The sequence below is a fragment of the Carettochelys insculpta genome, chromosome 2, assembly GCF_033958435.1.
Source record: "Carettochelys insculpta isolate YL-2023 chromosome 2, ASM3395843v1, whole genome shotgun sequence".
Lineage (NCBI taxonomy): Eukaryota > Metazoa > Chordata > Testudines > Carettochelyidae > Carettochelys > Carettochelys insculpta.
This window is the reverse complement of record NC_134138.1, coordinates 201,955,483-202,016,430: the sequence shown is the minus strand read 5'-3', so window position 1 is coordinate 202,016,430 and position 60,948 is coordinate 201,955,483. Positions and strand designations below refer to the sequence as shown.

The window sequence follows — 60,948 nt, the reverse complement described above, 5'->3', positions numbered from 1 at the left end:
ATATCAATACTCTGCAGGGCTGTCTGCATAAGCACTCATCTCAAAAGGATTTTGCTGTGAATAACAGAGTGCAGAGGTAGAACACCTTAATGAACTTTGATAACCTACAGTAAAAAAACCAAGTCCTTTTCTCTTGAGACAAAAGCTAACTGTGGAACATACAAAGTTCAGGGCATTCCACTCTTTATTGGAGAGTTGATAACAAAAGTTCTGAATACTGATGTACGTGTTTATTCGTGCATACTGTATACAGAGGTTAGTAAGGTTACCAATTCTCAGGGCAGGAAGAGGTAGCATTTGCATGCTTTGGGATTTCACAATCTCTCCATATTTTCAGGGCTATAACCTTGGAATGCCTCTTAAATTAAGAGATAAGACCATAATGGGCTATTGCAGGTAGGAAGTTGGATCAGACCCCACTACAGAAAATCGGCAGAGGGAGCAACCCACCCTCCAAAAAAGAGACAAACCTAAGAAGGCCAAAGCCTTGTTATCCCACCATCTCACCCCCAAAACTAAATACAGCATCCAGTGCGGAGCAAGGGCCTCTAGTTTTGGAAGAGGAAAAACTGGGCTTTGTACAAAAGATCTCACAAGATCTTGACAGCACAGGTAAACTTCAGATAATTATCTAAACATTTGAGTGCTTACCTGGGCCTGAGCTCCAAACCCTTAAAATACCTCCCATCATCAATTTCTGTTGGACTTACAAAAGCAAGCACGTAATATGTGAATCTAATATGCTATGTAGCTTATTGTGTGGGTCTTGGGATGTAGGGTTGTTTCTTTTCCCCAAATTTTACTTTAACATTTTGTAACCTTGAAACTCTGCAGGTGATATTAATTTTGCTTGTCATATGCAATAGGTAAAGTCATATACAGACTGAACTTCTCTGCGCCAGCAACATTTGTGCTTTGGGAGGACCACGGATGTTGCTGGACCAGAGAGCACTAGCGTTTGGGAACAGGGACCGGTTGCGAGTCTGGTGGCAGAGGGGCTGGCAGTTGGGAGCCTAGCTGTGGAGCTAGTAGAAGAGCCACTCTGAGAGTGAGGGGGCTGGGTGTTGGCTGGGACTGGGAGCAGGGCTAGGCCAGCAACCCAGGATCAGGGAGCCTGGAAGGGGCTGAGAATAGAGCCTAGTGGTCAGTCCTGGCTGTGGGCTTAGTGACTAAGGGGTGGGCGGTCAGGAGGACAGAAAATTTTTAATTAAAGATTTTGACAAAAACACTTTCTCAACAAACCACATACAAAAATGCTTCCCCATTTTCTCACTTACCCCCCCCCCGCCAATTAATGAGGGGTTTTATGGAAAGCAGAGAAAATGATTGAAAATGTTCATGTTTCCCTGAACTCCCCCTCTCCCAACACATCATTTTCTGCCCAGCTCTATTATATATAGTGGCAGCTCAGGCTTGATATCCAGCTCTATTATTACCTCACTGATATACTCCAACACCAAGCCAGTACAGTAAACTCACCACATATCTGGCAACCGGGGGTTAGGAGGTTGCTGAATATTCATATATTCTGGATAACAGAGGTATACCTAGCAATGCATAACACTAAAGAAATACAAGATTAGATATTAAGAAACATACACAAACACCTGCAGAATACTTTGTTTACCAACAACAGCAATATTGTACACTGTAAACTTAACACTGTATTTGCTGTATTTATTTATATTTACTTTCACTAAACTGTACTTATGGAAAACATAACTCAGATTTGCTGATGGTTAAAATGCCGGTTATCTGCAAGTCCCGCATAATACAATGCCGGATACCAAAGAGTTTATCATACTTAGTGCCTCAACTGCCCTTTGAGAAGAGGGCAAAACACCCGCGTGGACACGGTCACCAAAGAAATCCAGATCTCAGAGCAGGCTCCGCCGTCAGACCATTGATCATCCTGCTGGGAAGCGAGAGACACCTCTCCCACCACCCCAGCCCAGCGCCCTTGGCCATCCAGCCGGGAGAACCGGAGCCGCCTGACCCCCTGCTCGAGGCGCACAAGCCCTGTTGTGCGCGGGGGAGCCCGGCAGAGCCCAGCCCATCGGGCGCCAGCGGCCGGACTACAGCTCCCAGCAAGCCGCGGGCGGAGGCGTGCGCCGGCCCTTCTCTTCCCTCCGCTCCGCCTCCTATGGCGGGGAGGCGCTCGCCGCCGCCCCAGCTCCTGCCCCGCGCGGCCCGGCGGCGGTGAACGGGAGCGGCCGCTGCTGCCCCCGCCATGGCTCTGGCCGCGGCGCCGCTGCGGGTTTGCATCGTAGGCTCGGGGAACTGGTGAGTGCGGCCGCCCGCGGGCGGGCGGGCGGGCGGGCGGACAGACAGACACAGACTGACAGCCGGGCCGCCTGTGGCGGGGGGCCGGGGTTGCAGCCGCTGGGCGCTCGCTGGCGGGCAGCGAGGGCGGCCCGGCGGGGAGGGGCTCCAAGGCGGTGCGCCCAGCCCAGCCCTGCGGGTTCCCCCCGCGGTAAGGCTCCCTCCCGGGCTGGTCGGGGGATGCGGGTGCGGGTGCGAGTGACAGCGGCGGGGAACGCCGACCTGTGCGCGGGGCTCTGACATCGCCCGGACACCAGGACCTTGGGTCAGAAAACTGCCCCCCGCCCCCGCCTGAGCCAGCGCCGGGCTTCCCACGGGCAAAACGCGGCTGAAGTTGTCGCGGGGGTAGCTTGTTTGCCTGGCGCGTCGCTACACTGCCCCTAGCGGTCCTGTAGCACCTGGAAGACTAACGATTTATTTATCAGTAACAAAGAGGAAGCCCTGCTAGTCTATACACTATCAAAACAAAAAGCAGTCAAGTAGCACTTTAAAGACTAGCAAAATGGTTTATTAGGTGAGCTTTTTGAGTCTGTTCTGGTCTGGCTATGGTCTGAAGAAGTGGGTCTGTCCCACGAAAGCTCACCTAATAAACTATTTTGCTAGTCTTTAAAGTGCTACTTGACTGCTTTTTGTTTTGATTTATTTATTAGGGAGTGAGCTTTGGTGGGTCTGCCCCCACGAAAGCTCATTTCCTAAACAATGCAGTCGTTAGTCTTCCAGGTACTACAAGGGGGAGACCCACCAAAGCTCATTCCCTAATAAATAAAAATGTTAGTCTTCTAGATGCTACGGACTGCTTGGGGTGGTTGTTTTCCTCCCCGCACCCGGAAAGGAGCTGCTTTGCAACTAACAAGCAGTCTTGTAGCACCCGGCAGACTAACACATATCTATTGCTTTGTGCCTCTCTCTCTGGCTGCGCTTCAGCCTATCTCGCGCAGTGCTTCTGGGAATCTGGTGGTCAATTTGTGGAAAATCTGGGCTGCAGGGTGTTTGTTTGTATAACTGTTGTTTCAGGATATTGGGGTGTGTGTGTGTGTGTGTGTGTGTGTGTGTGTGTGTGTGTGTGTGTGTGTGTGTGTGTGTGTGTGTGTGTGTAAGTTTTAAATTGTTTGACATCTGTTAACTTTGAAGAGGAAGGAATGTGGCAGTGTTGTCCCAATCATATAGGAAGAGCAAACTCGGGAAATAATGGGCCTGGTCCCCTCACTCCATTACTCTAGTGTAGTTCTACATCACATGCTCCAAGGAGAGTCAGTGGTATAGCAAAGGAGAGACTCAGGCACTCTGCCTTGTAGCTTTGTCTGTACAGGCGTTCCATTAGGATATTTTTAACATGGCATCTGTTTTGTGCCTACTTCTATCAGCTCTGGTATTAGCTCTCAGAGATATTAAAGATTCTGTCCATTTTCAGCTGCCTGTGCAGCTGGAAGGGTTTTAATTTTGAGTAACCCAGTCCCTGAAATTGCAAAGTGTAGACTTATATAGTGCCTTGCATACAAATTGTTTGCCAGTGTATCTTACAGAATAAGTACAGGACATTGGGCAATACATTGTATTAATAATATCTTAACACAAAGAAAGGGGAGGTGGGAGTGGATGGACTATTCCCTACATTAGTGTTTCCCAAACTGAAAACATTCATGTATTTCTTTCAGGATTTTGGCCTCATCGGGGTACCCTCTCTCCCAGTGCCGTCCCAGTGCTTACCTCCTGATTTTTAGTAATTTATTTTCTGCCATGTACCCCTTGAAATCCTTTAGCATACCACACTTTGCGAAATACTCCCCTACCTGTTAAGTATGAAAAGCTTAATAAAATGTGACTTTATTGCCATAGCTGTTGCTAGCTTGTTATCTGGGGCAAACAATCATTGAAGGTAATGGAAGACTTAGTAAGCCTTTGCCCTGCCTCAGTTTCCCACTTTGTTTTATTCCCATTTTACTTGCCATCTGTGTAAAGACCTCAGAACTGCTGTTGAAAAGAGTGAAGTACAGAGCATAATTATTAATTATATACATGTATCTTCAGAGTTTGAGACTAATTTTTTAAAAACAAGATGCAGCCAGGGATGATTTATGGCTAGCATCAATGAAACATTATTTGAAAATTATGTCTGACTTTAAAGAACTACTATTTCTCCATCAATAGTAGCATTCAACTAGATTGAAGGCGACAGGTTACTACAATGTATCACACAAAATCACAATATGAGAGCCCCTGGTCACAGTAACCTTAACAATCCCTCTGTTTCAGTGCTGTTGTTCATTTTATGTAATTGCTGTTAAATGTGGGCATTGTTTGCAAAGTTCTGGAAGTCACATGGTACCAGGTTCCTTGGAGTTTTCTATTTGTTTTTTGAGAGAGTAATGGGTGACCAACTCAGTTCATAACCTGGTGCTTGCTTTGTACTAATTTGCAAAAGAGAACCTTGTTCAATGCTGCATAGCATTTGCTTATTTGTTTCCTTTCAATATGTCAGTCTCATAAGAGATGAAATATTTAGGAATATTAGTTAGTTAAATTAATTGTGGTTACATATGGGCTATCCTTAAAACTAGCATACAGCAGACCCCTGACTTACATGGAGGTTGCATTCTTGCACAACTCTTCATAAGTCAAATTTCTGACTACTTGCGGAGCCAGGAAACTGACCGGTGCAACAGCACTGCTTGGCTTCCTGTCTCCTGAGAGTAGTGGGCAGCCCAGAGCAGTTTCCCTACTCCTGTGAGCAGTGGGGAGCTGGGGCCTGGTGCACCAGCTCCCCACCACCGTGAATCACGTTGAACTGATACATGTGCAACTTGAGTATATGTATCTTGGCGTTCTGCTGTACCTCAGAGTTTGAGAAACTTCACTAAGGTTATTGACTAGCTACCAGGATGGATTGATTTAAATAATCCTCCAGAAATCATTGGCTTAAATCAAGTTACTGAAAAAGCTAAGACTGACTGTGTGTAGAGTGCACTTAATTTTGAAGTAAACCCCTTTGAACAAGTGTGGAGTGAATGGGGTTTCCTTGAAAAAGCTGAGTTATGCTGAAATAAAATAGGGAATAGACTTACGGCATCACTATGCCGGTCTGTCGCCGTGGTATTTCAAAATAAGGGGCACGTATTAAATTATGTAATACAGGTGGAACCTCTCTAATCTGGCACACTCTGGCAACATCCATAACCTGGCATGATTTTAGTTAACTGGACGACCACTTATCATAGGTGCGCCAAGTTTCCCTTGGTCCTGTAAATTTTGCTTACAACTACCAGTCCTGGCTCTTGGTGTTCTGTATTGCTTCATGGCTGTAATTTACCCCTAAATAGCTTCTAAGAGTCCAGTAAACAGTGAAAGTGTTGGTAATGCTGCTGGACAATATTGACTTCCCGTGCTCCCGCAAATTCTCTCATTTGGCACCAGGCAGGTCCCGAGGGTGCTGGATTAGAGAGGTTAAATCTGCAGCATTTTAGAATATCCCCTTTTCCTTTCTTACAGGGGCTCTGCTGTTGCCAGAATAATAGGCAATAATGTAAAAAATATGCAAAAGTTTGCCTCCATGGTGAAAATGTGGGTCTTTGAAGAAAATGTTAATGGAAGAAAACTGACAGATATCATAAATAATGAACATGAAAATGTAAAATATCTCCCTGGATACAAGCTGCCAGAAAATGTGGTAAGACTTGTAAGCTAAACTTGGCCTGTACCTGTGTGTATAACGTTGCTTTTAGTAAACACTAAGGTAGGAATTTGTTTCATTTACTTTTGGTTTTTGTCAAACAACAGTAAACTGTTTGATATATGGCAGCCCCGGGACTGGGAGGTTTACAGATATTCAAATATTCTGGGTAATAGAGAGGTATACCTAGCGGTGCATAACACTAAAGAAAAACTAGATTAGATATTAAGAAACAAAAATATATGCAGAGTACTTTATTCACCAACGACAGTAGTATTGTGCACTGTAAATGTGTAGTGTATTTGCTGTATTTACTTCCACTAAAATTTACTTATGATTAAAATGCTGATTATTTGAGCGTTCTGGATAATAGAATTCCAGATATGAAAGAGTTTACTGTATTTCGATAATGATGTGGTCATAACCAAGGGTTCTGAACAGCTGTGGTATCTAAGGTAGTTGATATGTGACATAATCTTATAGTAGATTTGCCTCTTCAATGCTTTATGGCACAATAAACTAGTTTATCTATATGTGAATGTATGTGAAAATAATAGAGAGATTAATGCCTTTGACCATAACTACCTTAAAGATTTGGCTTAAATTTTGGAATGGGACTGACAAGCTAGTTTGAAAGAGAGGTCTGATTTCAGATCCTCTGGAAGTTCATTGCTAAAAGCTACATTGAATGTATAGGCTGTTTTCTTGTGTAGCCTTTTATGCCAGTGTACAATACTGCACAATCTGAATGGCGGTTTTTTCCATTCAGTTTTCAGTGGTGTAAATGACAACATCATGTGATTGGCAATTGTAACTCTGGTCCAAAAAGAGGTTGAAATAGAAGGAGAGAGCAGTAACTGACTATTCAGTATGAAATCATAGGGGTTAAAACTGCCTTTTAGCTAGATTATGGTTTTGTTGATGTCATTGAAACTTAAATTCTGCAGCTGTCCCCTAATTTCTTTTGTTATAGACCAGAGAGACCTTGATGTTACCTAAGTCATTCATGTTCATTACCTCCATCAGTAGTGTTTTCAGAGACCACTATGCATCTCTAGAATTCCATTTTTGGAGTCTTTATTTCAAGTGTTAAAACCTGATGACTACTCTAAGGTTCTCACCATTTTTTTGGAAAAGGGTGAGATCTGGCGGTGGCTGGGGTACTGGTCACCACCTTAGAAGAAACACAAAACCTTTTCTGAACAAAATATAGAACAGGAAATAGATGTTAGAGGAACTGGTGAAGGTTTGTTGTTTTTGTTTTTTTTTTTAAACAGGACATGTCTGTGTTAGAAATGCTACAGTGGCACAGCTTTTGTGCTGCAGCTGCACTGCTGTAGCATTGTAGTGCAGGCCTGCTAGAGCAACAGGAAGGGTTTTTTCAATCACTGTAGTAAATACACTCTCAAGAAGTGGTGGCTAGGTCTGTGGAAGAAGAGGTATCTGCACTGGGCTTAGGTTGGCTTAACTATGTCACTGAGGGGTATGAATTTTTCCCAGTCCTGAGTTGTATAGCTAGTTCAACCTAAGTTTTAGGTGTAGACCAGGTCTTGTTCTCTGAGAGCAGTACAGTAGACCCTTGACTTACACGATTTTGACTTACACGTTTCTTGCAATAACACAAGTCGAAATCATGAGTGGCAGGGAGCCCAGAGCCAGGCGTAGCAGTGTGGGTTAGTTTCCAGGCTTTTGCAAGCGGTGGGGAGCTGGGAGACAAGCTACCACCTAGTTGGTAGCTCCCCACCGCTTGCTGGAGCCAGGAAACTGACCAGCACGGCTGCAGTTGGCCCTGGGCTCCCCACTGCTCAGGGGAGCAGGGACCCAGGTGCAGCCAGAACTGGGGTACCCAAAGGCAATGGGGCCCCTCCCCCACCCAGTCCCGACTTACACAAAATTTGACTTGTGTGGTTGACTTACATGTAGGTTGCTTTCCTGGTCCGGGGTGTACTGTAGTGTATTAAAAATATAGACCGTTTTTGCCAAACCAACAGCTTCTAATTTTGCGTTTCAATCAATTAGGTTGTGAATATTAGCTTGTTAGCTATCTGAACTCTGATTTCTGGGTGCAAACACTCTTTGTTCCTGCACATTTGGTGTGTAGCTGTGCAAATACTGTAATTGCCAATGCAGTTGGTTGTGTCCACAATATTAGAAGATGGGGAAAGGCCCCTTTCAAATGTGGTGGGTCAGGTTGGCTTGAAAGCACTTGATGGTTTCACAGGAATGTAACTTGCACAGTTTTTTGCTCTTACTGATATAGCAAGATAGAAATTACCATTCTTGGAAAACTTCTGAATTCTTTCCAGATCTGAAGAAGTGGGTCTGTCCCACGAAAGCTCATCACCTAATAAATTATTTTGTTAGTCTTTAAAGTGCTACATGACTACTTTTTTTGTTTTGTGAAGATACAGACTAACACAGCTACCTCTCTGTAACTGAATTATTGTAGAGCGCTTTTGAGTAGAATTAATTTTGTTATAATTTCTTTTGTTTCATCCCCCCCTTATCTCCCATAATTGTGCAGGTTGCTGTTCCAAACCTTAACGAAGCTGTGCAAGATGCAGACTTGTTGGTTTTTGTCATTCCTCACCAGTTTATTCATAAGATCTGCAATGACATCTCAGGAAGAGTACCAAAGAAAGCTGTTGGGATTACTCTCATCAAGGTATAATAAATGCCATGTGTTAACAATGCCAATATATGATGGAATCTACTGAAACCACTCAAATGAGAGTTTAAGATGGAAAAAAAATCTTTCCTTGTCCCAGCCATTATTTTCTTGATTGTTCAGTAGAACTTCTTTAGATGTGCTATCAGAATTTGATTCCTAGTCACTTGCCAGAGCTTTTCGTTTATTCTGTCATTTTCAGAAAGGGTAGGAGGAGTGAGACAGCTCACAAGACTAACTTAAAAAATGTTTTGCATCACCAGGCCTTTCAATCTACTGCTCTTTGATTGTGGACACGCCATTAGTTGGAGAGCAGAGCACAAATATAATAGGCTGATTGTTAATTCACATCCCACAAACTGAGCTGATCATTTTAAGAACCGACAAGAGGAACTCATGTGGTTGCGCAAACAGTGCTCTTGTTACAGTAAAATCTTTTATGTGAACAAGAGAAGCTGTTCAGAGCTATCTGAAAAGATAAATCAGTTCCAATGTGGAAACAGCAGTTAGAAGGACTTCTATAGAGCTGGAAGAAAGGGAGTTTCTGTTATTTCCACAAGCTTCTAGAAGACGTTGCTTTGGTGTTCTTGTCCTTTATTTGTTTGAGGGAGGGTAGGTTGTATTTTCTCAGCATGAGTTCACTTATTTCTTCTCATTCCTGGCACAGGCTTGCCCTCCAGACTTTTAATTTTTCTGTGTTCATATAAACTGGACTCTCTCTTTATTTTAGCTAAAACCAAGGAATCTTGTGTTTGTCAGTGCTGGCCGGGAAGAGGGGTTTAGTCTCAAAAGTTTGAGCTTTATTGTAAGGTGGCACTGCTCTCATATACATACTGTGTTTCACAGATAAAATTTTGATTATATATTCATTGAATTGAAGCATGAAAGAAACAAGGCATATGATTCCAGCATAATGTTGAAAGCAATAAATATATAGCAGCAAAACTTACATATTAGTCATCTGGCTATCCTTAATGCATTTGTGCTGAAAATTAAAATCCCAGATTCATAATTTAGAAAATACCAACCAGCCTACATTGACAGACTAAAGGACACATTCCTTCACTCTCTTAATCTCTTGAGAAAAATGTAATTGATTTTTTTCCTTAGTATATTCTTGTCTGTACATTTAACATGTCATTTATACCAATGTGAAATCAGAATAACTCTAAAATAAAGTCAGTCTGGTTATTGTGGCTTCATACAATTTCAATTTGGATCAGAAACTGGATCTATAGTCCTTTAAAAATGGAGTTGAAATACTTAATGATTAGTGATGATATTTATATAAAGAATAAATATTTAATGCTCTGGTAAAACTGCCCAGAGGAAAAAGTATTTTAATGCAAAGGAAAACATTTTCCATTTTTCCATAAACATTAGTACATTCTGAGTCTCAATATTTAACGTGGTGTGCAATAACATCGCTTACATAAGCCAGAGCCGGTTACCGACAATATTCTATTATTAAGCTGCTTCTGCGGTCCAGTAACTGTTCTCTTGAAAGAGAGAATGCAAACTTTTTAAAATTCTGTTTGAAGTGTGCACGAACTTTGTATGGTCACTTACTGTCAGTAAGTCTATGTCAAGGGGCAGAGATCTGATCTCACCAACAGAAGGGAATGTTGGAAATGGATGGTGAAATTCCAAAGTAACGAGGGAGATAATGCGTTTTATTTCTGAACACCTGGACTCTGCATGCATACACGCACATCCTTAACCATGTCTGCTCAGCATTCAGTATTCTTAGTTGAAGTCAGATTTTGATTAGGCTTTCTCTCCTTTATGCAAGTATATTTAGAGTGGCCACTAGTAATAAATGGTGTAGTTCTTTTCTGGGGGCTGTGTAAAATGACATTCCTGAGGTCCTTTCTCTCTGATTTCTGTGTGCAGTTTACTCATTGTAAATAAAAGGTGTAAGGTTAACTGCCACACCTGCAAACTCACTCTAATATGTGGAAGTAAAATTGGATCTTTGGTGAATGATGAAGGTCCAGTTGGCTGGAAGAGGACCTGTATGATGTATGTATAATTGTGTTGTCTTAAATTGATTGACAGAGAAAGCAACTGGAATTCAGTGAACATTTGTGTTGAAGAATAAGAGGAAATAGAATCAAATCTTTTTCTGAGAATTGCAGTACAAGAGGAGCAGAGGAGTAAAAACCAATCAGCCTTTGGGTTGATTTATATCTGTCTTTGGTGGCCATTGCAAGATCTAGGGACGGTACCCTGGCCTATGTTGGGAGCCATTGCATTGGCCCTACACTACATGGGCAATACTCCTACAGTGTGGAATTTCTCAGGTCAGATCCATGTGAATTCCTGACTCTTAAGATGGGGTGAGCAAACTTTTTATGTTGGGGCTCACTTTTTGTCCCTGTAATTAGCAGGGCCCCCCCAAACAGTCTAATTTAATCCAAACTGATGGGCCTTTGGTATGTTCATATGAAAAAAAAAAACCACTTTCAGCGTGTGTAAGAAAATCATAGAATCATAGGGCTGGAAGGAACCTCAGGAGGTCAACTAGTCCAGCCCCCTGCTTCAGGTAGGATCAACACCAACTAAGTCATCCCAGCCAGGACCTTGTCAAGCCAGGACTTAAAAACCTTGAATGATGGAGAATCCACCACCTCTCTAGGCAACGCATTCCAATGCTTCACCACCCTCCTGGTGAAGTAGTTTTTCCTAATATCCAACCGATTGATCTCCTTCTGTAACTTCAGACCACTGTTCCTTGTTCTGCTATGTCACCACAGAGAACAATTTCTCTCTATCCTCTTTAGAGCTCCCCTTCAGAAAGCTGAAGGGTGCTATTAAATCACCCCTAAGTCTCCTCTTCTGTAAACTCAACAAGCCGAAATCCCTCAGGCTCTCCTCATAGGTCTTGTGCTCCAGCCCCTCAGTCATTTTTGTTGCCCTCCACTGAACCTGCTCCAGCGCATCCCCATCTTTTTATACTGGGAGGAGGGCCCAAAAGTGGACACAGTATTCCAGATGTGGCCTCACCAGTACCAAATAGAGGGGAATAACCCTTTCTCTAGACTTGCTGGCAGTCCGCCTCCTAACACACACTAATATGCCATTAACCTTCTTGTAGAATTATGTAGTAGTAGAATGTTGAAGTATGTAGAATGTAAAAACTTTATTAATCGATTATATAAATATGAACAGATACATAAAACAGTAACATTTCAACATTTTTAATGATCTGGATGAGCCCGAGAACCAGCAGCCAATCATCCTGCACCCCCTTATGCTATTTCATGCCCCCCCTCTTCCCACCCCTACCCCCAGTTTGCCTAACCCTAATCCTGTTTTAAGATCAACTTCAGCCCTAGTATATGGAGGTGCTCCTCTCTGTGACTTCAGCTGAAGTTGTACCTATCCATGGCAGGTACCCAGTCATGTGTGATCTCTCTGTGCTGACTGTTCACTTCAGTGCACAAATCCATATTTAGATTATTGTTCCACATGTTCTTTTACTGACCAAAGAGATTGAATGGCAGCTGCTGGTTAATGGCCTGTTCAGGAGCCTAATAAATGGTCTGTTTAAAAAAAAAAACAAAACACTTTGGAGCAGTTAAAAATGACATATACAGGAGCATGTTTTCAGATTCTCATCACTGTACATTATGGTCCCCATTAAGATGTTAAGTGAGAACTTCATATTAAGTGGCAGGCAAGTGAAGAAAGTAATATGAAAGTGTGGTAATTGCAGGCGACACTAAGCTACAGGGAGAGGCAGATATGTTGGAGGATAGAGACAGGATCCAGAGTGACCTGGATAAATTGGAGGATTGGGCCAAAAGAAATCTTATGCGGTTTAGCAAGGAGAAGTGTAGAGTCCTGCACTTGGGACAGAAGAATCTCAAGCATTGTTACAGGCTGGGGACTGCCAGGCTAAGTGGCAGTACAGCAGAAAGGGACCTCGAGGTCATGGTGAATGAAAGGCTGGATATGAGTAAACAGTGTATAGCCAAGAAGGCTAATGGCATATTAGAAGCAAGATAGTTTTGAGGTTTGTGCTTCTATAGAGGTGGGGAAAAGTGCAGTTAATTCTTCTCCCACCGTACCAAAAATGAGGTGTAGATTTGAACAACAGAAGTAGTGCATTTCGCTGAAAAAGACACAAGTCAGGAGTGCTGGATTCTGTTCTTCACTCTGGCATTGATCTATTCATGGGATTTTATGTAGCACAGAATAAATCATATTGTTTTCATCTAGACTATTGTAGTTTAATTCCTAATTTTTAGGTTCAATTTTAGAAATCATGGTAGTGTTAAGGCCATATAGTGAGATATCTGTGTGGCTTATTGTCTTAACAGTAGCAAGTCCTATCTTCTGTCACTAACTGGGTAAATATAATTGTAGCTACCATCCATGAAGGATAATTGTGACATAGTCCATTCTGTGATATCTAATACCTTTTTAGTGATTCACTTTACTGTTGGCTGCAGGGTATAGATGAAGGCCCAGAGGGACTCAAATTGATTTCTGACATTATTCGAGAGAAAATGGGAATAGACATCAGTGTGCTGATGGGAGCAAACATTGCCAATGAGGTAGCCGCAGAGAACTTCTGTGAAACCACAATAGGTAATGTTCTGCATAATAAAAGTGATTAAAATATAAATGCCTTTGCTCAAAGTTTTACATTGAATAATTTGAACATCACTCTTGCCATCTTGAATCAGTCATTATCAGAAGCTGTTAAGATTTTCATAAATAATTTCTGAATGTCCTGTAATGTTTGTACTTCCAAATGCAGCAGAAGAGATTCGGGAGTGCAGTTATGGAATCTCAGTAGGATTGTGACTTGAGAGCTGACTCTTACTTCTTTTATGTTGAAATAATTATGAACCCACAGAGTAACAATAAAACTGTTTAATAAGTAGCTATGCTTTTGCTCTGCAGAATATTTTGCTACATAGGTTGCTACACAGTATAATATCAAGCAATTAGATGATTTTTTGAACAGGTCTTTTGCAGTTTTCTTTTATATCTTTACAGAATATTTTCTTTGTCCATCTTTATAACGTCTTAATCTTTTTAACTCTCTAATCCAGCACACACTCATCTGGTAACATCCATAGTCCATCCTGATCTTTGTTAGCTGTGTGTCCACTTAACACAGGCGTGGGCAGGTTTTCTGTTCTCCCATAAAATTTTATTTCCAGCCACCAGTCCTGGCTCTCAGCGTTCTGTGCTGTTGTTTAGCTGTAATTTACCCCTAAATGTCTTGTAAGGAAATGTTGGCAATGCTGTTGGACAAGTGGTTGGACAAATTGTCTCATTCAGTACTGATCGGGTTCCAAAGGTGCCATATTAGAGAGTTTCAACCTGTACCAAATCTTTCCAGTTTTTCATAATAATGAATTCTTCCAAACCTCGTTGGCTTTCATCCCGCAATTGGACCTGCTCGCAGAGGTCTGTAAGGCTGGAGAGTGTAGATATCAAAAAGTCTCGCATGTGCATCTACACAGCTCTGTACAATGGGAGAGAGTTAATATTGGTAGAACTCTTTTCACTTCTGTGCTGTTAGCTTTGTGACCTTTTACGTCACATTAACATCTTTTGTATTAAGTTATTACAAATAGTTGATAAAAACAAGCGTCCGTCAACATTTTAAATTTTAGGACAGCATTGGAATGCTGGTTAATAAGTTATCCATGAACAGTAGGTAGGCACATGTGCTTTAGTTATCTCACAGAATTGCAGCTGCTGAGAACATAACTTGGACAGATATTTTTAACACAATTTTAGTTATTTAAATGATAAGAAAAACAAGGTGATTAGACTTAAAAAAGGAAGTGTGCTGAAATGATATGATTGTTCTTTCATTTGTTTTGAGCTCTTAATTTTTAACATGGAGACATTTGCCAGAAGGCTGTCTTGGCTAGGAGGCATAATGGGGGGGAAACAGTCTAATTCCTGCTTTGAGGCATTCTGCTTTGCACTAAAAACCAGAAGAATAAATAAATGAATTATTTATAGCTTGCTTTTTTCCCCACCCCCTTCAACAGGCAGTAAAATCCTGGAGAATGGACTTCTCTTCAAAGAACTCCTGCAGACGCCAAACTTCCGGATAACTGTAGTAGGTGATGCAGATACTGTTGAGCTTTGTGGTGCTCTTAAGGTACGTTTAGCAGGGCAGAATTTTTATATGGTTGGGGGAAAGAGGATGGGTGGCAGGGAGAGGGTATTTATACCTAAAAGATTACCTCTGTGTGTGTGTGTGTGTGCGCCTTTATAAAATAATAATAAAAAAAATAGATTTTTTAAACTAACTAATAGAACATATAACTCTACAAATACTAGATGTAAAACTGGAGGGAGGCAAGTAGTTAGTGCCTGAAGGTCTGCACCCGCATTTCCAGAATTCTGTTCGTATCTCTGCCACTTACGTGCTCTGTAGCTTCATGTATGTTATGCTGTATCTCGCTCATGAAGCATTTTTAAAAGCCATCTCAGCCTTTGGGCAAGGTCTGTGTGTACAGCAGAAGGGGAAGGAATGTGAAGCTGATGTTAACCCTTTTTGTAGCGGAAACCCCTTAGCTCCCTGTCTTATTGGGTTATAGAAGCCATTCCTGCTGGCACTGTTATGTCAGCTCTGTTAAATACCTGGTCTGAGGTAAGTCTTTAAAAAGCTGGGTTTAGCAGAGCTGTATCCCATCTACACAGTGGGCACAATTGTGCCAGCTGGAATGGCTTTGAAAAATAGGCAGGAAGCAGTCTGGCTAGGCGCTGCCTGCCTTGGCATTAACTCCACCTTTACATTCCTCTTCCCTTAAGTAGGTACTGCAGTGAAGAGGTAAAAAGTCTTCTGGAGAGGAGAGAGAGATTGGTAGGACCCTGTGCCCCAGGGAGCCAAGTTTGGATGAATTCTAGGCTGGGAATATCCTTTTTATGGCTGTTTTTGATTATGGAACCTAGTTCTGGCTTATTCTGATAAAGCCTGACCCTTGCTGAAAAATCCTGCAAGTTGCTATTTTCACCCTGTCAGATGAGAGGGAGTTTCAGAAACTTGGATGGGGTCTTAATGTAATCTCCCTTGTCCAGTTTCATTGTGGGTATAAGATGGTAGCTTGACTTTGCAAGAGCTTCATCTTCATAACGCCAGTGGTCATCTGAACCATAATTTATCCATCAGAAAATGAGAATAACAATATATACTGCCCATCTCCTAGAAATGTGAGTAGTAAAGGGGATACCATGAGCATGAAATCATGATGGTTTTAAAAAATGAGATAACAGTAGCTTCAGTTACTGGACTGGAGTCTGCATCATGCTCGTATTTTCTAACTCTCTTTACAATGTTTTTTCTCTCCCTTGTTGTTGTGGTGAAAGACCCTTGCCAACAAACAAGGAAAACAAGTAAACAACAGAGTGTTCTCGCATGCACAGAGTAAACTTAAAAATGGGGAATGTCTTTTAGTGCCTTCCAGATGTAGTAATTTAAGATGGTGGTTTCAATTGTAGAAGATAACACATTTTTTTTAGACAAGAAGTGGGATTTTTTTTTTTATTATTACCAGCGTGTCCTACTCAGGTAGTGGATGTCGCTGTGGTGCTTTGAAGATGTAAAGCTCGATATTGTCATATAGAAATCTTTTGCATATATTCTTCAAACTTGTATAGGATAAAGTTTGTGTGAAATGGCTGAACAGTAAAAAAAATGTTTTTGTGTTCTTTCAAAGCACTACAAAACTTCTTTTTTTTCCTTCTTTTGTTTTTTGTAACTGAATTGTACCAATATAAGTGAAGCGTAGCTTAAAATGATTCCTATTGATCTTTTTTCTTTTCAGGTTTAGTTTACAGGGAAGTGTTATATAAAAGTTATTAATGCCCTAGGCCCCTGGCCAGTGATGCAGTAGTTCATGTTCTTTGGTGTTTGTGATGGGAAGCAATTTCAGTGAATGCAGTTGTGTACGAATATAGCTACATTCGTGATACTTCAGAAGAAAGCTGAAAAGAAAATGCACCTCCAATTATGATAAACTGATCTGTAGTGCTAGCCGGTATAAACACTGTGTAATGATTACACAGTGTTACAAGCAATTCTTTTTTGTACTCGAAGGGCTGTTTGGTTCCTGGTTCTGTTAATCAGGTTGAGCTTGTTGAGGAGGAAATCATGGAATGTAAAAATATGTGTGGGTAACTTGTAATCAGCGAGGAGCCTGATTTTTTTAAATGGCTTTCACCATGAAGCTGACATGTTCAAATCCTGCTTTGAATTATGCAGTAGGTCTCTAATGGACTGGTGGGCTAGGTTCCGGTTTCCATTATTTAAGGGTAATCTGGAGTTATTCCATTGGCTTTACTGTACTGACTCTGTAGTTTTATACAGATATTACTGAGATCAGAATCTGGCCTAGTGTTCCCTTTTTTGGTTTGTTGAAATTTAATTTTGACTTTTTCTGATCAGATCTATTTCTTGATACTTTTGGGAGGAGGAATTATCTGGGAACAGAAAAACTCTTGAGCTGTGTCTACACGAGTGCATTTTCGAAAGGGCGAAAATCAAAGTTCAGCAGTCGAAATAGCAGCCCTTGAACAGGAGCACCCGCTGCCATTTTTCGGATCGGCTCTTCAATCCGCTCTTGCAAAGTGCCGTCGAGGTCTTTCGAAAGAGAGTGTCCACACAGCTGCAAGCCCTCTTTCGAAAGAAGGGAGGCAGGAAATACCGCGGACGGGGTCCCATGGCTGACAAGCCCTTCCAGGGCCTCAGCCAGCCACCTCCTTTAGAGGGCCCCTCACTCCACCTTCCCCTCTGCATGAGCCAAGTGCTGCCCAGCCTTTCCCAGCCCAGCAGAGCCCACTCGTGCCCACCATGGAGGCCCAGCGACAGCTCCCGCAGGAGGACACCCTCATCATGGACGCCCTGTTGGCAATGCTGTGCACCATCGCCGCAGCTGCACCCGATCTCATCAGGTGGCTGGGCAGTCCTCCTGGAGCTGTGGGGCTTCCCCTTGGGTGCCATATGGAAGCTGGCGACCCTGGACTCCTACCTCTCTGTGGGACAGCAGTTTGGGGTAGGCAAGGCCACCGTCAGGGCTGTACTTATGGAGGTAAGGTGGGGCCGGGTTTGGGGCGGGGGGGGACTGGGGCAAGGGGAACCCTCCGCTGCAAGTGGCCAGATGGCGGGGGGGCTGGACGGGGCAGGGGCTGGATGGGAGGGGGCAGAATGGGCCTGAGGTGAGAGGAGGTTGCCGCCACACCCTCACTAGAGCACGTGTCCCCCTCCCCCTCCTGCAGGTCGTCAGGGCCATCAACATGATGCTGCTTCTTAGGGTCGTCCGCCTGGGAGATTTGGACAACACCATCGCTGGCTTCAGGACCTGGGCTTCCCAAACTGCATCGGCATTTTGGATGGCACGCACATCCCCATCCGCACCCCGCCACACAGCGCCGGCCAGTACATCAGCTGAAAGGGCTGCCATTCGGTGATGCTCCAGGCCCTGGTGGATGCGAGGGGCTGGTTCACCAACCTCTATGTGGGCTGGGCCGGCCGCACCCACAATGCCCAGGACTTCTGGAACTCTGGCCTCTGCCGGCGCATGGGGGCCGGCAGCTTTATCCCCTGGTGGGAGATCCCGGTGGCAGAGGACGTCACCATGCTGCTCTGCATGGTGGCAGATGCGGCATACTCCCTGCAGCCATGGCTCATGAGGCCGAACACGGGACACGTCAACCCCACCTGGGAGGCATTCAGTGAGCACCTCAACCATGCCTGCAACGTGGTGGAGTGGGCCTTTGGGCGCCTAAATGGGCAGTGGAGGTGCCTCCTCACACGGCTGGAGGTCAGGGTCCTCAACGTGCCCCAGGTGGTAGGCGCCTGTTGCGTCCTCCACAACATCGTGGAGGGAAAAGGGGACACCTATGTCCCCGGGGGGGTCTGTCTGGCCAGTGCCATCTATGAGCAGCCAGGCGCCTCCCCCATCTGCCAGGCCCACCAGGACGGTCACTACATCCAGGAGGCCTTCAGGCAGGTCTTTGCCAGTGGCCACCTCTGACCCGCATGCACACCCACATCCCACACACATCTGCCACCCACTGTCCCCGCCACCCCAACCAGCACCACACCTGCACATCCACCACCCACTGTGCCCCTGAGGAGCACAGCACAGCGTGGTAGACAATAAAGAAATGTTTATCTAACTACTTTTGTTGGTAACTATGTACGGGGGGGAAGCTAACTAGCAGCGGGGTGGGGGGAATCTAACTAGGAGAGGGGCAAGGCGCTCATTCCGGGGCAGGGGTGGTGGGCCGCGAGCCCCATCAGCCCCTGGAGCCCCTGCCTCCCTGGGTGCGGGGTCCCTGGTGGGGAGGAGAGGGTGCGGGTAGCACCAGCAGGTATTGCCAGCAAGTGGGGGCGGGGGGGGCAGGACCAGCGGGGGGAGCTGCCGAAGGGGGCCAGGAGGCAGGCAACAGTGGCCATATGGTCCTGGACAGCTTGGCCAATGCCCTCCAAGGTGGAGAGCAGCCTATCCCAGGCTGCCCTCCTCTAGTCCACATCAGCGTGGGCGAGCCGCAGGTGTTGCTCAGCCACCTCGGCCTGGCGCTGGCTAGCTGGGTCCTCCTTGGCCCAGCGGGGGCCCTCTGGCCACAGCCCCGATGGCGCACTGCCTGGGGTGGCGACTGGACATCTCCAAGGGCTGTAGATGGGCTCTCAGGGACAAGGGAGGGCGCAGGACTCTTCCCGGCCCATGGATGGTACAGCTGTGTGGAGAGGAGGAGAGTATGTCAGTAATGTGCCCCGGATGGAGGGGACCAGGCTATGGCCCACCTGCCCAAGCCCACCCCATGGGGCCCCAGCCCCCCCAAAGGACACTGACCCTCCCAGGGGCCACCGACACCCCCGCCACACACAGGCTGGGCCTCCCGGCGTTGGGGTGCATCCAGGGGTCTCTCCTGCAGGTGGCCCTTCCCGGCCTGTGGTGTGCAGGCCCCAGGCGCTGTCCGGCACAGACTGGCTGTCCACTGAGTGCGGGTGCCGGGCGTCGCTGGTGCGCCACCATGGGGTGCCGCATCCTATGTGGGGAGTGGCCTGTGTGCGGCCCGAAACCACCAGTCCTGTGTGCGGGTGACTAGGCATTGCATCGCCCGCACCCTGTGGGCAGGTCCGCGCCCCTCCCTGTATGTACCGGAGGGTCCCTCGGCGACGTCCGGGGGTGTCCGGCTCCCAGTCGCTCGGTTGGAGGAGTGGGAGGGGATAAAGATGGTGAGGTCCCCCTCCTCACTCGGCCACTCAGTGGTCCCCCACCCTCCTGGGTTCCCGGTCCGGGCTGCTTCTCCTCCTTCTGCTCTTCCGGCTACAGCTCCTTGCCAGAGGTGTCCAAGAAAGCCAGGAGTGGGGAGCTCTCCTGGGGCCCCAGGATGCCCTGGAGCTCCCTGTAGAAGGGGCACGTTGCTGGAGCTGTCCCGGAGCATCCGGCCTTGTCCCTGGCCTGGGCATAGCCCTGGCACAGCTCTTTGACCTTGGAGCGTACCTGCTCTCTGGGTGGCTCCTGGTGTGGAGGCCCTGCGCCAGGTGGCCGAAGGCAGCGGCATTGCACCACTTGACCCCCATGTGGTGCAGGACCTCCTCATCCTTCCACAGGCCGAGGAGGTCCCACAGCTCCCACTCCGTCCAGGAGGGGGCCCGTTTTTTTTTTCTCCTGCTGGGAGCCCTGCGGGGGCTCGCAGGGGGGCTGTGGGGCTCGCAGCGGGGGCTGGCCGCTGGCCATGCTGTGGCGCTGGAGTGTGCAGCTGGAGCACGTGGGGAGGCTGCTCCTAGCACTCTCTCAGCTTCCTGCCACAGGTTTCCTGCATGCGTGCGGCTTTAAGGCAGCCAAACACAGGGACCATAGAGCCCCGCTGCTGCCAGTTGGAGCAGCCCTGTACTCTAGCTGACCGGCGCCATGGCGAAGCTGTATTTTGAAAGGGTGGACTGTGGAGCGTCTACATGTGGACTCTTTCGATTTAGTATTTCAAAAGGGAGCGATCTTCCTGATACAGGATTGGGGTTCAGATTGCGAAGTCTGCGCCCTGTTCTTTCAATTTTCTTTCAAAGACGGGTTTGTACATGTGGACGCTCCTCCCGCGCTTTCGAAAAAGGGCCACTTATTTCGATTTTTTTGTGCACGTGTAAGCACAGCTTTGGAGGCAGAATTAGAGGTGGGCTTCAGCCAGTGAATGTTAGGTTTTTATTTCAGCTCAGAGAGCACGCTCTGGGTGAAGGGAACCTTGAGATTGGTGTGTCTCAACTCTTGTAGAACTTGAATGTCTGCTGACTTGTTACTGGAAGGTTCATGGCAGTGCAGGTATAAGCATCTATCTGTAAGGCTATGTCTACACTTGCATTTCTCTTTCAAAAGAGGCATTCAAATGAGGGAAATAGAAAATGCAGGTGAGGTGCAGACTTACATATCTGGTGCCTCTTTTGAAAGAAGAAAAGCAGTGTAGACTCAGCTCTTTTGAAAAGTAAACCCCATCTTCAAAAGAACCCTTCTTCCCAGAAAAAAATGGTTCTTTCAAAGATGGGGTTTACTTTTGAAAGAGCCACGTCTATACTGGTTTTCTTCTTTCAAACAAGAATATGCAAATGAGGCATCAGATATGTAAATATGTGCCTCATTTGCATTTCTGATTTTCCTTATTTGCATGCCTCTTTCGAAAGAGGAATGCAAGTGTAGACACAGCTAAAGTTGTGAATTTAAAGCAGTTTCTCTTCTGACTCTAGATAGAGATTGTTTACATATTATCTGATCTGTTCTTTTTAGTTATTGTTCTTGTTTGCCAATACTGGTGTGAATTAATTTTTGATGTTGTTACTCTCTAGCTAGAATCATTGGCCAAGGGTCTAAAAGGTCTAAGGCTAGGTCTGTGATAGGGAAATAAGTCGATTTCGGGTACACAATTCAAGCTACGGCCTTTGAGTAGCTGGAATCGACACATCAGCATTGATTTATTTCCCCAGTATAGGCCTAGCCTCTATATTCTCCAGTCTACCTCCCTTACTCCACACAATAGTGCAGAGTACAGGGGTTGACTGTCAACCCAGAGAGAGCGATTTTTGTGCATCTTTACCGATTTGCGCAAAACTGAACTCTGACATTAAGCAGGTGGATCTTCCCAGAAGTGTAGTCATACCGTAATCTAATGGGGTCTTTCTCTGACTCTCTTAAAAGAACATAAAAAAGAATTGATAAAATAATTTGCCCTGAGGAGACAACCCAGTGTTCACAGCATATTGCTAATTAAACAAAACAACTTCCAGAATCACCTGTGAAGAGCTTTCCAAAAAATCAGAGATGAACTGAATTATTTTATGGAACAATAAATAAAAATCAGAGTGGGTTGCTTGAAACTAATAAATGTTGGGTTAAAAAAACATAACCCAATCTAATGTAAACTCCCATGTGGTATTAATCTCCATATTTCCATTGAAATCAGGGGAGCAACACCAAGTGAAAACTTGGCCTCATTTATTTTTAACAAATTAAATACGAGTACTTTCATCTGTAGATGTCATTCTTGCCTTTGTAATAAAATGCATTGCATTATTAAAATTAAGCATTTTTAAAATATGTATTTACTTGTGCTGTTAAGTTCTGTCCATCTTGTACGGTGGAAATTGTTTTTACTTTCTAGTTCTCATTTACTAAGTGAATCCTTGAAGTACAAAAAGTGTTTATGAATTACTTTTTCACTCATCATTTTTTATTTTATTTTCATGGGAGCCGTTACAGTACTGAGTCTTGCATTTTAAACAGTGCTTTTTTTCTTGCCATGTCACACACGTTTTTCTTTAAATCTAAGTCTTGTGCCATTTTTGTCCCAACTGTGAATATGTAAACAGGTCCCTGAACTGTCCATAATCCAAATATAGTAAACTCTTCTTCAACCGCTACTCTCAAATAACCAGCACGGCCGCCTAGGCTAGGCTGGTGGCTGCTGAACAAGGGGGGGACGGGTGTCCAGAGCATGGAGACCCAGCCCCCCGTCACCCCACCAAGGGGCAGCACAGCCAGGTCCTGAGCCACTTAGGGGCTGCTGAGCTGCAGTAGGACCCAGTGCCCACCCCCGCACCAACCAATAAACACTCTCTTTCCCTCCCGCCCACTTCCCGCATGGTAGTGCAGCCAGGTCCTGAGCCGCAGGGGGCCGCTGAGCTGCGACAGGTTCTGCCCACAGCAGCACAGCCCGAGCCAGAGTTGCAGAGCCCCAGCAGTGAGTTAGGGGCAGGCTGCGTGGGCGCTCTGGGGACCAGGCTGCCAAGAGCTTCGTGCAGGGAGTGCTGCTGTAGTGCATCCCCACTGTCAGACCTGGTGGCAAGGAATCCCTCTCTATTAACTGTAATACTCTCGTATCTGGCAGCCTCCCAGTCCCGGGGCTGCTGGACGTGAGAGTTTGCTGTATTGCTGTCTTGGGCTACTGCACTGAGGTCCTGGATGTATAACTAAGTAGGCAGTTTAAGTTTCAAGTCTGTTTCTATTGCCTGTGCCACATCAAAGAAGTTGGGGGTGAGAGGAAGTGAAATGTAAACTTAGGCTTCGTTAGAATTGAGAGAATTTTAAACATTTTTACTGGGCGTAATTTAGTTAATTTTTATTGTCTTGTTTTGTTTTTGAAGATATGATTAACATGATTGTTTGTTTGTTTGTTTTTTAAAAAAAAGAGACATACTTTAGATCAAGGGTGAGCAAACTTTTTATGTCAAGCTCTGCTTTTCATCCCCAGGGTCCCCCAGTGTGTCTAGTGTAATCGAAACTGAGGGAAATTTTGCTTATGTTCTTTGAAACCCCACCCTACCTTTAGCATGGGTAAGAAGATAAGTCTGCAGAATGTAAAACCGTTATTAATCGGTATAGAAATGTGAACACACACACACACACACACACACACACACACACACACACACACACACACACACACACACACACACACACACACAGAGACAGAGTAACATCTTTCCAACATTGTTGATGAGCTGGATGAACTTAAGACCCAGCAGACAATCATGCTGCATGCCCCTTCTGCAATGTTACCCCCACCCCACCCCCGAGGGGGTCCGCCCCTGTCCTTGTGCGCCCTTGCTACAGATGTGTGCTAGTTTATAAAACATCTTTAGGCATTTTCCTGTCTTTTCAATATGATTACGAATTATATCATGGGAAATTGGAGCTGTGTAATTCACTGATTAGGGAGAGAATTTCTCTGGAAGAGTAAGGGGGAAAAACAATTATCCTTGAGAACAACATTCTGTAAATAGAAAATCTGACCTCAATTTCTGCAGCAGTGCCTGTTTTAATTGTCTGCAGTACCACTGCAGTCTTGAATACAGAAGAAGGCACATATTCCATCCCAATACTTGCTTTTGGGGAATGATATAGTAAAATGCACCTACAGTATTATAGAGTGTGCAGTGTGCTTCCAGCAGCAACAATATGCGATTCAGGTTTCTGCTAGGGATGTAAAATCCCATTTAATAGGTTAACAGGGTAAAAGATTAAAGGAGGAGGGTGGCTGGGGAGGCCCTAGCCGGCTGTACAGAGCAACTCCTATCTGCCGCAGAGGGGCCACCTGCCTCTCTACCCACCCCAGCTGCCACAGACGGGGACTGCTCCAGCCAGGCTGGAGCGCCCCTGCCCCGGCGGGTGTAGGGGTTGCTCTAGCCCTTACCAGTTAACTTGTTAAACTTTAACATCCCTGGTTTCTGCATCATCAAATGGTGTCCAGCCAGTAGCCATGGCCACAGCAAACTAGCCACGTTACTCTGAAAATGTAAATCATTTTGTGAGACTCTCCAACAGAAGACTTGGACATTGGTTTTAATCAACAGAAATCATCACATGTTTTTGAACGCAACAATTTTTTAGATGGCCATGTAAGGTGAGTGACTACTGGCTGGATACTGCTTGGATCTCTTCTGGGTTTGTTTCTTGAAGAATGGACTGGTATAGAGTAGAACATTATGAAAAGCTGTATCTCTGGACTAGTTTCCTTCTTTGCTCCTCCCTGCAGTGATGATTTCAGTATGGATGATTGCTGAAAATTGAAAGGCGCACAGCAAAAATAGAGTTTTGAGCACAGCAGTCTTCTGATTGGTGATTTTAGTTTTGAAATTATTCTGCAGCATGCTGATATGCCATCACAGCTGGGTGATCATGAAAGAGCATCTGTTATATTTCTCTTCAGACGCATGGAAGATTCAGAGCACTGGCACCTTCCAGTAATGCACAGAGCCTCTGAAATGTGAGCGGCACTTAGGGTTGCCAGCTCTCCAGGATTGCCCTGGAATCTCCAGGAATTAAAGGTTATCATGTGACGAAATCTCCAGGAATATGTCCAATGAAAAGTGGCAACCCTCACTGCAGTTCTGTCATCAATATGGGATGCTGGGGGCAGGGGGAGGGAGCAGAAATGGCTGTCAACAGCAGCCGGCTAGTTGTGTGAAAAAGGTAGCCGCTGATTTGTTTGATTCCTGTCATGAATACACCTGAAAATTAAATTCATAGACTTTAAGGCCAGAAGGGACCATCACAATCATCCAGTCTGTCCTCCTGCACGTTGCAGGCCACAGAACTTTATCCACCCACCCCTATATTAGACCCCTCACCTCTGGCTGAGTTACCAAAGTCCTCAAGTCATTGTTTAAAGCCTCCAAGTTACAGAGAATCCACCTTTATGCTAGTTTGTCTTCAACTGACCTGTGCCCCATGCTGCAGAGGAAGAGGAGGTTAAAGAAACAAACAACCAGGATCTTGGCCAGTCTGACCCAGGGAGAAATTCCTTCCCAATCCCAGATGTCTGTTATCTCACCTTTACCTGAATCAAAGTTTTTCTCCAAAATAGTATGTGTAAGCAGAGAAAACAGATTCTAACGCTTCTGTAGCTTAGACACCAGCTCATGTTTAAGGTGCAGATGAAGGCATGAAATTTTAAATGGTTATTCTCTGCTTTTTCTTTTACTAGCCAATTAGTTATGGAGGAGTGCTGTGTTGTTAAAATTTGCATCAGTGTGGTGAGGGACTCTACAAACTTATAGTTGAAATCAGTAATGGATTCATTGGTGCTGACCTTCATGTTACAAAATATTCATATGGTCTGTGAAGTTTATATCAAAAGCAATATGATTAGCATTTTTACGTTAATCACACTTGCATTTCTGAAGAACTGTGTATGTAATCATCATACGGAGGTGGTTGTGAGAAGATGACTTTTGGACTTGTCCTACAACAGTCGCTAAACTCTGGGCAGGATGAAAACTCAACTATTTTCTTGGGCTTCAGCTTTATATTATCTTATTGCTCAGGTGTCTGTTAAAAGTTCAGTTCTAGCTTAGGGCTGTTCTTCCTACTGCTTAGATTCTCTCCGTCTGAGACCCATTATGTATCTCTCAGGGCAAGCCAGTTCAGAAGCATTTGCTTTTGTTGTTGTTCGCTCCAGCTGCTGCACCCTCCTTGCAAACTTGACAAAACTGGCAGGTGCTGGTGTTCAAAGCTGAGTTGTTGGCTCCTGTGGGTTCTGATATCCTAGCATTCACCAATGTTAGATAAATAATTACCACACCACTCACACTAAAGCACAGAGCTGGAAAACTTAGAGTTATGGGAAAGTTCTAGTAATTCTTCCTTACTATATTTTGTAGGTTTTTTTTTTAAAAGTATTTTCACATTTGTTTCTTATTTTCTGCCAATGCTTCAGTGGAGTGCTGGTGGAAGCTGCTGTCATATTTTACAGCTTGGTATGTGCAGGTGTCATCATGTAGTGCGGCCCAGAGTCACCTGAGGGTGGTCTTAATTTTAATAAATTAAAAAAAAAAAAGCAGAAGGTAGTGATGTTTACTGCATCAAAAGCCCCTTATAGATTGTGGAATTGGGTGGGTTTTGTTTCCAAGTCATCGTTAAGGCCACATTTTTAAACCATGAAGGCAACGTAAGCACCTGCCAAACAAAATTGCACTTGCTCTGCCTCCAAAACTCCACAGCTGTATGCACAGACAGATATGTGTATAGGTCAATTGGGTATTTGAGCTTGCCAAAAGAGGCACGCTTCTATTGCGTGTAAATATAAGTTCCTGCAAATGCAGTGGATACACATGTAGCTGAAAATACAGGGGCTTTCATGGTATGATAATAGAGTTCAGGATATCTGTTCTGATGCAAATTAATATCATGTGTATTATATATTATAGGCAGCAGATGGTACTGGACCTCTGTCAAATAATTCAGTGGAAGCTTTGTAAACAGAAGTTATTGATGGCAACAAAAGGCGAAGGAGCATCTTTACTATAAGAGTAGGGACTGTGAGAAAAGATATATTAATATTAATGTTAGTAGTTAAGGAGTGATGGTGTGGTCTAGTAGGCAGAGCATTGGACTCAAACTCAGGAGGCCTGGGCTCTGACACTGGTCTACTGGGTGGGCATGTAAAAGTCACTTCACCTTTGTGTGCCTCAGTGTCCCCATTTTTTAAAATTATACTGACCTCCTCTTACAAAGTGCTTTTGAGAGCAACTGATAAAAAGCATTGTGTACTAGGTGGTGCTAGTATATTGCTTATATGTATTCAAAGTAAGATTCTGTTGTCTTTCACAACCCTTTACTAAACTGATCTTCTAACGGTCTCCAACCTTTTAAAGCTAGAACAGAGGTTCTCTGCTTGTGATTGGTGGAGCACTTGGCTGCTCTCGGTGGGGGCTTTTCCTTCATATATCCAGCAGCTAAAATAAATAAATCAAACTGAAAGTGTATAGTTCTTCCTAATATTATTTGCTGGAGTTGCCACCTCAGTGTTCTGCAGTAGGAAAGGAGGTGGCTCCAAGATGCTCTGTAGACAACAATTTTGAGAACTTCTCAGCTAGTCGTTAGGCCAAATAGCACCTTTGCCCAAAACAAATAGAATGTCACAGAAAACAAACACTTGAGTACATGTGTAAATTGACAGATCCCTGCTTTTAAACTTCCTAACTTTTAAAAAAGGCTCCTGAACAATCTTTCTTCATACGCATCCTCCTGTGGTCCATTTGTCACTGATGACTGTAAAAGAAACCAAGTTTCATATTTCTGCCTATGGTCTTTGTGATGGAGTGGGGGGGGGGTGCGTGGGTGGGTGTGAGAGTAAGGCTGGATGTGTGTGTGAGACAGGCAGAGCAGCTCACAGCGGCTAAAGATGACCCCTGGGGCTGTAACCTAAGCTGGCAGGCAACACCTCTGGCCTGAACAAAGAGCAGGGGTCAGAGAGGTAGCCATGTTAGTTTGTATCTTCAAGAACAACAAGAAGTCCTGTGGCACCTTATAGACTAACATATTGTGGAACATAAGATTTCGTGGTCTTTGCCCACAAAAGCTTATGCTCCAAAATATCTGGTAGTCTATAAGGTGCCAAAGGACTTCTTGTTGTTCTCAAAGAGCAGGGAGGAGCCGAGCTGGGTTTTGAATTGGAGGCAGCAGTTAGAAGCTGGGGTGAGAGAGAGGAAGAGCAGCCAGCCTGGACGGAGGGGGAAGCTAGACCCCAGATGGGGCACCCCTCGGGTGCCTCTCCCCACAATGGATTGGAATGACTGTTTGCCCTCTCTTCTGACACCTCTGTAATGAGCTGTGCCTCTGTCGACTAGTACATTTCCCGTTCTACCTGCTGAGTGAGAGTCACTCCTGCCTGCGGACGGGGTGCAGCGCTTGGGGACCCTGAACTCCATTACAGTCCTGTCCCCTACATTTCTTATTTTTCAGCCATCTGCTTTCAAGACAGGCTGGATAAAACATCAGGATAAATGAGAGCATGGGAGAGATGGTTTCCCTGCTCTCCCCTTCTGTACGCAGTCCCACAGCAATCCTTGGCAATCAGGAAGAGCAGTTTCAGGCAAGGTCCTACTTTGTGCTGCAGTCTTGGGGTGTAACATTTTTAGTCACTTGTTGAGGATGGTGCATACTCAGTCCAGTTGGTGTGTAAGATCTGTGAGGGGAAAGTTCAGTTCAGTTCAGTTCAGGGGACGTCTTCAAAGAATTTAGTGACGGAAAAGGTCTATACTGAGCATGTGTGAATTAAGATTTTTCAGAAGTTTATAACTTTGCTGTATTTAATCATAGGGACAGCACAAGGCACAGCCCTGGCATCAAGACAAACCCCTTGTAGTTTGGAGGTCTTTGGGCTAACGCACTAGTTCCTCAACCAAACAGCTGGCTAGAGGGGGGTTAAATATATGCAGAACATTTTTTTTTAATAATCGTATTCTGAGAAACAGTTGGGCCACTTATGTGATGCTGCCCCAAATATTGAGCCTAAGGCAGACACCTGCCATGAAAAACTTCAGACCAGATGGTTAAAGTTTGCCATTGTAAGCAACTGGAAACAGAGAAATACTCCAGTGTGTTGGGAAGACTTAAGTAAAGGCTACTATAAGGTGGGTGAGCAACTGGCTGGATAACCGTACCCAGAGAGTAGTTATTAATGGTTTTCAATCCTGCTGGAAAAGTATAACTAGTGGGGTTCCGCAGGGGTCTGTTTTAGGACCGGTTCTGTTCAATATCTTCATTAACAATTTAGATATTGACATAGAAAGTACGCTTATTAAGTTTGCAGATACCACCAAGCTGGAAGGGGTTGCAACTTCTTTGGAGGATAGGGTCATAATTCAAAAGGATCTGGATAAACTGGAGAAATGGGCTGAGGTAAACAGGATGAAGTTTAATAAGGACAAATGCAAAGTGCTCCACTTAGGAAGGAACAATCAGTGTCACACATACAGAATGGGAAAGGACTGCCTAGGAATGAGTACAGCAGAAAGGGATCTAGGGGTTATAGTGGACCACAAGCTAAATATGAGTCAACAGTGTGATACTGTTGCAAAAAAAGCAAACATGATTCTAGGATGCATTAACAGGTGTGTTGTGAACAGGACACGAGAAGTCATTCTCCCGCTCTACTCTGCGCTGGTTAGGCCTCAGCTGGAGTATTGTGTCCAGTTCTGGGCACTGCAGTTCACGAAGGATGTGGAGAAATTGGAGAGGGTCCAGAGGAGAGCCACAAGAATGATCAAAGGTCTAGAGAACATGACCTATGAAGAAAGGCTGAAAGAATTGGGCTTGTTTAGTTTGGAAAAGAGAAGATTGAGGGGGGACATGATAGCAGTTTTCAGGTATCTAAAAGGGTGTCATAAGGCAGAGGGTGGGAACTTGTTCTTCCTTGCCTCTGAGGATAGAACAAGAGGCAATGGACTTAAATTGCAGCAGGGAGGTTCAGGTTGGACATTAGGAAAAAGTTCCTAACTGTCAGGGTGATCAAGCACTGGAACGAATTGCCAACGGAGGTGGTAGAATCTCCATCACTGGAGCTATTTAAGAAGAGGTTAGATAGATGGCTTTCAAGGATGGTCTAGAAAGTGCTTGGCCCTGCCATGAGGGCAGGAGGCTGGATTCGATGGCCTCTCGAGGTCCCTTCCAGTCCTACTCTTCTATGATTCTATGATCGCTACTTTTGCTACCTATAATAGAGAGGGAGAGTGTGTTGTCATATCTGGACCAAATTGTAGATAACATCGGTTAAGCAGCTTTGAAGTAAAGAAAATAAACAAAGCCAAAATGGAGGCATTGAGAGTAAATTTTCTTCCATTCATTGAGGTGATCTTAAAAACAATGCATGTCAAGCAGACAAGTAGTTGGAGCCTACAGGGACATTTCATTCTCCATGTGGGCCATATCATTCAAAAACTGGAGGGAAAATGTCATGCAGAAGCACCATAAAATAATGCTGATTCCTTCCACATTAAGCTCCGCTGTGGAGTCTCCCAGGAAGACAGTAGAGTCAGAAGTGATCCGCACACCTGGGAAATGCATTTATAATGTGTCACCAGAAAATTTCTGTAGTTTGGACAGAACAGCAGCCTATGCTAATATCAGGGGGCATAGATATAGATGACAGAAAGAGGGCCAGCTTGTGGCAGGGCAAGGTGGACACAGCTTTTACTTCTGGGGAGGGGAAGGGGCAGGGGCTTGGCTCTGCTTAGAAAATAGGTTGAGCTATCCAATAAGCAGCTTGAAATCTTGAAAGGATGTAGAACTTGCCAGAGAACTATCAGCAGTTTCCGAGAGCACAAGCACTGTCTCCTTCATTGGGGCTATGCCTACACTAGCCAAAAACTTTGAAATGGCCATGCAAATGGCCATTTCGAAGTTTACTAATGAAGCGCTGAAATACATATTCAGTACCTCATTAGCATGCGGGTGGCTGCGGCACTTTGAAATTGATGTGCCTCGCTGCCACACGGCTCGTCCCAACGGGGCTCCTTTTCGAAAGGACCCCGCCTACTTTGAAGTCCCCTTATTCCTATGAGCAGATAGGAATAAGGGGACTTTGAAGTAGGCAGGGTCCTTTCGAAAAGGAGCCCTGTCAGGACGAGCCGCGCAGCGGCGAGCCTCGTCAATTTTGAAGTGCCGCGGCCGCCTGCATGCTAATATGTATTAGCATGAATATGTATTTCAGCGCTTCATTAGTAAACTTCAAAATGGCCATTTGCATGGCTATTTCGAAGTTTTTGGCTAGTGTAGACACAGCTGGGATGATTTTACACGCATGCATGCATGCATGTGTGCGCGTGCGCACCCACACACACACACACAGCACTATGATTGCTCTAGTTGTGAAAGTTATAGACTCCATTTTGACTGCTCCATAAAGGTGCATTCAAAACCTCCGTGCATTAGCTTGGCTGAATTTGGCCCCTTGGTTTTTGCGACTTCCTTACATGTTAGCTTTTATATCTAATCCAACCACCTGTCTAAAGCAACCGAGCAGATATCTGTCTATGTAATTCTCACTGGAACACTTGCATTCTCTTTCTTTTGTGACTTGGGGGTTCCCTGAGCAGTATCTGATTTGCTTTCCACTTTCTCTGCTTTCCTTAGAACATTGTGGCAGTGGGAGCTGGTTTTTGTGATGGGCTTTGCTGTGGTGATAACACCAAAGCTGCTGTTATTCGACTTGGCCTAATGGAGATGATTGCGTTCGCAAAAATCTTTTGCAAGGGACAGGTGTCTATTGCCACTTTCCTGGAGAGTTGCGGAGTTGCTGACCTGATTGCAACCTGTTATGGTGGCCGCAATCGGAGAGTGGCAGAAGCATTCGTTAAAACTGGAAAGGTAAGGCCTGTAGTCTTCTTTGTGTGATGGCTAGCACTGCAGAAACCTGGCACAGAAACACTGAGTTCAGTGCTGACTTATTAAAGTGATTCTGTAGTCATACTAGTTACATTTCAATCACTTAACATGCAGTCTGGTATCTCCTTTTTTTGTCCGTTATTGTGTTACCATAGAGAGAGTGTTGCAAAGATAGAAGAAAGGAGGCAGTTCTGAAGAGGAGGGGGAGGGAGTAAGGAATAGGTGGAGTTTACACACAAGCATGTGGGAGTATATAATGATGAAAGCCACAAGATGCTTTGGGAGGAAATGCGAGGATCTGCCATGACACGTTCATTTAAGGTTTTAGTTTTGCCACCTGCAGCTGGGCAGTCTTTTGGAGCTGTGTCCCCATGCTGCAACGGAGGGATCAGTCAGCATTGGAGAAGAGCCTCACCGGGGCTTAGTAAGCCCCTAGGCTTCAAAATGGTATGTTAGGTTGGTATAAACCTGATCATGATTAACTTGTCTTTTTTCTTTCTTTTGTTAATACTGTTAAGTCCATTGAAGAACTGGAGCAAGAAATGCTAAATGGTCAGAAATTGCAGGGACCACAGACTTCTGCAGAAATCTATCGTATCCTGAAGCAGAAAGGAATGGTGGATAAGTAAGTAAGAGGACATGTGGCATATATTTTGGGGTATTTTTGTTTTGTTTTTCCTCTTGATTTTGAACACCTTTGCTTTTTAATCATGCAGAGACAGTTTTGCAAGTATAAAAGGAGAAAGGTAAAATTCTGATAAAGTGACTTAAGCCTCACGAAAACACATTTTATAACAACAGGGTTGACGTGACTTTAAAATATATATTAGAGCGAATGGTTTGGGAGTCTCTGTTTAAACGCTGAATTTTATGCAATTTAACCATTCTTTTACTATAGAGAGATCTTGCTGATCCCTTGAACCCTGGGCAGGAATAAAGTAATAGAGGGGAGAGAAAGTGCCATCGGATTTAACATGGAGTTTTCTGTAGTTTGGCATCTACAGAAATTCCTCTAGAGATAGGAATTCTCTTTCCTTACTGCACAGATCTCAGAAATGCCCCTTGCCTCAGCTCTGCTGCCTTTTCCTGATGTCTCCTGCCTACCTCTGAGCAGCATGAGTTTTGCAGGAGCCTTGTTTCCATTGGCTTCCTCGGTCATGGGCTTTTTCTGGATCCTCTTCCTTATACAGTGCAAAATTTGGTTATGCAGCATGGACCAGAAAGCAGCATAACTTCTTAGAACCACAAGAAGGTGGGGTTGTTTGTTTGTTTTGTGGGGATGGGGGTTATTGTTTTTGGAGAGTGCAGCAGTGAGGAGAGGAAGAATCCAGAGGAGCCCAGCTGGTTCCCCTCCTCTCTCCAGCTTAAGAGTTGGAGCTGCCTGGAATGGGCTTTCATGGAGTCAGAAGTTAGTGGACAAGCAAGCCCCAGAGGTAGAATGTGACTGAGTATTTGGCCATGCATGCAAGTGTTTGAGGAATCTTGAGTGTCTCATAAGGGCAGCATTTAGGTTTTTTGACATATTTTGTAGCCATTCTTGTTGACTTGCCTATAGTAATCGTTCTGGTAACTGTTGTTCTATTAATTGCTGCTGGTGTGGCTAATAAGAGTAAAATTAAAAACAAATTTGATATCTTTCTGAAATTGGCAGGGTGGAGTGGGGAGGATATTTCCAAGCGCAGATCTTCAGCTTGTGAGGTGTTCAACATACTTCATGGGGTGACGAGTGCCCTTACTACCCACCATCTTCGCTCGACGTTAATGGTGTTCAACACCACCTTTCAGGGTTGGGCCTGGAAAGAAAAGCTGCATCTGTTTAAAAATGCTTGGTCCAAGTTATAATCTCGGGAACATACTACAGGCCTATCCAGTTGACCCTGTTCAGTCAGCCATGATCTCTCTCTCCATTGGCTGTTTGACCATTGCTTTGTACAGCTTAATAGAGCTTATTCCAAATCACGTCAATGAAACAGCATACGAAACTGTACAACATGTATAAAGGATGGCAGCTCAGTGCTTACAAGCTTGAGAAATCAAAAAGGAAAACATGGCATCTACAGTAAATTCTCTCTTAACCGGTTTTCGGTCAACTGGTGCACTCAAATAACTGGCACTGCCACCAGGCGCTATCCTGGTGCCTAGGTTTCCTCTTCTGGGTAGCTGTGCTACTAGAAGGCAACAAAGGGATCCCTTCCCACCCTGAGCCAATGATGTTGTTTCCCCTTCTTGAGAAGGGACTGGCGCTGTGATGTGTGTGGGAGCTGAGAGGAAGCAGCTGCATCCGCCACTTACGTCCCTCCCTGGGCCAGGGCTGCATGCATCTGCTGCCATGGGTAGGGGGTAGAGAGGGGAGAGCGTCTCTCCACTCTGAACTAGTGCTGCCACTCACCTCCTCCCCGTGCAGCAGCACAGGTGGGGGCCTGAGCTGCTGGGGCTGCTGAGCCGTGGTGAGGAGTTCAGTGGAACGCTGGAGCATAAGGACCCACAGTGTGTGCGTGTGCACACACACAGCAGCCTGGGCTGGGACTGCTGAGCCCCAGCAGGGAGTGCAGTGGGACAGTGGCTGGAGCACAGGGAGGCAGCTCCCACCCCACCCCCTTTCCCATGCGGTAGCACGGACTGGGGCCTGAGCTGCTGAGCCCCAGATGGAAGTGCGGAGTGGACTGTGCAGGCAGAGGCGCCACTCCAGGCACAAGGGATCCCTCTCTGTTATCCGTAATATTTTCATAACTGGCAATCTCCTGTTCCCAGGGCTGCTGGATATGAAAGTATTTACTGTAGTATATAGTTTTGGGATGTTCCCTAGATGACAGGAACTGAAAACTTCTGAGTCAAAGTTCTACAATTTAAGCCATATTCACAACTTCCCTGGTAGCCTGTCTGCAAAGGGTTAGTGTGCTTCAGGGGCAATGTTCAGGATTCAGTTCCAGGTTCTCTTCAGTATATGATACAATAGTTCTCACTGGCAAGTTAGTGGAATGCAATGAAGAGTGAACTCACTGATGCAGGAAGGAAATATTTTATCTGCTTAAGACTATTAACTCTGACAGCGAAGCTAATCAACAAGAGAATTGTTTGTCAAGCCTGATGCATCTTGTTGTTAGTTTATATAATATATATGTATAACTTAGATATAAACTTGCATGTACTTGGAAGCCTATGTTAACTCTCAGTATTTCAGAATTGAAAGTCAATAACAAAATAAAACAAACATAAAAAACTGAGCTTATTAATAAGCTTTCTAACAGACCATCCATCAGCTTTGTTGCTGGTGAAATTTGTTGTTTATCTCCAAGGAAAGGGAGCCTTGTTCCTAAGATTCTGTTCAACTGACCAGCAGCATTCTCTGTAAGCTGGGTGCTTGTGTGGCCACTCAGGAAAGATTCAAATGCTGCCCAGCTGATTAGCAGAGTGCCCACAGCTAGATTTTTTTGTTTCTGATGGTGGTGCACATTCCAACCTACCTCAGTGCATGTAATTTATTCTGCACGTGGATGGAAAAATTTGCATGTGGTAGAAATGATTAGAGCAGGCATTGCTGACCAGCTGTTTGTAGTGTCTGTTTTCATCACACTGAAGAATCGGAAGTCTGGATGTTAGCTTTGATACTGTGCTTCTCTTTCTTTTGTCTGATTTATAACAGAACCAGCCATCTTTGCATTTTCTGTTACAAAACAAAGGTTGTCCTGATGTCATTTATTTAAGAGATTCCACAAGTACATGATTCCTAAAGCCATACGATATCTGTGTTTAGTAAAACTTGGAATGTGTTTTTTTAATTCTTACTTTTTTAGATGAGGCGGAGTCATCCCTTAGGCAATTAATTCCTCTGAGCAATTTTTGGCAGATACTTAAAACAAAGGCTTTTTTTTTCCCCCCTGCACCATCCGCTTTGCTATGTTTTTTAGAATTTGCTTTAGAAATAAGACACAAATCCTGTCTCTACAGAATACTCACAGTAGTAATTAAGCTGTACTTAATGAAGCGAAAGTTGAGAACTATTGCTTTCAATGCTTATTGTTTGTATTTCTTTCTTAGATGTCTTCAAATAACTTTCATTTTTCTGCTTTTCCATTTGACAAGTACACAGCTGAACACAGCAGTTTTTTTAAATCGATCTGACATTAAGTAGGCTATTGTTTAACCTCTCTGCTTTTATCCTCATCTTAAAGACTAATTTTAAAAACTTGCACAATTTTTTGGACACTTGTGTGTCAAATGGTCAGTATTCTTGGGTAGTCTCTGTTAGCTGAGTTATTTCCAGCAGGTTATGGACCCCATTCTTATTCCCAGCATTGCACCTATTAGGTGCGGAATAGTCCTTTTAAGAACATTGACATTTTAATCTAATATTCAAAGATTTTCTTAGTTACATAGTATTGGTATTATATTCTGATGTTTGTTTTTTTCAAATTTATTGCTTAAAAATAGGGATAAAAAGTCTAGTAAGGGTAAAGTTTAGGCTGCAGTCCTGCAAACTTCCATGTAGATGCATGGCTCTTTGTCACAGGGAGGCAGATAAAAGCCAGTGGTACTCAGTTTAGATGCAGTGTGCATGTATATGTACAGTGTAATTTGGCTACAGAACTCTTCATCCAAAGGGTAGTTGCAGAAATATGTCTTTTATGTTCCCAGATTCCCATTCCACTCAAAATATATGTGCTGTTCCTGCCTGTAATATTGTCACCATTAGCTTATATACATTGTCACTTTTCAGTAAAATGCTTCTGAGTTGTGCTGGCAGACATATTAAATATTAAAATGTTGCTTGGAACAATAGTCCCTTCTTAAATTAACTAACTTTTCAGATCATCCTGATAACTACCCATGCAATATCTGTACGCATTTAAAACACATTTTTACTTCATAGAGGTATAATATGTCTTGTGTCCATCTCTAATAATGGTCACACATGAGTGGGCATTGTGATATCACTTTTAGGTCTAAAACATAAGATTTTTATATGAAAAACAAACAGCCCCTATGGCTAATGGTGTGTTTTTTGTTTTTTTAAATTCCTACAAAAGCATTGCAGCCTTGTGTTTTACAGTCTAGAAAGCAAAACTGATAAGGCCTGTTTTCATTGTTCATACTGAATGAAATTCAGAAAATAAATCTCGGTTTTTAAAAATTCTTTGTTTTAGTGGTGTTTAATGTTGTCTAAGTTTTGTTTTTGAAATAACTACATGCAACTTTAAAAAAATAAGGAAAAGATCAGGCTCCTGTTTATTTTAAGGACCTTAAAACCCATACTTAACTTCAGGCTCGTACATAGAAAATCTTAGTTTGTAATTTTTAATCGGATGGGCATACTTAATTTTTTTTAACTGTGCGTCATTATTTTAAAAGGATGATGATCTTTTCTATCTGTAGCTGAGCATGTAATAAGATTGCGAAAAAGATAGCATGAAACTTTTTTTTTAAATTTGTGAAATAAGTGAATTGTCAAGTTAGGCATAACAGATGTTGCAGGATCCATTATGGCTTAACAATGAGTAGGGCCTTTTGTGGGCCTGAGTTATTTCACAGATGTGTGTAAGTATAGTGTATATTCTGCATTCATCACTACAGTGTGGGTCCCTTTTCAATTCTAAAAGAAATAGTGATTCTCAGGTGCTCTCTTCTGTACTAACAAGACATTGTCAACTAATCTTGTGTTGTTTTTTACTTTTCTTTGCTAGGTTTCCACTGTTTACTGCCGTGTATCAAATCTGCTATGAAGGGAAACCTGTCCAAGAGATGATATCCTGCCTTCAGAGTCATCCAGAGCATATGTAAAATTAATTGTGCGATTGTATTAAAGCAGTCTCTGCCTTTCAAATTCATATTTGGGTTCAAGTAGAAGTAAGAATTAGCTTCACAAGAAGCTGTATATGAGGCAACCATAACAACTTGAATGTATATGACTTTCTATAGGGATATGGTTTTGGTTTTTTTACACAATTTAATAGCAACATACTATTGAATTGGTGGCTGTCATTTTACTGGCTAAAATGCAGGTGTTTTTAAGATACAAAAAGCAAAACTTGCACAATATATATGAAAAAGGTGTTAATGTGTTTGTATTTCTATAATACAAGACATAAACAATATTTAGTAATCTTCCATTTTAAAATACTGTTTTCATTAAAGATCCAATCCAGTGCACACTAGAGACAACGGAAGGACTCCCATTGGCTTCAGTAGGAATTGGGTTGGGCCCTGATTTGCCCCAATAGCATAAACTATGTCTACAGGAAATTGGATATTATTTTTTAATACACATCACAGATTTTTACGTGTGTGCAATGCTTTTCGGTGATACTAGTTAATGTAAGTAATATTAATGAAAAGTTAGTTGTAGCAGTCATTCGAGGAGGGAGTAGTAGTGGAGTGGCATTTTTTAACCAATTGCATTTAACAATATTATATGATGTTTGGACAGTCCCAGAATACCAGACTAGTTCAAATCTATTTTTAAAGGGTATTTAATCCTTTTAGTCTAACATTTTATTTGGGTACTTTACCTTGCTCTCCATTTTTATCCTTTTCTGCTTGCATTTTTATATGTCTGCATTTTCTGTCTTTCTCTCGATGTTTCCAGGTATTAATCTGTTGTAGAATTCTGTTAGGAAGAAAAAAGCAGGAGGCTTTTACCAGCACAGATGCTAGCACTTAGGTTCTCTGGTTCATCCATGCACTGTACCTGTAATTACATTTATTTTATTTTAGGTCCATTTCTGTGGAAACCACTGCCCAAAACTGCCAGACAATTCTAGCTTAGTTTCAGCTTCATATCACACATTGGGGGAATTCCCAGTACTTCAAGCGTGTAAATTGTACTCCTTTATGCCTATCAGTGACTGACGTGTCAGCTGGTCTCTGACCAATTTGCCTCAGTGCTTCTTAGAGACCATGCTGCCTCACTGCTCCCCTGATATCTTAAGGAAGGATGGACTGAGAGAGATTATGGGGGAGGTTAATTTGAGGTTGCCTTTACACTACTGTTGGAGTACTGCTGAAAAATCCCATTTATGAACTTTTTTTGGTGGGGAGATGGATGTATCTTTCTGGGCTATGACTTTATTCTATTCAAAAGGAGAACAAAAATAAATCTAGCCTTAAAAATCAGGTGTACAGCTAGGCACATGAAGGTGTGGCCTGTAGTTGAGACCTGGGGAATAATGTTTGTATTAGAGCAGTGATGGACAACTGAGACTACTGAGTGGGTCACATGAGTGGCTGTCTTTCTTGTCAGTGGGCCGTGAGATCATCATAACCAAGATGGTCTCCAAGGATAGGGTACTTTTGCCAGCCACGCTTGCATGGCTAGAATTTGCCAGTTGAACCATACCAACACTTGACTGGATGCAAAGGGAACGCACGGCTTTCGTAGTCAATGTTGTGTGCAGTCAACAAACACCTCACTTCCCGTGCTCTTACTTTACATGCAGGTCACTTTTTGATATTGATAGGAAAAAAACTGAAACCAGTTGAACCTGGTAACCCTGCACATGGGCCATGGTAAACAAAACGTCTTGTGAGCCACACCCAGAACCCCAGTGGGCCAAATGTGGCCTCAAGGTGCCAACCATTGGTGTAGAGACTGATAGAGGTCAGTGCGGAACTAAAAAGAGAAGTCTGGATATTTGCAATACACACTCCTGATTCCTGAGAAGGGTAGAGATTGATCATCACACTTACGAGCTGTGTTATTTACAGGCTGAAAACATAAAGCTTTAAGATGTCAAAGTGTAGGCCTAGGAGTCACCCTGGCTTAAAGTACGTTGCTTAGCTTTGGATATTTTTACTAAGGCAGCGTCACGTAAACAGAAAAATATTTTGGAACAGCAGTAGCATTTTGTATATGCCAAAGTGATAATTATGTTTTAAATTAGAAGACCTTGTGAATGCCTACAAATATTCGGGGCTATAAAAGGTCTTTTTATTGGGGATGTTTTGCCTTATTTTTCTGAACATGGTGCTGAATAATGGTAATGATCTAGTGTTAGTTTCAAATATACGTGGCAGAGGGATTTGGAGAATTAAGGTCTCTGATGTAGCTTATCTGTGAGAAATTATTTGTGCTCAGACCGTTTCAAGTATATTTTAGTCAGTGCTGGAAAAAAAGGTGGTGGACTGAAGGCCCAGCCCCTGGCAGCTTAACTGTCCTGTGCGGGAGCCAAACCACTTTGTGCAGGCCCTAAGTTGCCCCCGGTGGCTTACCTGCCCCCTGGGGGGGTGGTGCCAAACTGCCCTCCCAGTGGCTTAACTGCCTGTTGTGTGGACCCACGCTACCTGCCCCCTGTGCGAGGCTTACCTGTCCCCTGACAGGGGCTCAAGCTGCTCCCCCTCCACAGTGGCGGGGCCCAGGCTGGCTCCAGAAGGGCACATGCGTGCGCGCGCGCGCACACACACACAATCTGCGCCCAGGCTTATACCCTGCTCCCCCCCCCACCCCTCACCCCCAATCTTGCAGCTGCCACCTCCACATGGCCACCCTACCAGCATTTCAGAGCGGGAAGGGATGGAGGAGAGGTCAACCAGAGGCACCTGCGAGGGAGCTGCAATGAGTCTTAAAGGACCAGATGCAGTTTGGACATGGCTGCACATCCAGCTTTTGAAAAAAGGTGCCACAACACAGTTCTGGGGCATTCCGTCAGGGAAAAAAAGCCCAAATTTTAGCTGTTGGAAACACTGATATATTAATGCACATAAGAAATATACACTTCCGATTACATCATAATTTGAAATGGGTTTACTTATGTTAAATTATACTTTTCAAAAAACATCAACTTGGGTGTATTTGCATTTATATTTTATTTTTACATATAGTAGATAGACTAGTACAATTTTGTAGTATACATAAAGGGCTATATAAGCTAAACGTGATGAATTATATTTACTGCAGGACCAGAATGTGTGGGGGTGTGTTATTTGTTTATTCTCATGCTCATTCCTCTGCATAAGGAGTTGAGCATTTTTAGATCTTGGTGTTTATGTAAACCCAGAAGTGACAGAGACAGAGGAAGGCCTTGTTTATTGAATCATTTTCTCAAATTTATAACTCTGCTCACTTTTCTCTCCCCCATATATAAAGGAAAACTTCTGCAATTAAGGAATTTTTGTTTTTATATCTGAATATATTATTATTCCACAATTTCTACTGGTTTGCTTTTTGTTGTTGTTGCTTGAGCACTTTTGTCTTGGCGTTACTTTGTGTTAATATTTACCACTAATTATGATAGTGTGATATATACATATATCAGCACTAAAACATTAGAGCCCAGTCCTATAAACACTCTTTTGCTTGCTACTGGGCGTAGTCCCATTTAAAACAGTCTTTTCAATAGTAAGGATCAGGTCCTAAATTTACATATTTGTTGACTAATGTATGAAAAAAAATCACTGGGGAACTGCATTCAGTTTTCTAACAGTACTTAACTAGCCCATTGCACATCTACTGTACTGGTTAAGGATGGTAAATGGATAGCCCTTTGAAAGCTTAGTACAATAAATAATTTTGTCTTGGAATCACTTGTTTTTATTGTTCCTTTTTTACCATCAACCTTTCTCTTGCAGTTACTTTATACACTTGATGTATTGCAACTGATGACACTAAAGATGTAGTATCTTGAAACTGCCATAATAAAAGCTATATAGTAGTTTACTAATTACCATCTAAGGATCCATGTTTTCATTTATAAATTGTTTGCTGGCACAGTCTTGAATTGGACCAATCAAATAAAACAAGGTATTTGTGGTATGAACTGCATTTTTATTCTTTAGTTCATGTAATGACTGTGTGATCCACTAGAGGTCGCAGTAGCACCAATTTTTACAGGGTCTGTTGCAGATTGTTTGTTCTTTGAAACTCTTCCATATCTTGTGCAAATAAATTCTCCTGTATCATGTTACTTGAGGCCGAAAAGATGCAGAGGTTCTGCAACATAGAATGCACTGGAGGAGAAAAGAGAAGCTTGCCAAAATAATTGGCATCCCGCTAAGGGTGGGTCTGCACAGCATAGTTACTTTGGAATAACATCTGCTAATTTCGAAATAGTGGATGGCTCTTTTCCAATTTGGCAAACTTCACTTTACAAGGAATAGCACCTATGCCGAAATAAATATTTTGGAATAGGGGCTGTGTAGACAGGGATTGGGGGCTATTTAGAAATAAGCCGGTCAGGAATAGCTTATTCCAAAATAAGGTCCCTGTGAAGACAGTTTTGCTTATTGTGGGGCTTCCCTGTATTGTGGACACATTATTCCAGAATAGTTTATTTTGGGATATTAACTCTTGAATAAGCGATTCCTGAATAACTCTGTAGTGTAGACCTACCCTGAGACAGCTAAAATCCCTCCCTGCAAACGCTGGTCAGCTGGTACCTTCTCACTATGGCTATGTCTACACTAGCAACCCACTTTCAAAAGGGGGATGCTAATGAGACATTTCAGGATATGCTAATGAGGCGCTGCAATGAATATACAGCACATCATTAGCATAATGGCAGCAGTGGCAGGAATAAGGGGATTTCGAAGTGTGAAGGGTCCTTTAGAAAAGGACCCCGTGTAAATGAGCCACGTGTGACTGAAAGCAACACTTTCGAAGTGTTGTGGCTGCCATTATGCTAACGAGGTCTGAAGTGTCTCATTAGCATCCCACTTTTGAAGGAGGTTGCTGGTGTAGACACAGCCTGTATTGTGTTTGGCCCAGGGAAGCAGTTGTACTAATGCCGTCCTGTGACAATCCTTTGCAGGATCGGGAAGAGGGTCCTATTAGAACTGATGCCACTCCTGACAGTATTAATTATGGCACAGTTGACTGTGAACTTTCTCTCCCATTTGGAGATGGCTCACTTAAGAGGCAGGGAGACAGCACAGCTCCCAATAAAGTTGTACTCACCTATATGATCAGAGCGGAGCGGAAACAGGGTCTCTCCTTGATCTCTAGACAGCTCTGTGATGCATGGGCCCACAAGGCTTGACAAGTCCATGCCATTTGATGGGGTAAGTCAGGCACTAAACCTAATCAACCTGTGAGATTTCCTACTTTAAGGTTGCTCCTCCTAGGAGTTTTTTGAAGAGAAGGATCCAGCCACAGAGTGACAATTTACACTACGGTGCATGCAAACACTGGGGTTAACAGGAATGTAGGTTTCTTCTGCAAACAGAATAATGTAATAGCTCAGCCTTGTAGCACCATTCCTCCATAGATTTCAAAGACAAAGGAGGGCTGTATCCTTATCCCTGTTTTACAAATGCAGATAGGAGAGAGGACTCAGAAAAAGAGGGGAAGTGACTTGCCCGTGGTCACCCAGGGGCCCGTGGCAGAGCTGGAAATAGAATCCTTCTCACTTCAGAGCTCTGCCTTTTGGCCCCCATTGCTGTAAAGCCACTGGTTGTTTCTTGCCCAACAGTGCTAAGAGAGCATTGTCGTCAATGGTTTAGAATAATGTGACTACTTTTGGGGTTGGGCGGTGGGTTTGGTTGTGTGCTTGGTTTGGGATTTGTTTTTTTTTGTTTTTGTTTTGACAGGGTGCCCAAGACTAACTGCTTTTACTGAGCTCCATGTATCCAGGGAGCATAATCCAACCACAATAGACCTTGTAATTTCAGGGAGGCTGGATACATAGGGAGGCAGAAATCATAGCTGAAAATCAGACCAATAAATATTTTCTGATCTGTTATGTTCAGTGGGTTTGGTGCTATAAGGGTGAGCTAGAGGGGTGGTTGGTTGTTTCATCTGCCCTTGTAAATTGGTTGATACGTTTTCGTTTTCGCCTTTTTTTTTTTTTTTTTGTTAGTGCAAATAACATGGGAGCTGACTCAAGGACAGGAGAGATACAAATCAAATTACAGATCTGAAATTCATGCAGATGTTCAATGTGACAAATTAAACAGCAGCTTCAGTTTTCCTGTGCTGCTGCTTGTTCATAGCATTCCAATTTCGAACGCCAGCCAGATAAATAATTCCCTGCTTGGATTTTATTTCAAGTTAACAATTGTGAGCTAAGTCAGGAGATGTTGAAGTTTATCTTTAATGGAAAATTTTTAAAAGAAATTCTCCCCAACTTATAAAGCATTTGTTTTCTATTGGAAAAAGTTGAAAAATTGCCTTATTTGGCCTGTCTTCTGACTACTGTCTACTTCATTTCTCATACAGTTTACCATTAGCTGAGGGAACGTTCAAACTGTGAGACTGAAAAGATAACATTCCTAGTTTGAACAATGTAGCTGGGGCTACATGGCGTTCCACCCAGTGGTGCTGCCAGCAGAGCTATGCAAAATGAGCTTCTCAGGATTGCAAATGGCATGCCATATGTGTACTCCCGAAGCTCATTACCATAGCCCTGTGAGCATTCGGCGTCGCAGAGGGGTTGCTGGCAGTGCAGAGGCTGTGTGGACATACCTCCGCCGGCTAACCACCCTCCTGCCATGTCGCCAGTTTGAGGCATAAGGGGCTGGCGATGGGGGAGTTTAGCCGGCAGAGACACGTCCACACGGTCTCTGTAGTGCTGGTATCCACTTCTGTTGCTGCCGAACTCTCACGGGGCTATGGTAATGAGCTTTGGGAGTATGCAAATGGCACACCATTTGCAATCCCGAGAACCTCATTTTGCATAGCTCTGCTGCCAGCGGCATTGGGTGGAGCGCTGTGTAGATGTAGCCTGTATGAGGTGAGCATCTGCCTTCAATTTTGCATAAAGCAAGTGAGAGGCTGCATAGTTTAGAAGTCAGATTACTGGACTCTGAAGTTCTGCTCTTCCTCTTCTTTCTTACTATCAGACCCCAAACAAGTCGCTTAAACTCTGTTTTGGTTGGCTTAAGGGCTTATCTACCCTTCCGTGAAGATCGGTAAGGGAGGTCAATCGGAGAAACACTCCTCTCGACCTTCCTTGGTGAAGACAGTTACACAAGTCGATTTCCAATATGTTGATTCTAGCTACACAACTCCTGTAGCTAGAATTGCTTATCTGAAATCAACTTTCAGGTCTATTATAGACCTGGCCTAAGTCTTCTCCTGTTCAAGTCAATTCTAAAATACCTATTGATTTCATAGTAACAGGGAGGAAGCCGTGCTCGTCTATACACTATCAAAACAAAAAGCAGTCAAGTAGCACTTTAAAGACTAGCAAAATAGTTTATTAGGTGAGCTTTTGTGGGACAGACCCACTTCTTCAGACCATAGCCAGACCAGAACAGACTCAGTATTTAAGGCACAGAGAACCAAAAACAGTAAGCAAGGAGGACAAATCAGAAAAAGATAATCAAGGTGAGCAAATCAGAGAGTGGAGGGGTGGAGGGGAAGGTCAAGAATTAGAATGAGCCAAGTATGCAGACGAGCCCCTATAGTGACTCAGAAAGTTCCCATCACGATTTAAACCATGTGTTTAATGTGCCGAATTTGAATATAAAAGCCAGCTCAGCTGTTTCCCTTTCCAGAACGGTGCGATAATTCCTTTTCAGTAACACACACACCTTTAGGTCATTGACAGAATGCCCCATTCCATTAAAATGTTGACTAACTGGTTTGTGGATCTGGAGTGTTTTGTGCCCATTGACCCTTTGTCTAAGGGAGTTAGAAGTCTGTCCAATATACAAAGCATCTGGGCATTGTTGGCACATGATGGCATATATGATGTTAGTAGAGGAGCATGAGAAAGTGCCCGTGATTCTGTGAGTAACCTGGTTAGGTCGAGTGATGGTATTTCCAGAGAAGATATGTGGACAAAGCTGGCAGTGTGCTTTGTTGCAGGGAAAGGTTCCAGGACTGGTATTCCCGGGGTATAGAATGTGGCTGTTAGTGAGGATCCTCATGAGGTTGGGAGATTGTCTGTAGGAGAGAACAGGCATGTCACCCAGGGCCTTCTGGAGTGTGGCATCCTGATTAAGGATAGGTTGTAGGTCTTTAATAACTCGTTGCAGTGGTCTGAGTTGGGGGCTGTAGGTGATGACCAGTGGTGTTCTGTTCTTGGGCCAATCTTGGAGTAGCTGGTCTCTGGGTATTCGTCTGGCCCTGTCGATTTGTTTTTTTTACTTCTCCTGGTGAGTAATTCAGGTTTATGAATATTTGGTAAAGTTCTTGTAGTTTTTGGTCTCCGTCAGTTGGATCAGAGCAAATGTGATTGTATCTAAGAGCTTGACTGTAAACAATGGATCTAGTTATGTGTGCAGGATGGAAGCTAGAAGGGTGTAAATGAGTATAGCGATCAGTAGGTTTTCGGTACAGTGTGGTACTGATCAGGCCATCCTTGATTAGTACTGTAGTGTCCAGGAAATGTATCTCTTGCATGTTGTAATCGGGGCACAAGTTGATTGTGGGGTGTAGATTGTTAAAGTCTCTGTGGAATTCTTCTAGAGCCTCTGTACCATGGGTCCAAATCATAAAGATGTCATCAATGTATCTTAAGTAGAGGAGTGGTAATAGGGGACGAGAGCTGAGGAATCGTTGTTCCAGGTCAGCCATAAATATATTAACATATTGTGGGGCCATGCGGGTGCCCATAGCAGTTCTACTAATCTGGAGGTATAAATTGTCCCCAAAACAGAAATGATTGTGGGTGAGAACAAAGTTACAGAGGTCAGACACCAGATTGGCTGTGGTGGTATCAGGGATGGTATTCCTGATTGCTTGTAATCCGTCTTTATGTGGAATATTAGTGTACAGAGCCTCTACATCCATTGTGGCAAGGATGGCATTATCAGGAACTTTTCCGATGTTTTGTAATTTCCTCAGGAAGTCGGTGGTATCTCGGATATAGCTGGGAGTGTTGGTGGCATAGGGTTTGAGGAGGGAATCCACATAACTGGATAGTCCGGTGGTAAGGGTGTCAATACCTGAAATGATAGGGCGTCCAGGGTTTCCAGGTTTGTGGATTTTGGGAAGTAAATAGAATAATCCAGGCTCCGGCTCAGATGGTGTGCCTGAGTGAATGAGGTCCCGAGTAGCAGCAGGGAGTTCCTTCAGTAGTTGTTGTAATTTCCTTTGGAATTCCAAAGTGGGAGCAGCGGAGAGAGGTCTGTAAAATGTGGTGTTGGAGAGTTGTCTGGCTGCCTCCTGTTCATAGTCTGACTTATTCAGGATGACAACAGCACCCCCTTTGTCAGCTGGTTTGATTATGATGTCTGGGTTATTTTTGAGACCCTGGACAGCATGGCGTTCAGCATAGTTCACTTTGGAATTCCAAAGGAAATTACCTAACCAGGTTACTCACAGAATCACGGGCACTTTCTCATGCTCCTCTACTAACATCATATATGCCATCATGTGCCAACAATGCCCAGATGCTTTGTATATTGGACAGACTTCTAACTCCCTTAGACAAAGGGTCAATGGGCACAAAACAATCATCAAAACACTCCAGATCCACAAACCAGTTAGTCAACATTTTAATGGAATGGGGCATTCTGTCAATGACCTAAAGGTATGTGCGTTACTGAAGAGGAATTATCGCACCGTTCTGGAAAGGGAAACAGCCGAGCTGGCTTTTATATTCAAATTTGGCACATTAACACTTGGTTTAAATCGTGATGGGAACTTTGAGTCACTATAGGGGCTCATCTGCATACTTGGCTCAATCTAATTCTTGACCTTCCCCCCCACCCCTCCACTCTCTGATTTGCTCACCTTGATTATCTTTTTCTGATTTGTCCTCCTTGCTTACTGTTTTTGGTTCTCTGTGCCTTAAATATTGAGTCTGTTCTGGTCTGACTGTGGTCTGAAGAAGTGGGTCTGTCCCACGAAAGCTCACCTAATAAACTATTTTGCTAGTCTTTAAAGTGCTACTTGACTGCTTTTTGTTTTGCTATTGATTTCAATGGGAGCACGATTAGTCCAACAGTGACCATGTTTGAAATTCTCACTTTAACATCTCTGTGCCCATTTCTGAAAGTGAAGATAATGCTACCTCAGAGGAGTGTTGTGAAAATTAATTGTAAAAGCATTCTGAGCTGCAGGGTGTTATACAAATATGACTTCAAGTGTTTTATATACATAAATGACTAGAAACAGAATAAATTGTTGCTCTTGTGCATTCTTATAAAAGCCCTTACAGTGTAAGTAGTTTATTAAAACCTGTTCATAACTGTTCAGTATAACTTCTGTCCTGAATAAAACATGTCTTAAAACCCTCTCCTTATGAGACCCACAACCATCAAGAACAGTTACGGAAGGAAAAATGCTTTTTGGGTGTACTAAGTTCATCATTCAAACCAAGACACTGATTCCTTGCTTTTGGTTTTTTACTGTGCATGAGCAGTCTGCGTTTGGATATAAGTTTCAGATTCCAGTCGTCACCTGTTCATTATAGCTCATATTAAATTCCTTGGATTTAGCCATGTTGTCTTTTCAGACTTGAGCGTTTCTATTTCCTGTGGTCACTACGGAATCATGTAGAATCATCCACTGCACTTCAAAGCAACTAGCCAGATTTTTACACACCATGTGCTTGTGTGTGCTGTTTCTACATGGGTAGTTTCCATACTGTTGCTTGAGAAAGAATGTATTGATAAAGTCCTTTTTCTGTGTACAGGTTTGTCAGTAAACCCCTCATATTTGCACAGGAAATTCTGTAGTTTGTGTGCAGAAGTAAATGTGCACAGAGAGCGGCCAGCTTGAGGGCCCTTGTCTTTAACTGCTGGCGATACTCATATGAGAAATGTTGCAAGTTCACTTAAAGTTTTTCATATTTCTTTGAGGGTTACGCACATTGGCTTTATCCTCAGTCAAGAACAACCCTTCATTCTCACCCAGTAACCCAAAGTTTTCCCACAGGCCTATTTTGGGATGCTGCTGCTGCTGCTGCTGCTATAGCTATAGTAATAGGTGGAAACAGGTAAAAGTCATGCCAACTCCTTCCTTCAACATACACGCACTCCCTCCTGCCATGGCTCTTTACTACCCCCACATTCTCTTCTGGAAGCAAAATATATCCAAGCCCAGGTTGAGGTTCTGTTTCTTTTTTAAAGGGAGTTAATTACTGGGCTTCCTTACCACCTTTTTCCAAAACGTAGTTATCTAAACCAAAAACAACCACAAAAAAAAAAAATTGTCTGGTCTCTTCCTTCTGTGGCATGTCGGCCTTATGGCTTTCTGGGTGACAGATGCCTTTGTATTCTGATGACTTTAACAATATATCTGGCATAACACAATGAAAAGCTGGCCGCATTATTTGAGATGTGACAATGTAACAGTTTAAAATGTCTGGAATGCCTATTAAGCATAAACAGTCACAGGTTCAGCTGCAGACGACAGACTGGATTTTTGAAAATGTGGACAGGCCGAAAATGAAGGTCAGATCTGAGTCAGACAATTCTGCCACTTTGGCCGTGTCTACACTAGCCCCAAACTTCGAAATGGCCATGCAAACGGCCATTTCGAAGTTTACTAATGAATCGCTGAAATGCATATTCAGCGCCTCATTAGCATGCGGGCGGCCGCGGCACTTCGAAATTGACGCGGCTCGCTGCTGCGTGGCTCATCCCGACGGGCCTCCTTTTCGAAAGGACCCCGCCTACTTCGAAGTCCCCTTATTCCCCTTAGGAATAAGGGGACTTCGAAGTAGGCGGGGTCCTTTCGAAAAGGAGCCCCATTGGGACGAGATGTGCAGCAGTGAGCCGCGTCAATTTCGAAGCACCGCGGCCGCCCACATGCTAATGAGGTGCTGAATATGCATTTCAGCGATTCATTAGTAAACTTCGAAATGGCCGTTTGCATGGCCATTTCGAAGTTTGGGGCTAGTGTAGACATAGCCTTTGTTTGCAGAAACCCTCCAAATGCGTGATTTCAAGTTGCGCTTAACTTGCGTTAAAGCGAGTTGAGCGCAACTCAAAATCCAGCTCATCCTGGCTAAGCCCCTCCCACCCAGCCTTGTGCAGCCTAGTTCAACCCCTCCCCACCCTGCTTCAAACCCCCAAGTCCTGGTTCAAATCCCCCACAGCCTGCCTCAATTCCCACATGTGGCTTCCAGCTCACCCCCTCTCTCCACATGTGGCTTTGGCTCACCTCTTCCCCTGCAGCCTGGCTCCAGCTCACCCCACCCCCCACACGTGGCCCATCTCCAGCTCAATTCCTGCCCCCCGACAGCCCTAACCCACCCGAGGCTTAACCCCCCTCTCATAGCCTCAGCCCACCACCAGGCTTAACCCAACCCCACCCCAGGATTTACCTTGCAAAAGCAGCTCCAGGTGCTCCTGCTGCTTCCCTGGCTGCAGAACGTGTGTTATGCTGGGGGGGAAAAGCCAACCCCCCGACTTATGCAAAATGCGAGTAGGGGTCAACTGTCGAGGCTTGATAGTTCGATTTCACAGCTCCCCACTGGGCGTTTGAAATCGAACCTCAGAAGATCAACGTGACCAGGTCAATCTCCTGGTACTCTAAATGAACCCTGAGTTGGAGCCCCATTCTTCCAGGAAGAAAGGTGAAGCAACACTTACTATTAAATTTGATTTTAAAAGTTCGTAAGATACAATTGGAAGTAATCCAACAGCTTGTTTAAAGTAGGCTGCTATGTATTTTTGGTATATAAATGGAGCCATCTTTGGATCTGTCTTGTCTTTGAACACAGCCCCAATTTTCATATGAGAGTTAATTTAGTAAATCCTGTATTTTGAATGTTCTCATTGGTACTTAGCCTACATCTATACAAAGGAAATAAATCAATCCTCCTTTGATTTCTCTACGTAGAAGAGTAAATGCACATAGATCAGAACTCAGGAACGGTAACATACAAAAACCTGTAGGAGAACACTTCGGTCTCTCTGGATGCTCAGCAACAGATTTAAAAGTAGCCGTCCAACAACAAATTTCAAAAATAAAACGAAAAGAGGAATTTCTAAGCTGCAATTCATTTGCAAATTTGACTCCATTAACCAACGATGGAACAGAGACTGAGAGTGGTTAGCCCACTACAAAAGCAGTTTCTCTTGATGTTCACACCTCCACATTAGCATCTGACAATGGGACACGTTCCCGCCCCGCCCCCGACTGAACTGACTTGTTTTCTCCTCTCTTGATGTTCACAACTCAACATGAACTGCCGATAATGGCCCATAGACCATTATCGGCAGTTGTTCCCCCCCGGCCCTCCCCTTTACTGAAACCCCCTCTTTAAATCCTCCTCTGAAAACCCCCACCCTCACTTTTGCATCTGATGAAGCAGGTCTTTGCCCATGAAAGCTTATGTTCCAAAAGATGTTAGTCTATAAGGTGCTACAGGACTTCTTGTTGTTTTTGAAGATACAGACTAACTCGGCTACCTCTCTAGTTCTAGCTATGGCATTTGCATAGCTAGAACCGAGGTACTGGAATCGATTTATTTCCCTAGTGAAGACCTAGCATCTATACTCTCGCATTGACTTCCCTTACTCCTTGTGATACCGTGGAGTACAGGGGTCGACTGTCAGCCCCAGAGAGATCGATTTTTGCCTCAGCTTCACCAGAGGTTTCATATAGACAAGTCCTTAGGTATGTCAGAAGTACTTTTGTTTGGATTTCTTGTCCAAAAGTGAGAAAAGGATGCCCACATTTTAATATTGGGCCCTATACATTTTGCAGTTTTAATAATGACTCTCCTCTTCACTGTTGTTTTTCTCCACACCCTCAAGCTCTGTTGTAGCAATAAAATCAATCGTTGCCTTTTTTTGTTGGGTGGCTTCATCCCAAACTTTATGCCAGGCTGTGGCCTTCTATAGAGTAGCTGCAATCTGTACAACTAAAAAAACATTGACACGTCAGTATGTACACGCGGCTTATTATGTTATCTCTGATTTGCTTGGTAGACATGGTAACAAGGAGGAAACTAAGACAAACTCAGATGTGATTTCCCATGGTTAATTTGCACCTTCAACTTTGCTTTCTCTCCTGGTATCTGGAGCCCCATTGTACTTGGCCCTCCACAACCCTCTGAGAGAGAGTTGCCGCTGTGATGTGCTTGTCATCCCAAGTGGGAATCTGCATGACAGGGTTTGAGACGTGTTGGTAAATCAGTGTGGAGAAGGTTGAACTGTTTTTGTCTAGGTTGTGTCTGTTGTAAGTAAACAGGACTTTGGCTTCTGACATTTTTCTTGTGCACAAACAGTTTTATTTAGTGGGAGAGGAGGAGAGAAAGACTTCAGAATACTACCTTTACTAGGTCGTGGTAAGAGAAGGCCTTCTGATAGAAGGCGGCAATGGGAGCAGTTGCACCAGGGCCCAGCTAATCAAAAGGGCAAAGAGCTCGTGGTCACCGCGTCTGCTACAGCAAGAGTTCCTGGCAATTCTCTGGGCTGATGCGGGGCGGGGAGAGGTGCACTGCAGCACTCCTGGGGGCACTGAGGGTGGGCTGCCCCAGCCCTGCCCCTTCTGCTAAAGGTTCTGCCCCTTCCAGGAGCACAGAGGCAGCTGTGCACCTTTTCCAGGGGCCTGGCAAGTCTGTCAGCTCCCTTGGTAAACGAGTCTGAGTGAGTAAAAGAATAGCTACTAAAACATGTACACACAGAAGTGGCTGAACCTAGCCCTCTTCCCTAACATAGTCCATTGTGGCTATTCTGCTAGTGGGACCCCTTCTGTCAAACCAGCACTGGTAACCTTACCTCCTTAAACCTTGACTCAGCAGTCAGAATGCGAGAGGTCTCTATAGCCTTATCTACAGTGATGCTCCTGCTGGTCTTGCCACTGGTCAAGGTTGAGTGGTTTGGGATCATGTGTCACGTGCTACTGTGCAATAGCAGCCTAACCCGGACATGTACTGTTCCAAGATAAACCCCAGCAAAGAGAGAGGTACACACAGAGGAGGTGGAGTTAACATTCATGTATGTATGCAAGAGGGTTCACAAGCACAGAGATCAGAACTGTTTGGATTATTTTTTTCCTTCCGATCACAGTCCAAGTCAACTCTGGAGAGTGAGGGTGAGATTATGGAAGTAGGCACCGAGTGCATCCTAATCAGGTTATGCCTATAAAATATGCACTCCTGTCACTTTATAGAGTTGATCAGGAGATTCCAGAAATACGCACGGGACGTGCATACAAATTCAGATGACACGGTCGTAAAACATTGTGAACTCCTGGGGGTGAAAATAAATTTTCTCATGTACATGTCTGTTAACAAGTGATAAATATTAATAAGATGTCTGGCTACAGCTGTACTTCATTAGTCTGTCAGATCCAAACTAGCCGGTACTGGGTCATCTGGTTAGTTACTAGTGGGGCCCCAGGTGAAAGAGAGACAGAAGAGGAGGACCTTTGTTGCTGCCCTACATGCCAGTGGGTGTAACAGGCTTTAACTAGCTAACCATGTGAAAGGAAGGAAGTAGTGTTTATGGTTTAGTGGCCGATAGACGTCCCTAACATTCTCCGTCTATGCTAGGCCTTTTCCCTAACATTGTCCCTTGTGGCTATTCTGCCAGTGGGATCCCTTCTGTCAACCCAGCACTGGTAAACTTACCTCCTTAAACCTTGATTCTGTGGTCAGAATCCCAGTGGTCTCCATAGCCTTATCTATAGTGATGCTCCTGCTGGTCTTGCCACCGGTCAAGGTTGGGTGGAAAGAAGGTTCAGAAAAGGGATAGAGTCCCTGAGGTGTGTCTGGCTCCTTTGGACTCATCTTCACTAAGGACTAAATTGGCATGGCTGCGATCATTGCAGCAGGCATCAATTTAATGGGTCTGGTGAAAACAGAAGAACTCAATGGGAGAGCGCTCACTGATTGACTTCAGTACTCCATTGCCTGAGAAGTGGAAGCTGGGGAGAGCGTCAAGCACCCATGGGCTACCGGGGCAGTTGGCACCTCCAGCACTGGCCCTGCCAACAAGCTGGAAAGCGGCTGGTCCTTAGGAGCTGAGAATTCTCTTAGCGTGGAGGGAACTTTGAGTCAGTGCAAAGCCAGCATTTGTGGTCTCTGTGCACACACCCCGTGCACGCTGCACCCAGCCATAGCATAGGGTCTGTGTTGGTGAGGGGGAAGTGAAAAGCAGGCCACAGTACAGCCATATGGAATGTGAGTTCTACACTGCTGCACAGTACGACAAGGAGGATGAGAGAGGCCTTTGATTCCAAGTAGCTAGGACTGAGCATTTTGCATCTTGGACATGCATTTGCACAAAGGCAACGTGTGGGGGTTGCACAGGGAGTCACATGCATCCTGCAGCATTGCCCCCCTCTCATCATCGCTGCTGTGCTGCTTCCAGGGATTGTGGAAACAGTCCTAACCCCAGAGTAGTGCAGCCTGAGAGCAGGGGAAGCTTCCTAGCAGCTTCTGCAGAAAGGGGAGGGTGGGGGCAGAGCAGGGAGAGGGGCGGGGCATAGGTGGGGTGGAAGTGCAGGGAGGGGACAGAGCAAGGGTGGGGCCTGGATGGAGCAGAGGTGGGGTGGGAAGGGTGAGGCAGGGGCATGTAGATTCCCCCTGGAATCTCTGCACTAGTTGCCTCTGGGTTCTCAACACATGATGGAGCACTCTCAGCAGTGCCATGAATGGTTGCCAGGGAGTCGCAACCAGGCTGCTTTTTCCATACTAATAGCGGGGGGGAGGGTTCCAACTATACCCTAACTTGATGAGACAAGAGGTGACCTGATGTAGAAGAGTTAGAGAATCACTGCCTACATCAGGGGTGGCCAACCTGTGGCTGTCCAGTCACGTGTGGCTCTTTGAAGCATTAAATGTGGTTCCTCCTCAGAGCCGCATGGTAGGAGGGTCGTCCACCGCTCTGCACGCGTGCCTTACTGTTTGGGGGAGAAGTGTGTGGTGGCAGCGGCGGTGGCTCTGGTGAGTCGCCAGCATTGAATTAAAGCAGGGCAGGGGCTGGGGTGCCTGGCTCTGGGAGAGGGGGAGGGCATTGGATTAGAAAAGGGGTCTGGGGGTGCCTAGCTCTGGGGGAGGGGGAGGAGGAAGTCAGTGTGCCACATATTATAAATTTATTTTTATATATCTATATAAAATAAATATATAATACGTGGCTCTTTGCACTCCATCCACTGCTATTTTGTCTCTTTGTCTCTAACTGGTTGGCCACCCCAACCTAGGTAAATGGAATGAACGGGGCCTAAAAAAAATCAGTACCATTTGCTGGTTTTTGGGTTTGCTATGTGACATGAGCTGGCCTCAGACCAGTTCTCCCTGGAGAGGTGTGCATATCAATAAACAGTCCTACAATTTATGGGGAGCGAGGTCATGGGATGAAGAAGCCTGGATCCCAAATTATCCTCGCCACTCTTGAGACAGTCCCATCATGTCAGGAGCACAAGCATGTTAGCCGGGCTGCATAAGGAAGTTTGCAGGGCTGTTGGCTGTGCTGAGCCTATTCTATGGAAAACAGTGACTTCATGCTCCAGGGCTGCCAGTGCAAAGCTTTCCTACAAGCTATAATCTCGCTTGTTTTTTGAAAAATACACTCGCATGCTTCACCTTAACAGCAAGAAATACATAATTTTCCAATTTAACACTTCAGGCTCAACAGACCCCCTTTAAATACAGGATTCCTGCTTTCACCAATCAGCCACAATTCTTTGGTAAGCTAAAGAGGGAATTTTGGTAAGATTAGAATCTGTGCCTTGTGGGGTTTGAGCTGATTAGTAACCATGTATTGAAATACTCTAGGCAGATGCCACGAAATAGCTGAGCTCTGAGTGTTTCATTAAGATTTCATTTTCATTTTGTCATTTATGAACCAAGACAGAGGGTTTATTGTGCTTGCTTCAGTTTGGAATTGTTAGTTCATTGTAATGAGTTCATGACTTACTTTGGCATAGCTCGTGTTTTCTCAATGCCACTCTCATCCAACTGAAACTCACTGCTGAGGTAGAGTGAAATCCTAACCTCTTTGGGCTGGCCAGGCTTACACAGGAGGTAGTTCAGAGTGTGGGTTCAGGGGTAGACTCCCCCACTCTGTCTCCACCCACCTGGAAATTCAGAGGCAGGGGTGAAGTGGCTGAGTGGCTGGACTACTGGTGCCCTAGGCCATTATCCTGCTATCTTCCACCTATAACTGCTGGAGCTTTCCCATCTGATTTCCTTCCTATGCGCATCCAGCACACCCACAGCCTCCTGTTCTGTACTCACATAGCAGGGAATGCTAAAAAACATAGTTCCATGGCAACAGGGCCTGCATAGGCTCTCTCCGTACCCCTTCCTCTTCCTTGCTTGTGTAGGGAATGTGGCAGAAGGAATGCAGTGCTGCTGAAGGCTGGGAGGAATGAGTCTCCCAGAGGTCATCTGCATGAGAATGCAAAAGGTGTGCATGTGTGATACCTTTTCAGGCAAAGCCTAATGGGTAGCAAGTAAGCCATGAGATTTGGTCTATTGTAAACATGTAGTTGTAAAATCACAATTTAAGCTGACACTGAAGAGCTGTGTCTACACGTGCACGCTACTTCAAAGTAGCGGCACTAACTTCGAAATAGCGCCCGTTGCGGCTACACGCGTCGGGCGCTATTTCGAAGTTAACTTCGACATTAGGCGGCGAGACGTCGAAGTCGCTAACCTCATGAGGGGATCGGAATAGCGCCCTACTTCGACGTTCAACGTCGAAGTAGGGACCTTGTAGATGATCCGCGTCCCGCAACGTCGAAATTGCCAGGTCCTCCATGGCGGCCATCAGCTGGGGGGTTGAGAGATGCTCTCTCTCCAGCCCCTGCGGGGCTCTATGGTCACTGTGGGCAGCAGCCCTTAGCCCAGGGCTTCTGGCTGCTGCTGCCTCAGCTGGGGATCCATGCTGCATGCACAGGGTCTGCAACCAGTTGTCGGCTCTGTGTATCTTGTGTTGTTTAGTGCAACTGTGTCTGGGAAGGGCCCTTTAAGGGAGCGGCTTGCTGTCGAGTCTGCCCTGTGACCCTGTCTGCAGCTGTGCCTGGCACCCTTATTTCGATGTGTGCTACTTTGGCGTGTAGACGTACCCTCGCAGCGCCTATTTCGATGTGGTGCCGCGCAACGTCGAAGTTGAACATCGACGTTGCCAGCCCTGGAGGACGTGTAGACGTTATTCATCGAAATAGCCTATTTCGATGTTGCTACATCGAAATAAGCTATTTCGATGTTGGCTTCATGTGTAGACGTAGCTAAGGTGGGAGTTGTGAGATCTCACCAATGCTCTGGGTTGTTGTGGGGGGACAGGGCAGTCGCCTTAGCTGTGTAAGACATTGATTACACAGGGCTCCCTGGTTTAAAGCATTGTGAGGGGGGGGGAGGGGTATGGGTTGAGCCAGCTTGCTGAGTGCCTTGGCCATATAGCTATAAGCCTGGCTTGACTAACCCTCCCCACCTGTTAAAAGATAGAGCTGGATACTAGGGTGTTTGTGAAACCCCACACTAGAGATACCAAGAGCTGAAATCACAGAGTGGCAGCTGAGGCCACACAGAGCTGAAATCACTGGGTTCTGCCTTAGGGCAGTCCCAAGCAGTGGGGTTAGGACTGGCGGACAACAGCAGGACCAGCAGGCGGCCAGTAGGAGCGGCGGCGGCAGACGACGGCGACCGGCTGGCGGCCGGTAGGAGCGGCGGCGGCGGTAGACGACGGCGACCGGCGGGCGGCTGGTGACAGCAAGGGGAGGCTACAGACAAGTGGACAGCTAGTATTGCCCTGGTGATGTATCTGTGGGCTTTGAGTTTGGGACTGCACCGCAGAGGGTACACCCTGTAACTGTGTGTGTGTGGAAAAGGGCCAAGAGCCCCATCAAGAGACTGGGTTCTACTGCATATGGGGATGGTATCTGGGTAAAGGGGGTTTTGTCTCTTCTGTGCTTAGCTATACTGCATCTGTCACTGTAACCTTGGGGAAGGTTACGGTCATTAAACAAGCCATTTCTATCTCAGACTCTGTGCTTGCGAGGGGCGGGAGAACCGCCTTACAGGCACCCAGCACGGGGGTGAAATTGTCCCAGGCCACTGGGTGGGGGCTCGAGCCGGTTGATTGTATCCTTGATAGGAAAACCCCACAAGAGTTGAACCCGGCCCTTCTGGCAGGCATCTGGCGTTAACAGAAGGGTTACACTTGTTTACGTATGGTTCTGTGGCTTTAAATTTATTTGGCGCATTTTTCTTCCTGGAGGATTTGACCTGTGAGAATTTCTTTAACTATACTGTACTTCACTTTCTGGTAACAAGGCGCACAAGGAAAATTAGCTGAAAACATCCTGATTTTTTCTGTTGTTACACATCAGAATCGCTTATTAAAGCCTGTGTTTTTTCTTGTTTACTACTGTTCTAGACAACAGCTCAGTAGTCTGAGTGTTGGCTTCCTAAACCCAGGGCTGTGAGCTCAATCCTTGAGGAGACCATTTAGGGATCTGGGGCAAAGAGATTAAATTAAAAACAAAAAAAGGGGTATGGGGGATGCTTGGCCCTGCTAAGAGAGCAAGGCGGTGAACTTAATGACCTCCCAAGGTCCCTTCCAGCTCTGTGAGGTGGGTATACCTCCAACTAACAGAGTGAAGCACTTGTAAACATTAACAGTTACACTTTTTTTAACTGCTTAGTCTTGCCCATTAGCAAATTCCTCCATAAACCTCTCAATCTATTTCTGTGTTTGCAGACAGAAATTGTTAAAACAGGCTTCTGGATTGGGCAGTTAGTTGAGTACAACATCTAACTGAAGTCCAAATTAAAGAAGCATTTGTCTACTGTTAAATTATCCTTGGTAATTTTGATTTTTCTCCTATTATTTGATGCTCTTTGAATAATGGTCAGAGAATAGTATTTTTCCAATTCTTATTTCACCAAGCTTAGAATATTATAAGATAATAATAAAAAATAATAGCAGTTTGGTAGATGACCTGCATTTAACCACAAACCAATAGTTTGGAGTCTATCTGACTGAGTCTCTCTGAATTGGGTGAACAACAAAACATTATAGCTGCGTCTACACAGCCTCTCCCATTCAGAAGGGGCGTGTAAATGTGGCCAATCAGAAATGCAAATGAGGTGTGGATTTAAATATCTTGTGCCTCATTGGCATATTCCTGCATGATCTGGCTTCCGAAAGAGCCATTTCCAGAAGCCAAAGCAGACGTATGGATGGGGTTCCTTTGAAGGGAAGTCCTCCTTTCAAAAGCACCCTTCTTCCTGAAAAAAATTAGGTAGAAGGTTGCCTTTGAAAGGGGGGTTGTCTTTCAAAGGAAACCCATCCGCACGTCTGCTTTGGCTTCTGGAAATGGCTCTTCTGGAAGCCAGATCTTGCAGGAATATGCCAATGAGGCACAAGATATTTAAATGAATGCCTCATTTGCATTTCTGATGGGCCATATTTACATGTCCCTTCCAAAAGGGAGGGGCCGTGTAGATGCAGCTTAATTGTCTAATCTTGAATTTGGAGATGTACAATAAAATTCACCACCTAAGTTATTTATTGACCATGTTTGTAAATTGTTTTCCCACCTCTAATAGATAAAATCTTTAAAAATATTTTGCATTGTTTTTTTTTAAATTACATCTCGGAAAATGGCAAACTGAGTGCAAGCAAACAATATATGTTTTAATACAGCTAACCGTGTACATCTGGGAACAAAGAATTTAAACCATACTTGCATGGTGATGGGGGACTCTATTCTTGGAAGCAGTGAAGTTGACTGGTATGTCTGGCTGAAAGGGAATCATCCTAAAGGAACACCCCCCGACCACACTTACTGTCAGGATCTGTTTTTAATCCCCTTGAAAAGAAACTAAAACCAACTTGAATGTGGGTGTAAACAAACAAGGTATTTATTAAACCATCAACAGTTCTAAAATAAGGTAAACAAAAGAGTCAAGAACCTAGGGGTAGAAAGGACCCCACAACCAAAGGTAAGAAACAAACATGCTGACTGTGACACAGGTGAGTTCCCTCCTCACAGGATGGGATTTAGGTAAGGGAATGAAGGATCAAAGAATCTCTACCATGTCCTGCATCTTGAGATGCCTCATGGTGATGGGACACCTCTGGACTCTGTCTCCAGTGGTACTGACAGGTAAGGAGTGGACCTCCTGAATCAGGCAATATTATCTCTGCTCTGGCAATGTCTTGGCTCACTCTTCCTCTCTACCATGTCATGGGAATGTGCTTGTCTTCAGTTACAAGTGGTGGTAGCTGGTAACATATCCGTTTTGTGTAGGTTAGCGCAACCTCCCACAGCCAGACCTACATGTGTGGTGCTAGCGTGAACCTCTAAGCAGCTCCAAACTGGGGAGGCAACGCTTAAATAGCAAGTTGTTACCAGGCAGAATTGGAGTTGAGTACTCTATCTGATTTCCTGCCAAACACCAGAAGAGCCAGAAATTGTCCTCAGAGGAGGGAGGGGAAGCGCAGCTCGGATGGAGTCCAGGTTGCTGTTTGGGCATTCCAAGATGATGCACCTGTGCTGGTAAGCACCAGAGTTTTCCTCCAATAATGAAGAAAATGGGGTTGATGGTGGATAATAAACTGAACATGATTTCCCCCTGTGATTCTGTGGCCAATTAAGCAAATGCAGTCATCTAGGGATGCATAAACAGGGGAATCTGAAGTAGGAGTAGAGAGTTTATTTGACATCTGTGTTTGGCACTGGTGCAACCAGTGCTGGAAAATGGTTACTTCTGGCCTGGAAATATATGTATGTATCTAAATCAGAGATTACTGAAATTACCATGGACTAAATTCACCCCATATATAAGTAATCAAAGTCTGGGTGAAATTTTCCCCCTGGTATTTAGAATCAGATTCTCAGCTAAAGTAAAAATACATTAGTCCATGGAAGTCCTGGTTAATCCTGTCAATAACCTTCACTTTTATAGAGATGTACATGCACCTAATCTGTTTTCCCACTCCCAATAAATTAGCATGAAAGCTTTTATAATGTAGCTCAATATATTGTCAGCTGGGTTGGTCGATGAGTTGACTGTGTTAACTTTGGTATCTGTCCCACGTCAGACAAGTCATTAATAGGACAGTCTTTGTACCAAGTAAATTCCTATTCCTGACAAACACAAACAAGAGTGCGTAAATTGATGCCAGAAACTGTATTTCTCAACAGTCATCTGACATGATTTACTGTCAGAACTCCATCTCTCTTTTACATTTTAAAGGCTTAAAACATCCAAACAATGTGGTGGAAGTCTGGGATTTTCGAAGGAGACGGATGGAACCAGGGACACTTAAATTAAGTGCAGAATTCAACCTCTTGAATCACTTCAGGTGTCACCTGCTCTTGCAGGAGTGGTGCCTTAATTATCAGGTAGTAAAAACTTTTC

The 60,948-nt window shown here is 44.4% G+C and overlaps 1 protein-coding gene across 1 annotated transcript; it reads left to right on the top strand.

Moving 5' to 3' along the window:
- Positions 1–2,123: 2,123 nt before the first annotated feature.
- On the top strand, positions 2,124–40,928 carry GPD1L (glycerol-3-phosphate dehydrogenase 1 like). The gene is made up of 8 exons (XM_074988341.1): positions 2,124–2,283; positions 5,809–5,986; positions 8,514–8,654; positions 13,115–13,253; positions 14,681–14,793; positions 31,544–31,777; positions 32,314–32,420; positions 37,477–40,928. Exons 1-8 carry the CDS (start codon positions 2,231–2,233, stop codon positions 37,571–37,573), a joined length of 1,062 nt encoding a protein of 353 aa, XP_074844442.1. The 5' UTR covers positions 2,124–2,230; the 3' UTR covers positions 37,574–40,928.
- Positions 40,929–60,948: the final 20,020 nt, after the last annotated feature.

Bases quoted from the DNA above. Each gene is read 5' to 3' on its own strand.
- GPD1L (XM_074988341.1), top strand. From the start codon at position 2,231: ATGGCTCTGGCCGCGGCGCCGCTGCGGGTTTGCATCGTAGGCTCGGGG. The intron at 13,254-14,680 runs GTAATGTTCTGC...CCCCTTCAACAG, and splicing joins CTTCTGTGAAACCACAATAG to GCAGTAAAATCCTGGAGAAT. The intron at 31,778-32,313 runs GTAAGGCCTGTA...AATACTGTTAAG, and splicing joins CATTCGTTAAAACTGGAAAG to TCCATTGAAGAACTGGAGCA.